This window comes from Diabrotica undecimpunctata, chromosome 10, assembly GCF_040954645.1.
Source record: "Diabrotica undecimpunctata isolate CICGRU chromosome 10, icDiaUnde3, whole genome shotgun sequence".
NCBI classification, from domain to species: Eukaryota; Metazoa; Arthropoda; class Insecta; order Coleoptera; family Chrysomelidae; genus Diabrotica; species Diabrotica undecimpunctata.
The window spans coordinates 5,491,530-5,563,618 of NC_092812.1; the positions used below are offsets into that span (position 1 = coordinate 5,491,530).

The 72,089-nt window shown below is 32.9% G+C and overlaps 1 protein-coding gene across 1 annotated transcript; it reads left to right on the top strand.

Moving 5' to 3' along the window:
* Positions 1-593: 593 nt before the first annotated feature.
* On the top strand, positions 594-9,272 carry LOC140451597 (uncharacterized). Its single transcript, XM_072545445.1, has 2 exons — positions 594-887; positions 9,102-9,272. Exons 1-2 carry the CDS (start codon positions 594-596, stop codon positions 9,270-9,272), a joined length of 465 nt encoding a protein of 154 aa, XP_072401546.1.
* The last annotated feature ends 62,817 nt before the right edge of the window (positions 9,273-72,089 follow it).

The following is a 72,089-nucleotide window of genomic DNA, read 5'->3' on the forward strand; positions in this document are numbered from 1 at the left end:
GGACGGTCGGTGGCTCGTTGTCTTCAACACATATTTTTTTTGGACACAAGTCAAGTAATAAGTAATTTTAGTTATTCATAGGGAGAAAAAATCTTCTAGCTACTTCTAAAATCAGGTAGCGTAATGTCTCTTTGCACTGGGCATCCAAAGCACAAGTACAAAGCCTTCGTATTCGTTATTTCCTGAGATTGGGAAGGGTGGTGATAAAGCTTGGGTGTCAAATAGGTACAACTTCATTCCGAAGTGTGACCGGTTTGATATTGGGATATGTGAGTCCCACTGTTGCATTGGAACACACATGTCTCTCGGAACTGAGTTGTACACATTTGTGTGTATGCGATAATTTCGTATCTTTATATTGTTGGTATAGAAGCATCCATGACCATGTTTTTACACTCAAGCATGTAATACAAAATGCACGAAATATAAGCACGGAACTATACCAAGCCTTCATAGACCTCGAAAAAGCATTTGATAGAACCCCGCGAACCGAAATAGACAAAAGCCTAAGAAACAAGGAAGTAGACAGCAAACTCAGAAAAGCTATTATGAGCCTATACAAGAACACAAGAAAGAGAGTAAGAAGAGATAATATGGAATCAGAAGAGTTTAGAGTCAATGATAGCTTACGACAAGGAGGTGTGCTAGGCCTCATTATGTTCAATATTGTACTAGATGATGTAATGAAGGAAACTAGAGAAGAAACATCAAGAATATTTGTTGAACATAGAAACCTGGAAATGATACAGATAGCGGAGTGCGCATTTTCAGATGACCTCGTCATATTTGGAAGAAACGAGGACGCACTTAAGAGAAACCTACAGATATGGAGAAATAAACTCGAAAAACGTAACCTGAGAATTAATGAAAGTAAAACCAAGGTCATGGTATGTGGGAAAACAGACCAACATACAAACATTAAAATCAATAACTATACTTTAGAACAAGTCGAAACCTTTAAATACCTGGGAGTGCAACTAGAGAGTACGGGTACACAAGAAGCAGAGATAAACAATCGAATAGCAAACGCTTCCCGGATATACCACGCAATTAAGAGCACATTCCTATCGAAAAAAGAAGTATCCCAAAAAGCAAAGATAGCTATCTACAACACAGTTTTTGTACCTATCTTAACATTTGGATGTGAAAGCTGGACGCTCACCACCAGACTAAAAAATAAACTGCAAAGTATTTCAATGAAGTATCTAAGAAGAGTACTAGGGGTGACCAGAATGGACAGGATACGGAACGATAAAATAAGAGAACGCCTTAAAGTCCAATCAATAGAGAAGAAAATCGAAGAAGCCCAACTGAGATGGTACGGCCACATGGTAAGGATGGATAAAAAAGCCAAGTTAAACAAGTGTGGGAAGCGAGAAGAACCTCGAAAAGACCGAGGGGCAGACCCATGAAGACCTGGGATGATGAAATTGCCGCCATCCTAGACAGGAGAGGAGTCACCAAGGAGCAAGCGAAGAAATTGGCAAGCTTGTATATGAAACCTAAAAAGAGACTTTACACCCAACACCTTAGGGTAGAAGGGTTATTGATTATATATATATATATATATATATATATATATATATATATATATATATATATATATATATATATATATATATATATATATTGGAAGTGGAAGTTAATTTTCTGCGTCGGGCTGTTTCCTGGCACGCTTTGTCCCACCAAGGTTTTGGAATGTGATGTTTGTTGGTAATATTCGTGTATTGTGGTATTGCTGTATTGGCTGAGAAGTAGAAATTTTCAATTAGATCACCATACGTCCTGGGTTGATTTAGAGATGTAAAGAGTGATGAATACAAATTCCAATCTGCTTTGTTGAAATTCCAGATTTTGTGTAGTCTCTTGGTTTCTTTTCCCTTTGGGTGATAAATTGAAAAGATAATGGGTAGGTGGTTTGATCCATGGGGATCTTGTAAAACATTCCAATTCAGTAGCGCTATAATATCTTGAGTACATATTGTGAGATCTATTGCAGATGCTCGTGAATGTATGGTTAAAGGAACAAGAGTGGGTGAACCGTCATTTAAAAATACAAGGTTACACTGCTCGATAGCATCCAACAATGATTTTCCAGATGTGTCATCAACTTCACAGCCCCATGCGACATTGTGCGCGTTAAAGTCACCTCCCAAAATAAAGGGTTTTGGTATAATTTTAAAAAAGGATAGCCATTGCTGTGTTGTTGTTTTGTTTTTCGGTTCATTATATAGGGATACAAGATGAATGGTTTTATTTGTTGATGGTAGTTTAAAGGAAATACATGTGTAAGTAATAGGAATATTTATGTTAAATCTAATTTCTTGACATTTAATATTTGTTTTCAATAAAATAGCTGACCCACCATATCCATCTATACGATCTGTTCTAAAGCAATTAAAGTTTTTAAAGTTATAATACAAGCCAGGCTTAAACCATGTCTCCGATAATAAGGCAATATGAATTTGATTTTGATGGAGTAAAAATTCTAAATTTACTTTATTTGAGACTGCCGAACGACAGTTCCATTGCAAAACATTTAATTTTGAGTTTAGGTCTGCGAATTTGATAACACATCTGGATTTATATGTTTACTAATTAGTTGGATGATTTCTGATTTAGAAACATTTAAATTATTTGTTTGTTGTAGAGAATTAACAATTTTCATAACCAATTCTAAAATTACATTAATTATACTAGGATCTAGGACCTCTGACTGTCGATCTGTGATAATTGTTTTTTTGTATTGAGGGCTACTTAATATTCCTCCCGAAGTACTGGGAACATTAACCTGAGAAATAATCTCTTTTCTGATCTGTTCAGATGGATCAGGAGTATTTGGTCTTGGCCTTTTATTAGATTTATCTTTTAATTCGTTTGAGCTACTGTTATAAAGCAAATGGGAAGCAAATTGTTTTTTAGAGTTGACTTTTGGAATATTCTGAACAGAAGTAGAGGAAGAACTAGATTGTAAATAGGTAGAAGAAGTGGGTTGAACAAGTAAGTCAGATGGATGGCTCGTATTGCTTTTATTTAAAATATCTGCATAGGAAGTTTTGGGAACCTGTTTATTAGCATCAAAAAAGTTTATGTTGGAAAAACTCATAGCTTCCTTAATTAATTTTTGTCTCTTAAACTCTGGACACACTGATAAATTTGTTGTATAGTGATTTCCTTGGCAACTGAAACATTTTGGGATATAGTCATTTATTTGGCAATCTTTTGTATTATGTGACTCTTGGCATTTAGCACATCTTGGGCGACCTTTACACTGACTACCCAAATGCCCATATCTGAGGCAATGAAAACATATTAAAACTTTTTGTGTATAGTGTTCAACCTCTTTAATAACTTTATTTATTGAAATATAACGCGGCAATATCTGAGATTTAAAGGAAACAATACACGATTTTGTGGGAACGTAAATTATTTTTTTTTGAATCATTTTCAATTACTCCCTGTTTGCGTTTAATTCGCCGAACGTTTACAATTTCAAAGTTACAATGACTATCATATTGTTTAATTTTTGATTTTACATATTCTTCAGAAAATTCTGTATCAATATCTCTAATTATCCCTTGTCGGAATAGAATGAATTTAGGTATATACAATTCTAAGTTATTTGTAACAAATACTGATGAATTTTTTTGATTTATTAAATAATTTGCATTTTTGTAGTCTGTTAATTTAATCCTAATTCTATTACGACCTATAGAATCAATATTTGTAATTTTTGAGTCCAATTCAGGAAACGCAGAAAGAATAATGTCACCAACTCTTAAAGCATTTAACTTACCGGTGAAAGATTCCGAGCAATTTTCTACGTAAACATGATATGGTCCGGTATCTTTATTTGTATATAAATAAACCTGTCTATTATTTACCTTCTCATTAACGTTAGAAACATTATCGTTTTTTCCCAAAGAATTAGACATTAAATTTGTACTTACATTCTGGTTCTCTTGTTTTTGTGAAATTGTTTCCATATTTGTAAATTCCATCATACCAACCTGATTTTCATCTTTATCATAAGGGGGAGGGTCAGGGGGCTTGCTGCCCCCATTTAATTTACTCATCTTTATGAAAAAACACCTATAGTTTCACCAAAATTAATTGTTTATCGCAAAAACAAATAGGAAAAAAGTTTTGTTATCGATACTATTAACGCCGATAATTTACACACGTCCGATCGATTTGAATTCTACCGAACAACTGAATGCCAATTTGTTTTGAGTTTAAATAACCGTTGATTCCGAGTGTGTACTTGAACGAGGTAACATCGTATCAGTGTTTTGCTCCGAGTTTTAGTGCTTTTGTGAGACCTAACGACTAATTTTAAATACTAGTAAGACCAAACTTTACTGTATGTATTGATATAATAATTCTAAAATTAAAAAAGTCTATAGCACTTCACATAAACAAAAATCTTATTTATTTAGATGTATAATTAACATCATTTTACAAATTTTTTGTCTTCTCCCCTTTCTCTATATTTTATTATATCGCGAATGTATATAAATCGATTTTAGATAGCAATATTTACTGCATATTACTGATTACCTTTTCTGTTTATAATCTAATCTTGTACCCTAAAATAAATTCAAAGTAATCTTTTTTGATTTTTAATAAGAATTTTTTCAGCAGCTAGTGCTTGGATTCTCATAAAATCTAAATTAGCATATTGAAAGGGTGCAGGATACAAGCGAAACATTTAATTCCAAAACGTGCCTTCCTAAAAAATACACATATCTAAGTATATAACGTGAGGAAAGAGAGCGATCAAGACATTCTGAACTAAATTGGAAGGGGAAAAACCGTTATCAGAAAATTGCATCTGATATTAGGGAACAGCAAAATAAGTAGATACAAAATAAAGCATGTAACGCGTTTATAGAAACACAATTATATAATCAGGAGATTTCTTCTGCATTGGAGAAGATCAATTTTTGAGTCATGAAGTATATTTTGTGTTTCAAATTGTGATTTGGAGATTTAACGAATACGTTGTAGATATTGATTTTTTTTAAATATATATATATATATATTTATATATATATATATATATATATATATATATATATATATATATATATATATATATATATATAAATATATATATATACAGTGTGTAAATTTTAAAACTTACAATGGGCTATATCTCACGAAAAAAAGTTAACATCGAAAAACGCTTGAAACCGTTTCTAGGATAGTAAGCTTAAACTAAAATGACATGAACGAAAACTCACCTCCATCAACCCCCTAGGCCCAACCCACCACAACCAAAATAGTTTAAATTACAAACCCCTACTAGTGATACATCACTGCTATCCAATGGTATAAATATTAATTATACAGGCTGAAGCAATATTTGTAAAAGTTTGGCTTAAATGGAAAATTTAAAGCGGTTTTTGTTGAACTACAAATTTGTTAAAAAATGTCAATTAAGTAAATGTTCAAAGTGGGTTCCGTTGTTTTGTAAACAATAATACAGCCTATTTTCAAATTCTGCACGAAATTTGTCAAACGTTGTTCTAGTAATAGCGCGACATGCTTGTGTAGTTATTTCTCGCAATTCCCCAAGTAACGCAGGTTGAGTTTTATAAACAACTGACTTAAGGTAACTCCATAGAAAAAAGTCAGGTGGCGGTAAGTCTGGTAATCTCGGTTGCCACTCCTCTCCTTTCAATCCATTTGTTCGGACAATTCGTATTCAACCAGTGCCTAAGTGGAGCTGCATGGTGAGGAGTAGAGTAGAGTATTTATTTAACTACATAACGGATACAAATATTGTTTGTAGCAAGTCAAAAAAATACATAGAATTAAAAAAGGAATATAAAACGTAACTTTAATAAACACAACCAAGAACACATATTAAACAAAAAAACATTTATGGCAAAGTTACGGTAAGCAGTTCAGTGGATATTCTGCAATGAGACATATATTCTTCTTAGCAGCAAAAACATTCTTTTAGAAGATATTTTTTATAACTTTATCGAAACTATTACAGCTTAGTTGTCAAATACTTTTTGATAAAATATTGTAATAGTTATAATTAAGACAATTTTTTTCTGAAAGACTTAATCTACAGCGATTTGTTCGTAGGTAGTGACAGTTTCGCGTGTTGTTAACAGGGACATCAGACTGCTTAATTAAATGGGCACATTTTCTGTGAATTTGCATTAGAACTGGAAATATCAACAGAGTAGGTAGCGAACATAATTTTTAATTTAATAAAGAAAGGTCGACAGTGTTCTAAATGACTAATCTCCGCTAAAATCTTGAGAGCTTTCTTTTGCATTCTAAAAATTTGAAGTGCAGTTATTGAATTGCTCCATATAATTACACCAGAGTTTTGGTGAGAGTAGAATAAAGAAACATACGTCATTTTTAATGTTTGAAAGTTGACAAACCTTGCTAATTGACGAATAAGAAATAATGAACTTGATAGCTTTCTCTTAAGTTGTAAGATATGAGCGGACCAGTTGAATCGATTATCTATGGTGATTCCTAATAGTTTAACAGTCTCTTTGTTATCTAGATCATTGTGTAAATTACTTGCAGATATAACCAAATTTTGCGTTTTATCAGAGTAAGTTTTAGTTTGTTTGCAGCAAACCATGAGCTAGATTTAGTAAAAACTTCCTCATGAGACATTTTTAAACCATCATTATTTTTTCCTGATGTAACGTATGTGGTATCATCTGCGAATTGTATGGTTCTGTACGGAGATATGAATTTAGGCAAATCGTTGACATAAATCATAAACAAAAGAGGTCCTAAGACCAAACCTTGTGGGATTTCATGTTTTACGGGTAGAAAATCGGAGAGATAACCTTTAGACACTACCGCCTGGTATCGGCCGCCTGGTATAGATAAGAAGTTATAAGCTTAATAGAGATACCTCTGATTCCATAGTAATTTAATTTGTTGAGCAAAATGTCGTGTAAAACGCAATCAAAAGCCTTCGATAAGTCGCAAAGAGAAATTGCTATGCGATTACCGTGTTCAAGCTCCTTAATCACCTCGCTCACAACATTAAATACCGCGTTCGTAGTAGAACGAGCACTTCTGAATCCATATTGTGAGTTGCTAAAGTAATTATTTGACTCAAAATATAAATAAAATTATTATTTGATAACCTTTTCAGTCACTTTCAAAAAAGTACATAGTAATAATTCTTATGGGTCTGCAATTGTCAGTTCGTGAGAAATCACCTTTTTTGTAGATTGGTAGTACTTTTGAGTATTTAAGTTCTTCTGAAAATACTCCAGTTGATAAAATTAAATTAATAAGATGAGTAAAAGGTGTTTAAACTATTTGGTAAGTTTCTTTTAAAATTTTGCTATTAATTTCGTGAATGTCCTTACAGTTAGAATTGCTAAGAAACTTTATTTGAGAGATCTCTTCTTCCACAACGGGACGAAAAACAATGACTTTCTCAGAGAAGGATAATTTCTATTATTGAAGAGGACATCGACAATAGTGGGAAGAGACGTAATTATATTCTCTGCAATTGTAGTAAAGAATTTTGGAGGTAGATCAGATTGTACCGAACTGGATCTTATGTTGTTCCTTTCGAAATTTACTATTTTCCAGCAGTCTCTAGGTTTCTTATTGGAATTAGCAATAAAATTACAGTAAGCTGACTTTTAGTTATTTATAATTGCCGATTATATTCAAATTAGTATAGTGCTTCTAAAATTCAGATGTACATATTTCGCCTTATATAAGACTCATCAGAGCTCATCAATAGGAAGCCCCAAACGTGGAACCAAATGTTTTCCGTCAAGGAAGTAATCATACAATAAAGCATAAAGCTAAAAATAAAGCAAAAAGTAAGAATCCAAAGATTTTTACTACATGTTCGTAACGAAAATTCAGACTCTCACTCAAATCTGTGCCTTCTAAAATATTCAAAACAAACAATGAAATAAATTGACCTGGGGAATCTACAATCGTATTCCACATCATATCGTTTCATCTTAGTAAGAAACTTTGATGAACTGGCTGCTAATACTCAAATACGAGTAAATAAAGATATAAAAATACCAGGTAAGATTTTATTTCACATATAGTGTTTCTACAATTCGCTTATACATAATTTGTCCTATTTAGGACACATCAGAACGCCAAATCTTTTCCGCTAAAGGAAGTGATAATAAAATAACTTTCTAAGGAGGATACAGCGACATTAGCTAAAAATAAAGCAAAAAATTTAACTCTGAAGAAGATATCTACTACATGTTTGTAACCAAAATTCAGATTCTTATTTAAATCTGTGCCTTTTGGTTTCGAGCATGTAGTAAAAATCTTTAAATTTTTACTTTTTGCTTGATAAATTTACATTTAACTTATTTCGACATACAACATTCTGATAGTTATTTAATTAGTTGACATTTATCACAATACCAAAGAAACATCGTGCAAATACATGCAGTGATTATCGGACAATAAGTCTGATGAGTCACGTTTTGAAGATCTTCCTGCGAGTAATACATAGCAGAATGTACAAAATATTAGAGGAGAGAATTAGCAATACTCAATTCGAATTTAGGAGTGACTTGGGTACGAAAGAAGCCATGTTCAGTATCCAAGTTTTGATCCAGAGATAGAGGATATAAAACAAAATGTTTACATTTGTGCAGTCGATTATGAAAAAGCTTTTTACAAGGCTCAACATACCAAAATGCTAGAAATATTAAAAACAGCTGGATTAGACGATAAAGATTTACAAATAATTACAAATCTATATTGGCATTAAGTGGCAAAAATAAAAGTTGAACAAGAACTGTCACATAAAATAAATATAAAAGAGGAGTGAGACAAGGCTGTATACTATCGCCTTTGCTCTTTAATTTGAGAAGAAATATTTAAGGAAGCCCTAATGGAGACAACAGCAGGTATTATTGTTAATGGTGTAACCATAAATAATATTAGATATGCCGACGATACCTTAGTTCTGGGTAATTCTGCAAAAAAGAAAATGAATAAGACTTCAAAATCAAATTAACTAAATAAAACAAACATGCGATTAGTATGGATTAAAACTCAACTCTAAGAAAACTAAATATGGGATAGTTAGTAAACAAAACTATATGCAGGATAACGGTATAAAAGTCGGAAACGCCGTACTGGACAGAGTAAAGAAACTGGTGTTTCTCGGCAGTAATATTAATGTTAGCTGGGATCCAGCCATAGAAATTAAAAGCCGTATAGAACAAACCCGAGCCACTTTTGTAAAAATGAGGAACGTATTTGTAGCCACGATCTAACATTCAACTTTGCGTTAGAATGAGATACTGCTATATTTTTCCAGTGCTACTGTGTGGAGTGGAAGCATGGACCCTAAGTGATGCGATGTTTAAACGTTTGGAAGCCATTTAGATGTAGTTATGTAGACGAATACTACGAATAAGCTGGGTCGACAGGGTTAGAAATGAGGAGGTCCTTAGACGCCAGAATCAAACAACACAACTGGTCGATATAACAAAAAGACCTAAGCTGGAATACTTCGGTCACATTATGCAAAATATGAATTTTTACATCTGATCATTTAGGGAAAGATTCAAGGTAAACGTGGTCCTGGTAAAAGAAGAATGGCGTCATGACTGAAAAATCTGAGACAACGGTACAAAAAATCGACTACATCATTATTTAAAGCTGCTGTAAATAAAGTCACGATGGCGAATATGGTAGCCAACATGATATCCAACGATCGATAACGGTCATGGAACTAGAAGAAAAAGAAGTTATTTAATACAGTTAAGTAACTTGTTTACAACCACCACAGAAACGATCCAAGAACGAGGAAACTTCACATGCGCTGCAGTTTGGGTGAGCGCTGGCTGGTGTTTCAACACAGCCATTCTGTGAGTTGAGCTCCTGTTGTTGTTTGGCTTCCTTGTGGTTGTTTTTGTTGCTATGCTGTAGTTGGTTGTATGACAAGAACCTATTTGCTCCACACCCTACCCCGACGTTCGTCACCAATGCTATCACGTCCAACGCCGGCTTCAGACGTGTACTGGCAATCTTCAGGCAGCGACTGGTTATATAAATTATCATGTATTAGATACGAACACCCATTGTTTGCACGTGACCCGTATTTGCACTGGAGAAGAACCGATAAAAGTTCTCTCAGATAATAATTATTATTATAAATTACAGAGAGTACGTAGTCATCCACAACATCCGACAATTCAAATAGGTAAAAAGAAATAAAAATAAGACTTTCTCACAATCGTTTTATTCTACTACCAATGACTGGTTTTACATACTATAATTTGCTATGCATCTTCAGGTCAATGGTACATGGTATACCAAATCCTAAAAATATAATAACCTGTATTAGGGTACTGTCTGGTACAAAATATACAGGAATTATGCCAGTAATACATGTGTGTCATTATTAAATATGACTTTAAAATTGATTAAATAAAACAAAACAAAACTTAGGTGAAAAAACAATTTAGTAAAATTTAAATTAAATAAATAAATAACTAATAAATATTACTAACATGCCTATACAAGGATTATTATTTAATTTGTCAGAAAACATAGTTAAAATCTGTTATGGTTAAGTGGTGACAGGTGATCATCGGTTTTACTGCAATTATTTAACGCATATAGGGAAAGTTCTTAAGGTTAAAAGATATTAAAAACTGCACTGGGAATAGAATAGAATAGAAAAATATGCTTTATTGTCATTAAAAATTGTACAATGTTATAATAGCTTACAAAAAGTAAAAAAAAATAATAATACCAATAACAATTAAAATTTACTAAAATTACATAAATCATCAATATATCAGAATAAAACAATGAAATATACAATCCATTGCAAAATTTCACTAAATTGCAAATTGCATAATAAAACCGTACGAACTAGTTTACGAATAAGTTTAAGCTGCATGTGATACCCAAATATATAAAAATACGTTGTTGCTTGTACCTAAACGTACTGCAATTTTTTACTTATTCGTTAAGAAACTCTTCCACTGAATAATAAGGTCTATCAGATAGATAGGCTTTTGTCAATTTACGGAACTTTAGGAAGAAGTTGTAGATATAAGTTGCAACGGGAGATGGTTGTATCAATTTTTTGCCGAATATAATATAGATTTCTTAGTGGATCAACTCAGTCGATGGGATCGAAAAGTACACATCTAAACTTGTATTTCTGGTGAAGCAGTCATGATTAGGTCTTGCTGGAAAAACATGTATGTGTTTACGAATTAAGGAAACAATTTCTAGAATATATAGAGAGGGAAGTAAAATCCCGTGATTTTTGAAGTAACTTTTTGTAATTTAAACATAACATCAGATTGGGCTGCTGTACTAGATCCCCAAAATAAAGGCTATATCGAAGATAAGACTTGAACAAAGAAAAGTATGTTATTTTGGAAGATGCTAAATTCATTTCCTTCGAAACAGAACTTATTGCATACCAGGCTGAGGCTAGTTTCTTACTTAACAAATCCATATAAAGGGACCATTTAAGGTTGCTGTCTATAAAAATATCAAGAAATTTTACAGAATCAACGATACTGATCTGGCTGTTATTAAGAAGCAAGGGTTGAAGAGCTCCCTTAATAGCATACTGCTACTGTCTTATCCACGGTAAAAGAGAGTAAATTAGAGTCGGACCAGGTTTTTATTTTAAGTAGATCAGAAATTATAATTGCATGAAGAGTTGCGATATTAGAATTTCTTCCACGTAATAATGGTATCATCAGCAAAAAGAAAAATTTTTCCATCAATTTTTAAGTTAGTGATGTCATTTATAAAGATAAGGAAAAGTAGAGGACCCAATACTGAACCTTGTGGTACTCCACATACAATGCTTTTGTGACTAGAGTCAGTATCATTTGTTTTTACTAGTTGTTTTTTATTCCTCAAGTAAGATTGGAACCAATTCAAAGAAATACGTCGAATTCCGTAGAAATTTAATTTTTTTTTTATCAAAATGTGATTAACACAATCAAAAGATTTGACATAGTCATAAAAAACAGTGGCAGTATAAAGATTATTGTTTAGTGCTTTATAGACCTCATGCACCTAGTACAGAAACATAGCATCGCTGGTACATTTATTAGATAAAAAGCCGAATTTACTTTGTGATAAAATGTAGTTTTTAACTAGAAAGGACTTAAATCGGGCTTTTATAAGTATCTCAATCATTTTGGATAGGACCTGTAGTAAGGCAATAGGTGTATAGTTGCAGACATTAGATTTATCACCACCCTTGTAGAATGTAGAATGTAGAAAATGGGGCGGCCAATAGAGCCTGATATACTGCGACCTTTGCAGATCTATTGTGTTTCCCCCTTATTTTAAAGCACTTCATCTAGCTTGGTCCTCTTAATGAGACTCAACAGCCTTGATAGTGGCCTTTTCATGTAGCCTGGTGCTTCCGGTTTTTCCTCTCCGAGTTCTAGAAACCGCATTCGTGCGAGACCTTCGCAATGGCACAGAACGTGTAGAGCGGTTTCCTCTTCTTCCAGACAGAAACGACAGGTGTCCTCTTCTGTCAGGCCTATGAGACTCAAGTGTCTATTGAGTCTACAGTGCCCAGTGAGCAGACCCACTATCATTCTGACAGTCCTGCGTCTGTGCGAAAGTAAGTCTGCTGTAAATTTAGCCGAATGTCCTTTGATGAACTGTTTGGCCTGCCTCTGTCCTGGTGAGTTGTTCCACCACTCAAGAGACTTCTGTTGCACCCATTTGTGTATGACTGCCCTTTTTATCGTATTTGCGATTCCAAAGAAGGGTTCCGGACCAACCAGTGGCGTAGATGCGCCTTCTCGGGCCAATTCATCGGCCTTCTCGTTGCCACGATGACCCTTATGTCCCGGCACCCAGGCAAGTGTCAACCTGTTTTGACTTCCCACCTGAGAGAGGACATCCAAACAGTTCCATACCAGCCATGAATCGACCTGTACCGAACTGAGAGCCTTTAGAGCCGCTTGACTATCCGAATAGATAACGATGGAGTCGTTATCTACATTTCGGCCGATTAGTTCCATCACCACCCTTATGAAGAGGAATAATAATTGTTGTCTTTGAGCACTCTGAAAATATACTTTTTTCAAGGGAATCGTTAATTAGTGAGACCAGGATTTCCAACACATTATTTGGGAGATATAAGAAAATTTTTATGAATATTCCATCAGTACTATAGGAAGATTTGCTTTTGATACTACTGATTGTTTGGATCAGTTCAGATTTATCAATTGTTCTAATAACGAATGAATTCGAGACCTTTTTTAAATTGGGGAGATATTAAATAGGATCTTGTTGTGGTAAAATACACTTGAGTGCAAACTAATTGACTCAAAATCATTTTGCGAAAGTACGTCTCCTGTTTCAATCTAAAAAGTGCTAAATTAAAAATATTTAGTGTACAATGATTCACCTCATTATTGAGTTCTAAAAAAATTTTGTTTTTTGGAGAATTGGATGACACATTACAAATAAATAATGCACCACGTAGAAAGGGGGTCAGAATTTGACTCATTGAAATCGACACGCACCCACTTAAAACGTTTGTTTAACATCGTACGCATCAATTTCCATAGCAACCCACTAATACGTCAGTCACTTAAGTTCGCAACTACATTACAAATGGATACCACATCCGCCAACGCAACTCAAGCAGTAGCATTATTGAGAGAAGGTATAAGCCAAAAAGCCGTAGCAAATCGACTAAATTTAAGCCAATCTACTGTGTTTGAAGTGTATCATCGGTACCAAGATACTACTGATTATATCCGTTGACAAGGAGGAGGCCATAAACGAATAACGACGGAGAGACATGATCGATTTCTTGTATCGAAATCATTGAGAAATCGACATTTGAGTGATGTTAAACTCAAAAAAGAGCTTAGAGAGGTCCGAGGTGTGGTTACCAGCGTTTGGACAGTCAGAAGGAGACTAAAGGCAGCCAACCTGACAACAAAAAGGGCAGCTACGGGCCCGAAGCTAACTGCAGCCCAGAAGGAAAGGCGATTAGAATTGGCTCACGACCATCTGGATTGGGACGACTATCAATGGAGTCAGGTATTATTTTCCGATGAAAGTAGGACCTGCCTACATGGCAACGACAAGAGACGTCGAGTCTATGGAAGGCCAGGAGAGCGATTTGCTCAATTTTGTATACGAGAAATTGTGTCATGTAGGCGATTCTTGTATGTTTTGGGCAGGCAGTTCTATGGATGGGAAAACCGAGTTGATTTTCGTAGCTGGTGGAGGACGTGGAGGAGGTTTAACGGTGGATCGTAACATCAGAGATATTTTGGAAAAACATGTGGTTTTATACGCGGGATTTATTAGTGATGCCTTTATTTTGATGCACGATGCCATATCAGCTATCTATCACCACCTATCTATCTGAGATCCGTATACCTACATTAAATTGGCCTGCTTTAAGTTCGGACATAAATCCAATAGAGCATGTTCGGGATGAGCTTAAACGAAGGGTCCGGGACAGAAATCATGCACCAAAGAGCATAATAGAATTGAGAGTACGCTTAATAATGAATGGAAAGCAATGCCTCAAGAATTTATAAGAAAAGTCATCCGATCCATGCGAAATCGATTGGAAAGTGTAATTAGAAGTAGGGATGGTAATATCAAATACTGAATAATTAGGAAATTCATTTTGTAATTAATCATTTCTCTGTTCATAACGTCTTTATTGCATTAGTTTCAATGATGAATATTTAGGAAACTCTGTTTATATTGCATATTGTTTTTATAATGCGTTTTCCAAATAATGCAATAGCAGTTTTTGTAAGTTCAATAATAAAGTTATTGTTTGCACATTACATTTTTTTATTTTTATACTTCTTACATTGAAACAGAAGGTGTAATCTCAAATCTCGCTTTTGAGTCGATTATTTTGCACTCAAGTGTAGTTAATGTTATTTTTCACTTACATTAATAAAGTATTTATTTAGATTTTTAGGGTTTGGAAGAGAAAATGTTTGAGCTGTGTTAGTTTTATTTGGAAGATCGGTTATTATGCACCAAGTTTCCTTTGCAACATTACTAGAGCTTCCCACACGATTCTCATAGTACATGTTTAGCTGTTTTGATTAGTTTTAGATAGGCTCCTCTGTACTTGGAGATATATTCAGTGACAAAGACATTGGTAGTAAATTTCTTGATGTGCAGTAGTGAACGCATATTCTTGGCTGATATGCGGATACCTTTGGTAGTCCAGGGTTTGTGATGTTTTGACTTAATTGTAATTAAAGGAAATGCCTTCTTGGAAATACAGACAAGCTTATCTAAAAATCACTGAAATTATAGTCCACGTCCACAGAGAGAAAGTGCCACCCAGAAGTCAAGCACAAATTTTGGAATTTACGAAAGTTCTAAGCGGAAAAACTCCTACGTAAACGTTGGGTTTTCGAGGATTATTTGTTAAGAGTGTTAAACTTGGTATATACTGTGTCATGGTCAGAGAGTCCTGCATTAATAATTGTAGAACGTACATCAGGGGGTGAGAAATCTAAGACAATATAATCAATTATAGTAGATGTTGTTTTAGTAATTCTTGTAGGGAATTACCGTGCATTGTGAAACCATTAGATTTGAATATATTGACCAAGGATAATTGGGTAGCACAAGCAACAGCGTAATTTATATTCAAGTCACCGCATATATTATTTCTGCTTTTATTAAGCAGGTCGTCTAACAAAAGGTTCTGAAAAAATAGTCCCGTGAAGGAGTCAGGTGATCTATAAATGAAAACAATGTATACATCAAGATTCTTGTTATAAACCAATGAAAACACAAAAAAGGATTCATTTAACAGAAAGTCATATTTTGTAAAAAAGAAATCATTATTTGTAGAAAGAATTAGGGTGCCACCATGAGCTGAACTTGGACGATCGAATCTAGCAATTGTGGTATATTTTTCTACAAAAAAAGGCTCGTTAACTTCAAGCCATTGTTCGGTAACCGCAACTATCGGGGGAAATCCTAATTCCTCTAGAAACAAAAATAGTCCATCTGTTTTATATCTTATACAACGAATATTAATCAGAATCATGCCAAATGTTTTATGGAATGTAGGTATTGTGTAAATTGTTTGTTGAAATTAAATGTGATGTGTTATATTATTTTAAAGTCATTTATATTTATTCAAAAGGTATATTTTGCAAACGTGTGTTAATTTATTGAAATTATTTATTTATTTACTAGAATAATTCCTGTATTTTCTATACCAGCATTTAGTTAACCACTTACGGTTGACCTGAAGATGCATAGCAAATTATAGTATGCAAAACCGGTAGTTGGCGGTAGAATAAAGTGATTGTGAGTAAGTCTTATCCTTATTTCCTTTTACCTATTTGAAATGGAATCACACAGGCAAGATAGTCAAGATCCGAAAATTCCTTTAAAAATAAAAAAGAAACTACCTTTCTACACCACACAGAAAAAAAACTAGACTAGATTTTAAAACCCAACAAATTATTTGTTAGGTTGTCAGATAATTTTTAACTTTTTTACAAACAAAGTTTAAGCTTTTAATAGAAGTTGTTCCATCCCATCATAATTTACTTCATGTTGTTTGTCGATTTTACTTTATTATTTTAGATTGACATCGGTAATTCTTAAAGTTTGAGTAAATAAGCTTCCAGAAATCTATTAAAAGATTAAAATGTTTATCAGTTTTACATATTTCTGGGGAAAATTTGTAGATAATAATCCCTGTCTTTAGAAATTCGGCAGTTTTAACATTTACAGTTAATCGAATCAAGCGGTTCATTGTTTTCGTGCCAGCTATGTATTTATGTATTTCTGAGAAGGACAATTCGTGCTTTCCCATAAAATTTTATAGTTTTTAGAAACGCCCTCCCCTCCACTAGGGGCTTCTGTTAGACGTTTTGTAATATATTTTTAGGAGTATCATTCAAAAATCAGTTCTGTACATACGTTTAGCTTAGTCAATAAAAGCTCTATCAATTTTTTATTATTTAAAATGTACATCTGAACATTGGTATAGTGTTATAGCCAAGCATTTTCTCGTATAAACGAATCAAAACAAAACTATCCCATTCAGTCTGCTTTCTGCGATATTTTGGCAGTACGAGTGATAATGTTTTAAATCCAAATGGATGTATAAAAAGTGTTTTCCATGCAGTAGTTTAGGACTAATCTTATTTAACTTTGAAATATGTAACAGATATACATATTTTTTGTATGTTAAAGCATACGCGATATTTTTTATTGTCAGTTGTTGTGTTCATAACATGTCAAGCACATTCAAGCCGACTTTACATCTCTGGTATCCGACCAACTCATGTATACAGAATATGTTTGACAAACCAGTTTAAATACTCTTTTGTTGACTAGTGATTTACAGTTACATTTATATCTGTGTACACTAGGTACACATCTGCACACAAAATTTATATTTGCGTATCGTATCAGTTTTAGGTTACTGGTTAAATTTACTTTTTGTATCATAACTAACGAGCAGAATTAATTAATAATTGTTTTGAATAATAATATTCCAATATTTCTACCAATTGACGTTCTTATTTTAAGCTCATAGCAATACGTGAAATGCGTAACTTGATTATATATAACTGGAACACAAACATTCGTGGTTATCGTGCTATCCTGGTCATATTATTTAATATTATACATCAAGTAATTCGATTAAAATTATAAATAACAATATGGGTTAACAATTTATGTTCTAAAACTATTTAATATATACATGAAGAGCTTAATGTGAAACAATGACAAGCCTCAAAAAGGCAAAAGTGAGATATTTGACTTTGAATGTTAAAAATAATATTATAAAATCCAGTAAAAACTTTTGTTGTTTTAATTTAGATATGTGGATGCATGTTGCGCTATGGAACTATATTTATAACAATATTAATAAAATTACTCCAAAGTTGAGATAAAAACAGTCTTTATTAAAAAAAAAATGTGGCTTATTACATTATTACATTAATGATAAGTACCCAAAATCTTATTTAATCAACCAACTCGACGACCTCATCAGCAACATCAGGGCTGAAATCCTCTTGTACACTCTTGTAGAATGGATGATACACTGAAGGTATGTAGGGTAATAATGATCTTACATTTTCGAGTTTCTTTTTTTGCAATCCGAATGGGCTCAATATACTTCTGTTTTAAAGCAGATACAGTAAGCACATTAGGACGTTCCTTCTTGACAACACTAACGGGGTTGTAGGTACCTACCATTTACAGAATGTTTAACGTAAAATGCTTGTCTCTTGAACAAAAAGGAAAAAACATTGGAAAAATCCAAAGATTGCTGGTCATCAGTGCGAGTACTCTTTTTAATGTTCTCTAAGAGTGGTTGTACATTGAGGAAATCTTCCTGCTTCATAACAGTTAAGTTGAAAGGCTTCTTTTTATTAGATTCTTTTATAATTTTTTGCCATTCCTCAGGAGAGTACACAAGCAAAGCATACTTTCTATGTCTTTTTCTATAAGAGCAAAATCCCTGTCGGAGGGAAGGTGAGTGTGTCCGCTGACTAAAAAATGGTGTGTTATAGACATAAACTTTTGTTCCTTCACTAGCTGGAACCATAAAGACATTAAAAGCCAGTTTTTGTTTTGCCCGGGACAATTATCCGTGAAAAAAACGAGATGCTCTACTTCATCTATCTTTGAGCTTAGAAATTTTATGAGTATTGATGCAATTTCATCACTTCCTCTTTTTGCAATGTTTTCCGTCCAGACAAACATATGACCAGCGTCTTCCGTACAATCATGGATTCCTAGATTATACATCCAGATTTTCCTGCAATAAAATGCAGGACCAGTGGTTAATTTGGGAATCGGTAACGCTTGCTGCAAGTCAAACGATATAACACATGTCCTGTTATCAATTTTGGACTGAGCTGTTTCGCTCTTCAGTAGTTGTTGCATTGCCTGAGCCTTACATTTGTGCAAGTTAAGTCTTGTTGTTATTTCGCTATAATCATTTTTTTCTGATTTTGCTGACTCTATTTGGATATTAATTTTGTCGCATGTCTTGCAAGTATTTGATTTTGGCAGCTTCAATGTTATTTACTCTGCCCTTAGAAGCTTGAAGTCCGTGGATATTTAAAAATTCTGTTTTACAGACACGTGTAGTTTCACCATTAACATTAATGGAGTAGACTGCATTGCTCTTTCTATGCGATTCTTGATGTTTTTTCTTCTTTCGGTAGGACCTTTTCTTCTTAACAATATCTATACATCCGAATAAGTAGCTATTTTGTAACTTCCATGAACCGAGGTTCCAGAATTCGTTAAAAATATTGCTGTCGTGGCCCTGAAGCTTTTACCAGGAACATCGCTGGTATTAACCGTAAAGAGCAGAGGTCCAATGTCAGAACCCTAAGGCACTTCACTTTCCACTAACCTGTCCTGTGAGAAAGATTCGCCAACTCTAATTTTGTAATATCGATCTGTCAGGAAATCATCTATCCAACGAAGTAAAGTACCGCGAACTCCGAAATGGTCTAGCTTATGTAGAAGTCTGTGCTTATTTACACGGTCTGTGCTTTAGAGAAATCTAGATAAATAATCTCGACCGGCTACGAACTATTAATGGATGACGTCCAGTCGTAAACACAATGTAGGAGATTGGTTAGAGTAGAGCGACCAGAGACAAATCCATGTTGTGTTGGAATAACATGTTCCTGAAGAAGGAATTTGGTCATCTCCTCGGAAATCATGGCTTCCATAACTTTGGCAACTACTGGCAGCAAGCTAATCGGACGATAATTGTTGGGGTCGAGTTTATTACTTTTTTTAAAAATAGGGGTAATAGAAGCTAATTTACAACTAGGGGGTAAGGAGTTCTGGATGAAAAAAGTTTGCATAATTAACGTTAAGGGTATTGCAAGCGTGTCTGTGCACCTTTTTAACAGTTTTGGTGTTAAACCATCTAAACCAGGTCAAGCGGGTGTGCGAAGTTTAATTAAGTGTTGTTTGACATGATCCACTGTGAATTCAACTTGCTGTAAGGATGCGCCGACACAATTACAGTTAATAGCTTTAGTATAAACCTGTGAAAAGCTTTTAAGTATTCTTAAGACCAAAAACATAGATAGTAGAGATCTACAAATTATATCGAATCTGTATCAAAATCAGAAAGCTAGAATAAAGTCGAAGAAGAACTGACAGAGGAAGTAAGTATACTTAGAGGAGTTCGACAAGGGTGCATACTTGCACCACTCTTATTTAACGTCTACAGTGAAATGATATTTCAAGAAGCTTTATTGGATATTGTGGAAGGTATTTTGGTCAACGGAAATAGCATTAATAATATTAGATATGCGGACGATACGGTCATATTTGCAAGTAACATGGAAGATCTACAGTACATAATACAACATGTATACAATGCATGTGAAAGGTACGGACTGCAAATGAATCTCAAGAAAACGAAATCAATGATATTCTCAAAAAAACCACAAGATGAAGATAACCTGATCATCAATAATACAACGATCGAAAGAGTAACAACATATAAATATTTAGGAACATGGCTAACCGAAGATGGAGATCAAACAAAATAAATAAGAACTAGAATAGAAATGGCAAGAAACACGTTTATAAAATTTATTAGTTATTTATATTTTATTGTTTATACATTGTAATCGTATAATGTCCATTTACTTAAGCGTCTTTACAATTTTAATATCAATGACTGCTACATATCTTTTTAAGGTAACACATGTAACAACTTTTCCATGCTTGCGTGGTTTTTTCATATTGTTCTTTTTAGATGAACTGATGATGCTTTCTGATTAAGAAAGCGAAACGTCTTCAATAAATAGATGAAGTAGCCATCATCTTTGTCTTTTTTCTCCACCTTTTGACCGAAAAAACCCACCACTCTTCTGAGTGATCCTTAATTTATATATATATATATATATATATATATATATATATATATATATATATATATATATATATATATATATATATATATATATATATATATATATATATATATATATATATATATATATATATATATATATATATATATATATATATATATATATATATATATATATATATATATATATATATATACTACTCTACTCAAATGGAGGGTAAGAAACAAGAACAAAAAAACAAAATTTTTATGCAATTCGGTGGTGACACTAAAAATTATACAGTTGCGCCGTATTCACGTTCATTTTTTACTGGAGTAAAATGAGAAACAAGCAAATTATAATAAACTAAAAATTATACCAGTTTCGACTACTACAGTTCCAAGTTTTTTCTTTCTTTTATTGACGTACTTACACATTTTTTGTCAACAAAATAGATTTTGAAACATATTCTATTATTATAAAAAATGAAAAATTTTAAAGTCGTATGTAGCTAAAATAAAGGTAAATAAAACAAATAAAATAGGCATCAAATATTATATAAAAACAAGAAAACGTTTAGCAGAAACCTGTTCTTATGTTTACAGTGCGTGTCTGTGTCTAATAGCAATATGCGTATCGCGCAGAACATTTTTATATATTATGCCTAAAACTGATCAGTTCATATTGTCTGCATAGGTTGACAAATATTTTGTGCAATATGGTGTTCGAAAATGTTATTATAGAGGTGCAGTGAGTGTTATGTCCTAGAGAAAAATATTGATATTCTTGTTTAAGGTTAGTAATTGCAATTGATTTATTCTATTTGAGATAACATGATTTACAGAAAGATGCAATAAAAATATTAAAAAGTAATATTACACGCTTTCTTACACAAACAAATGACAAAATAACATATTTGGTTCATTATTTTAATAATGGTTGCACCATTTTTTTTAAGTTTTTAAGTTTTTAAGTCTAATGTTTACCATTTTTTAAACTACAAGGAGGTGTATTCAACGGTTCATGATAATTTTAAGTAAGTATAGTTGCAATGTTGTTTCGTATGGTTTCTCGTGTATATTCAATATTCTAATATTGCTGCGATATTTATTATAAAATATTAATTACCAATAATAAACAATGTTGTAGCAGAAGTTGTGTATCAGTAGAATAGAAAATAAAAATAGTACACCAGTCTATCTGGGAAAAATCATTGATTTTACGTTCAAATCTTATACAGATATTTAAAGGTTCTAAACGGTATATGAGGGCTAGCTGATGAAAAATCCGTAAAGACGTACAGTTGATTTTGTTTTGTTTTTATTTTAAATAATCTTGAAAAGTGACAGTAATTGTTTTGCCTAAAAAAACGTTTCTTATGCAGTTTATAGAAATTTTTTTTTATTTAAACAAATATACCCGCATCAACCACTAAGGGTTATTAGCGGGGGGACATACACAAACAATAAGATACATATTATTACATAAAAAAAAAATTTTTTACAATCTGATATATAGTTTAGTCATTTAAAGACAACTTAATAAAGACTGTAAGTTTGACTTAGTACACTTTTTAAATTGTCACTAAGGGCACACTTGATTCTTTCGTTCTGGTACACTGGACACTCGACAATTATATGTTTCACTGGCAACTGAGTGTTGCACTTGGTACACATCGGAGCAGCATCCTGGTTGAAGATATGCTTGTGGGTAAGGAAAGTATGTTCTATACGGAGTCGGTTGACGATGACTTGGTCTTTTCTATTACTTGGTAAGATGAGTTTGGTTCCTACTTGACTTAGACATTCTTTGAGTTTGTTGGCATTGTGATCCAAAGTAGTTTGCCACGCTCTGTACATGTGGGCTTTGATATTTACTTTGTGATCAGTCCAAGGCATTTGATTTATGATAGCAATACTTGGGTCGGTTGTTGCATTACTTGACAGAGATTCCACTTTCTCATTACCACTTATTCCCATACCCAGATGGAGGAAATATCTTTTTGTTAAATCTGTAGATAACTCTTCTTTGATCTTGAGAAGTATGGCGTGAGTTGTATATAGCTGGTTGTTGGGTATTTGGATATTACATTTTTATAAGCTTGCTGTATAAGGAAAGGATGTGTGGAATGTTTCGGGAGTTCGTTCAGAGACGTGTCTCTTTTTGGTGGTTTGATCAACCAAGGAGGAAATTTACATGAATAGGCATAGTAAGACTGAACTGTTCTAAATTAAGGCCAATACGTTTTATTCGCTCAGGAAATGGTAGTTTTTTTGTTACAATGTTTCTGTAAAAACCGGACGATATATTTGTTCTGCAAAGTATTGTTGAATAGGTTATGTTGCTGTTGTTTGCTGACATTTTGGCAACGTAATTTAGTGATAGGAGTTGACTTCGTTGGCTTAAGGGCAGTTCATTAGCCAGAGCTTGTAAGCTACTTACTGGACTAGTTCTTTTGGCACTCTTCTAAAACTAATCTTAAGCACATATTTTGAATGTAGTCAAGTTTTTTTAAAGATGTTTTGTTAGCAGTATCGTAGCATAAACAGCCGTAGTCTAGTTTACTTCGTATTAGTGATCTGTATGAAGTAAGTAAGGTTGTTGTATCTGCCACCCAAGAGGTATTTGACAGCATTTTTAGTAGATTCATTCTGGATTTACAAGAACGTTACGGATTGGTTATGTGGCTTTCCCAGTTTAAGTTACGTTCAAAAGAAAGTCCTAAGAAATTTATTTCTTCTGCGTGTTTCAGGACAACTTCATTTAGTGTTAGTTGAACATTAGGATAATTTTTTCTTTTGCTAAAAATTAAATAACGTGTCTTTTCACTAAAGAATATAAAACCCATGTTTTGCGACCAGCTTTCAATTGTGTGTAAGGTAGTTTGCAGTATATGTGTTCCCAGAGTTACATTGTTTGTTTTTTGATAAATGACTAAGTCATCTGCATATAGGCTAGTAAATACAGGTAGTTTTATTTTATGTATAATACTATTAATTGCTTATTAGGGACTATTAAGGATCCTTGTGTAGTGCCGTTTTGAAGTACTCGTCAGAAAGATGTAAATCCATTGGTTCTAACTCGAAAAAAGAGGTTCTAACTCGTGTTTCTAGAAAATTTTTAATAAAGGACAACATATATGCTCTTGAACATCCCATTCTTGAAGTGTTTTTAGTATAAGATGTCTCCATGTTGTGTCAAACGCTTTTCTTATTTCGAAAAATATGGCAATAAGTTTTTGGTTATGCAGAAAGGATTCATGTATACTCGATTCAAGTGTTATTAGATTGTCTGTTGTAAATCTACCCATACTAAATCCACTTTGTCTGATACTTATTAGGTTATTGTTTTCGAGGTGCCAATTTTAGAGGATAATTAAGGATTTTTTTTAAAGTGCAGGTACAACTCGTAAGTGATATTGGACGATAGGAATTTGGATCATCTTTTGGTTTATTATATTTAAGGATTGGAATTATAGCTGCTTAAGACCATAGATCAGGAAAGTCATGGTGAATAAAAATATTGTTGAAACTATCAACTAATATTAGTTTTGCATTTAGAGGAAGATTTGCATAAGAAAAGAGGGTGGATATCATCAGGGTCTAGACTCGAATTTTTAGCACTTAAACAAAATTTTAATTCCCGAAGACTTACTGGTTTGTTTATTGGATTGCCGCTATCTGTGATTTGTATATTTGAAGACTCCGTTAGTTTTTTGTGTTCTAGAAAGGATAGGCTGCAATTGGAATCACTAGAATTAAGTTCATATATACCTGCTAGTATTTCTGGATTATCTTCTTTGTTTAAATGCGTTTGGTTATTGTATGATAGAGTATCTATACCTCGGAAGTATTTTGTCCCTTTTATTCTGCGAACTTTGTTCCATATGTTGCCTAAGGGTGTAGAAGGAATTATTGATGAAACGTACTTTTTTCAACTTTATCGTTTGGCTTTTTTTATTAATTGTCTGCTTTGAGTTCTGAGATTTTTAAACCTTAGAAGGTTTTTGATAGTTTTATGTTTCTTGTTAACGTTAAAAGCGTGTTTAGACAAAGTGAATGCTTGTGCAATTTCGTTATTCCACAAAGAAACTGGCTGCCTTGACTCGATTTTGTTTTTCCCACTGCGATTGTTGCTGCAGAAATAATAATGTAATTAAATATTTTAAGATTTTAGTTTGCGTTATTGGTTGAATTAGATTTGTTTGTTTGTTCTTCTATCAGTGTTCGTTATAAATCCCAGTCAGCTGACTTTATTTTCCATGTCTGGTAAATTGGAAAAGTTAATTTATCATTAGTGTTTATGGTTATCGTGATAGGGAAATGATCACTATCACATAAGTACCCCAATGTGTCCCAGTATAATAAAGGAGCTAGCGATGGACGGCATAATGAGATATCTATGGCAGAAAATGTACCATTGTGTGAATTGAACCTAGTAGATTTGCCAGTATTTAGTAAAACTAAATTTAAATTATCAATGAGATTATTTAAGAGATTGCCACATATGTCGGCTTTGTTACTTCCCCAAGTACTGTTGTGGCAGTTAAAATCGCCTAATATTATTTTGGGTGTGGAATTTGGTTTAAAACATTGCTTATATATGTTATATATTATAATGTCCTGATGGGCCCTTGGACATGAAGCGAGTGACCCATGTTAATTGTAAGCGTTTATGGATATATATGTGTATGTATATATATTTTTTCTCTTCTTCTCATTAATTTTTGTACGGATTTCTCAACTTTAAATTTATCTATTTTAGTCTATTCGATTGCAAATAATTCAAAAACTTTTTACTGCGCCTAATGAGATTAAAAGGTCATGTAACTGGCTGTATGGCCAACTGCCGAAGCCATATTATCAAAAAAGATACTGCAACTATCTCGAGATTTGTTTGCAGTTGTATTTCAGTTGACTCTATGTCATCCCTTACGAAAATTGCTGTCTCGCCGCTTGAGTGATCTGCAACTCGGTTTCTTTGAAAATGAACATAATTTTTTAATGTCACATTTTGGTTCTTGAAATGGGCCTGTTTTCGGCATATGACTAAAGGAAGATATTCGTGTATAAGAAGCTTGATGGATTCTATTTTTGTAAAATAAACGTTGGGATTCCACTGTAATATGAATGTGCTGGTCATTAACTATTTAACTATTTACTATTTAACTATTTACTATTTAACTATTTACTATTTAACTATTTAACTATTTACTATTTACGTGTTAAATATTTATTGTTGAGAACTTGTTGAACTGTTTTTTAAAGTTTTATTTTGTATTTAAGAACATTTAGAGAGAGAAAGAAGTTTAGAATTACTTTTATTTCTTGGCTTTCGTTTGAATAATTTTTAACAATAAGTTCAGGATGTTTTTAGTGAACGAAATTTGCCAGAAAATCACATATTTCATGAAAAGTAAGTGTAAAGGAAGGGTTTCTATTTTCAATTTTTTCTTTAATTTCATTTAGAATATTTGGAATATCTTCTTGGGTTTTAGACTTTTTCTTGGGTTTTTGAGTATCGGGAGGTGGTAGGTCATTTTCAAGGATTTCAAAAGAGAAGATTTGTCTTTTAGTAGCATGAGTAACTTCAGTGGTTTCTCTATCGCTTTCAATCACTAAGAAATTATCTTGGACTATTTTTGGTTGACTCAAAATTTGTAATTCATTATTTGTTTGTGAGAAAGTGGTTTGGTCCTTTGTAGCTGATGTTAATTCGTGATTTTGTATGGTATTGGGTTCTGGTTTTATTAATGTTTCGGTGTCTTCTTGGTATTAATTTCGTGGTTGTTCTTGTAGCTGATAATATTCTTCATTGGAGTTATGTATATTCATGTGGTGGTCAGTTTCCATTTGATTAATTGAGCTGCTAGATGATGATAAAGAAGGACAGTCAGAATCTTGATGTTCAACAATCTTGCATTTGGAGCAGTTTAAACCATCTATCGAAATGTATAGTCGATATGATGTATTGTCGAATGAGATTAGAAACGAGTCAGGGATTGATAAAGGACTTTTGAACATTTTCCTCCTAAAGCTGAGCACGTGGCTGTATTATGGGTCTTGCATGTCTACTCGTAGAAACGTCATGTTGGAGGCGGATTTTATACCCATAGTTTTTAAGTGCTCTTCAATTATTCTATTAGGTATAGTAGGACATACATTAGATATGAGTAGTCTCTGGGCGGGGGTTATTAAGTCTTCTTAAGTCTTAAGAGGTTAAGTCTTCTTATTTCAATCTGGTTACCATCAATATTTATATATCTGTGGGAGCTAAGAAATTAATCAACTACATATTTAGAGGAAAGGTAGATGCAGCTGCGGTTGTTTGCTATTTTGGATACCCAAACAACATGTACTATTGATCCAACTTTCGTTTTGGGTTGTACTATTGATCCAACAGCTTTTACATATTTGAACACTTTTATTCCTTGTATGGTTGAAATTTTAATACCTTGGTCTTTTGAAGGATGTTTGAAACTGTTTAATGCATTGGAGTAAGATATATGTGACGTAGCGGGTATATTTCGTGAGGTAGTAGCTAATTCCGATTCATCCATCTTCCCGCTGAGAATTTACGTAAATTGGTACAGAGGATCTGAAGCCGGACCTGGCCACTTAATAAAATTGAACTGCAGTCTAATTACTTGTTAGAAGCAAGAACTAGCAAAAAGTTGTTGTCGATATTCGATAAGTTAAATTGAAATCGATAAAATATTTTGCCTTTTAAACTTCTGGTTTTAAGATTATTAATAATGCAGTTTTGTACTCACATAATTCTACGATTTTCAGTGCATTGTCACCTTTAACTTTAAATTGCAAACAGTATAAAAATTAAATTATATTTTTAATCATAACTACTAGTAATTAACAAGTTTGTCAGAACCGATATAAAGCGTATGATATGCTAGATATCGAGACCGAACCTCCAGAGAAAAATTATTCAAATAAAAATTGTAGATCTTAAAATTTTCTTTAATATTTGCGAGCATTTAACTTAAAATACATAAAGAATTCACCAAAATAGTTGCAGAAAACACTTCATTTGCGGTAATATATAAATGGTAATAACTTTGTTTTTTGTATAATGGCTTGTTACATAATTACTTAAAATTGTGGCAATTAATGGGTTATTAAAATTTGAAAAATTTTAAATGAATCGACATAATAGATTATAAAATATTCAATTTGTTTTTCTCAGAGAGCGATTGTTTAAACAACTGTATTTGGCCAACCAGTAACCAGTAAAGAGGTACTTTGTAAATTGCAATCGATTCTTTGAGGATTTTTTTAAGCTGTTAAAAAAATCTCAAGGTATTATTAAATTTATTATCAATAAATAGTTCGAAAAGGGGATGACTTTTAGCTTATAAACATTTATAACAACTTTGACATTTTTGTTAATGTCATTAACTTGTATGCAGGTCCAATGAAAAGCTGGTAAAAAACACGTTTTTCAAAAAAAAAATCAGAATCGTCTATGGCCAACAGAAAACCAGATAGCATTTTTTTTACCATATTTCTATTGTTTATTAACATTAAGAGCTAAAACGTAAAAGTAAAAAGTTAAAACCCGTTAAAATTATGACACTCGTAAAATACCGCCACCGAAAAGTGAAGGGGAGAACTGTCCGCTGCAATATCTCAGCTTTTTACTAGGTTTTCATTCAGCCTACTTACAACCGTGTGATATAAGAATATCAAATTTATTATAAATGTTTAGAAACCAATAAGTTAACTCTTTTTCAAACTGTTTCTTAATAAAAATTTGTATGGGTAAGTTAATTTATATTCGTTTTGTCTAAGATTTCAATTGGTTCTAATTTCTTTTTTAATTCTCTTTGATATTCTATATAAGTTCATCAACACTAGAAACCTTATCTGTGTAAATAAAATCATTTCTTTCAGTTTTGATTTTAAAGTCTGGAGATGCCTTTACTATGATTACTGTTTGTGTCATGATGGTTTAGCACTGTCATCAATACTTCTCCACGTCCATTTTCGCCGTTGGGGTCTCTTAAAAAACGTGTTCAAACAGTATAAATTCTCTTTATTTAAGTAATTTATTAGCATATTTTTGATTCCTCGTGCTCATCGCAAAGTTTCCCATTCCCATATTATAAATTATAAATTGTAAGTCTCTGGTCAAAAACCATCTCTAAAAAAGAAAATAAACAGGAATTCGTATATAAAGGCATTTGAAAAGTGTTGCACTTTATAAATGCGAAACCTGGCAACTTACTAAGAGAACGGAACAAAAACTCCTTGTTCTGTAAATGGATTTTAGGCAAAGATCAGCAGATATATCGAGAATTATTCACGTAACAAATGGAAAATTATGACAAATCATTGAGAGGACAACCAACATCATCGAAGAAATACAGCAAAAATAGCTTATTTGGTACGGACATGTACATAGTACGACAGACCTTTGCCTACCGAAGAATATATTGGATTGGCAGCCATAACGAGGAAGACCGAAAACAACATGGTTAAATGGAGTCCAAAAGGCAATGTCCGAGAAAGATTTACTACCAGGAGACTGGGTCAATAGACATAAATGAAGACGGAACCGGAAGGCACACGACGCTATAAACATTAAATATATATATACAGTGATGAGTGTCTTACCACCCGGCAAAATAGCGGAAAGGATAGAAGACAGATTAAGTTGTGAGATAATACGAGATAAGGCTAGTTATTAGACGTGTCTATTTGACTTCAGTCATAATGATACGGATGACCTCGAAAATATTTTATTTTAATAATTTCTGTTAGAATAAATGATTAAATATATTAAGATATATTATAGTAAAAAACATTAATTAGTAGCGATTTTAAATTATAAATCTTTAAGTTTATTTAATAATAAAAAAAACTCAACTGAAATATTTGACTAAACTAAATAGGTATGATCAGTCCGAAAACAATTATTGTATCTAGAATTGGTGTAATAGTTAGAGACGTTGTCTATCGATAAGAAGACTGGGGTTCAATTCACACCAAGGGTAAAATTTTTGTTTTACTCAATCGAAAATAATAGAAAATATGATACATATTAGGTAACAAGTTTTCGAAAAACTCATTATTTACAATTTATTCTTATTCCAATGTTATAAAATAGAAATACAAAATATTTCAAATTCAATTCCAGTTTTACAGTCTTCAGTTTTGAATGGAAAATAATCCATTGAAGACTGTTTAATGTCAAATACATCACTAAATTCTCAGTGTTAATATCAATTCCTCTATACAGGTAATGATTTTCAAAACAATTGACGACATTGGAATGGATGCGCGCGAACAGCTACCTGCTCTATAGCTAACCAAATCATCAAGCCTTCAAGTTATCAAATAATAACACATCGAGAAGTGTTATTTTACGGTAAACAGAAACTTTTTATTGAAAAAACAATTCGTGAAAAGGATTTTAACGGTCGAGGAAAAAGTGCAAATTGTTGTCTGGCATGTGAATGGATTATCAGACAACATGATTAGACAACAATTTGTAAATATGTTTCCAAATAGGCCGGCTCCAGCACGATCAACAATTCAGTCTATTGTACGAAATTTTTTAACTTATGGATCCGTGTTCGATCCAAGAGGAGTTCGCAGACGAAGGGAGGTAAATCCAGATTTGGAACTAAGGGACACTTTGATTTGTGCAAGTATTGAGCAAAATCCTATCAACACCTCGTCTCGGAGAACAATGTGTAATTCCAAGACTTAGAGTAGGTGAAATTTTGTAAAGACATCGATACCGTCCCTATAAACTTCATAAATCCAACGAACAATTACCTGGGGATCAATATAGACGTTTAGAATTTTGTCAAACTGCAATGGAAATGTCACATCAAGATGAACATTTTTTAGAGAACGTTTTGTTCACCGATGAATGTACGTTTTCATTGCATGGCCGTCACAATTCAATCAATGCTAGGTATTGATCTCGAGGAAATCCTCGTCAGATTTATGTCGCTCGTACCCAGCGTCTTCGAAAAGTAAATGTTTGGGGAGGCATAATAGGGAATCATGTCATTGGTCTATTTTTTATAGACGGTATGTTGACTGGGCAGAAATACTTGGAACTTCTGCAAAATGAAATTGTCCCAGCCCTTTGTAATTTACCAATACCTTTCGATTCCATATGATTTCAACACGATGGTTGTCCTGCACATAATTCTCGCATCGTCAGTGAATATCTCAGTGCGACTTTTCCTAATCGATTGATTAGTGGGCACGGATATTTTTTTATTTTTGTAGAATTTTTACTTATTTAAACATTCCTTAAAAGTTTTTACATTATTTTCGAAAGTACGACGATTCTATTTTGTCAATAAGATTTTTTGTTTTAACTTTAGTTTTTGTTTAGTTTTGTTTAGTGATTCAAAGCAAAACGATCTTTGCATAATTTCAAATTATTAAAAAAAAAAAGGAAACCACATGTGGGTTTTGAACTCTAATCGTCTGCGATGTCTGTATTGCAATGTCGAATTCTTACCACTAATCCACGAAGGATTTATAATTATTCCGTGACAAGAGTGTATGAAACTCCTCAAATCATAGTAGAAATTATTCTTGGTTAATAGTTTAAAACTTTAGATTAAATAATCACTACACATTTTTGCTTTATTGTGGTCAATCAGTTTTTACTTTATGCGAAATTAAAAAATGGAAATACGTCACACATTCGACGTTATTCATAATAATTATGACCGAGGTCATTTAGCTCGAATCTAACGTCTAAAAGTGTGAGACTATCGTTAGTGGTAATGTAATGTAATATAAATTATAGGTTTTTCCGATTATTTCTCACCTCTACGAGTTTCATCTCTTTTTATTTCACAAGGTAACTGTGTTTTCTATCTCTTACGTTAAAATGCCGGGTGGTAAGACACTCATCACTGTATATATATTGTTATGCTATTTAAATTGTATTATATTGCTTATTTAGAAAAATTCCTGTCTATATTTATTAAATGATCTAATCTCCAATTAATCACAATAAATCAGCATTAATTAATTACAATCTCAGGCTATTTAACTTGTACTATTTACCTTTGATCGTGGATTCAAAATATTTTCCAATTGGCATCCTAATTGGGATAGGTAATATGACCTGAATAAAATACATAGAATTTCAACTGAACTATATGTGAGATGTCCTTTATTTTAATGAAATTTTATATAACAATCAATCCTGTAATATTTGCAATATACTAACTTTAAATATATGAGAAGTTGTTTTCTATCATGGACCCAAATGTTATTTTACATTGATTTTTAATATGTGTTATAACTAAGCGCTTTTTATAATTCTTTTTTTTTTTTTTTTTAAATGATCGCAAAATTAACTGTCTCTATTATTTATTCAATTTATTTAATTAATAAATGAAAACCACACTCCTGCTCTAATGAAAATTGACTGACCTTTCTTTCTCTGCCGTTGCAATTCTATGGCCACGCCATAAAAAAATCCTTTCTCTGCTTCTGCTCCCATTGTAGTCCAGATGACGTACACCTTTCTCCTATCTGTCCTTGTATCTGCAACCCAACAACTCGTGTTAGTCTATGCAGCCTCCTTTTGAGCCAATCTCCGCGCCTGTTTATAATTCCAAATGTTTCCGGCTTCGTCTGATATTAATATTCTTATACCCTTTGGTTTTTCTATCTCTCTGTACCCCATTCCTCACACTGGTCAGCTTTTACACAGCAAATAAGCACACCCGGTAAATTACGTCTTCGGGACTTCAAACAAACACAAATCACAAAGCTCCTTCCTTCTTGGACGACCAAAACTGACTAACTCTTTTTTCCTCTCTCCTATCTCATAGCCAAAACCACCACCTCCTTGCATTCAAAAATTGACCAATAAAAATCATCCACCTCTGTGACGTATATCGTTACCAACCAACTCTCTCTATAAAACTTCATTCGGGTAATTCCAGAAAACAACATTCTTTAATTATTCTAACTAAATCTATCTGCTTTACAAATATTTCTTACTAATAGCTACAAACGATACCTGTTTCTCAATTCAATGTCTTTTGTTAATAAACTTTTACCGATATAATCTTTCGGGGAGAAAAACCACCGCAAATCCCGGTCTATTGTTTAAACACTTTCTATATACACTTTTATTCCGGGTAAATCCATTCCACAATAACCGACTTATTTAAATTTCTTATCGATAATATTTGAAAGTCTTGTCTCTGAGGCCTAATGAACAATTCTTCGAACAACTTAAAATACATATTTTGTCTTATACAGGATGTTTGAAAATTTATATGCCCGTGTCTTTATGAAATATCAATAATTTTAATTTTTATTTAAGTAATAAAATTTGTATATCGGTTTTTTATTGCTTATGGACATTCAAAAGTACAACAAATCCCCGCCTTTGTAATCGATAAAATTTATCAATCTATGCAACTAAATTTTCTCGAGGCAAACTAAAACGCACTTCCTGTATGCTAGCTGTACTTATGCTACGTATTATCCTATCCTACTATCTACTTTATACAAATTTAAATCTTCATTCGTGATATTTATATACATCATGGATATTATAAATAAATCTGATCTTTTCAGAATCCATATGTTTCAACTCATAGCTGTTTACTCCATCTTCGTTGTTTACTATGTATGGCCCTTCGAAAACAGGCATCAATTTTGCGCAAATACCGCTCTGAAGATTTGACACTCTTAATGCTCTTACCATTACTTTGTCACCCTTTTGGAAAGTTACTGGTCTTCGTTTCCTATTATGACCCTGTCTCTGGATGTATTTCTCATTGCTTCTTCTTAATCTCCTCTGAACCGTTTCTATAACCTGTCGATACTCTCTTTGTTCTGGATCTTCCCACGGTCTTATCGGCATGACGCCTTTCATGATGTATTCTGGTGTTTCTTTCGTTACTGTACTTGGCATGGAATTTAGGTACATCTCTATTTCTCCCAATTTTCTGTCCCATCGCCGATGTTGACCATCCGTTGCAATGCGAAGAAATTTCGTTACCTCTTGTATAAATCGCTCAGAAGGATTACTTTGGGGATGCCTGATGCTTACAAAGTTCGTCTCGATTCCCCGTTCTCTAAGCTGTCCCTTGAAACGATCATTTCGGAAGTACGTTGCATTGTCTAGTAAAATTTTTCATAGGGTTCCTACCGTAGCGATGAAATTGTCTATTTTTCTCAATATTTCTTGCCCTTTTGTGGTGCGGCAACTATATAATTTCACGTATTTTGAGAACACATCCACCATCACCAGAATATGCTTGTTCCTTTGCGTGGTCACAATTAGATCGCTTAACATGTCGATGGCTATAATGTCCAGGTTGTTCCGGGATACAATGCTCTTTGCAATATTTTCGTTTTTAAAATTCCTGCTCTTGTATTTCTGGCATACTTCGCATTTCTGTGTGATCTCTTTTGCAATGCGGTAATCTTGTCGACTGATGTAGTTTTCCCTAAACACAAGCCATACCTTTCTACTGCCAATATGTCCATTTTCCTCGTGTAGTTTCTTTATGATTCTTTCTGCCAATGTCGGTGTCACTAAATATAATTCCTTTCCGTCTATTCTCTTAAAAAATATCTCGTTTTCTAGCTCTGCTCTTCTCTTTTCTCTTTCTTCTAGGCCTTCCTGGTCGGTCCTTATCTCATTTAACGAAAATATCCCTTCGTCTTGTGTCAATATATTCAATCCCACATGTAATGTAATTGTCTCCTTTTTTCCTGTATCTTCGTCCCGTGTTAAAGCGTCAGCTATTATGTTGTCTTTCCCTTTGATGTATCGAAATTGGAAATCATACTCTTGTAAGAGCAGAATGCCTCTGTGTATTCTGTTATTTACCAATCGATTCTTCATGATGTGTATCAATGCTGCATGATCCGTTTCGATGGTGAATTTAGCTCCCAATAAGTAAAACCTTAATTTGTTTACGCAAAATAGTACACTGGCTAATTCCAACTCGGTGACACTGTATTTTCTCTCATGTGTTTTAGTCACTCGAGATATAAAACATATCGGAACCTCTTGGCCGTTTTGTATTTGCGACAACACTCCTGCAAATTTCTGTATCGACGCATCCGTACGGAGTATAAACGGCAAATTGTAAATAGGGTGATATATTTTCGTTCCTTTAGCAAATTCTTGTTTCAATATTTTGAAAGCTTCCTCCTGTTCTTTTTTCCAATTCCATTTTGTCCCTTTCTTTAACAATTTTATTAAAGGAATTTCTTTTTGGCTTAAATCGGGAATTAATTTCTTAAAATAATTTATCGTACCGAGAAACCCTCGCAATGTTTTAGATTTGTTGGTCTTGGGTATTCGTCGATGAGCTTTACTCTGTCCTCGGCTAGACTTACAGTTTCGGTGTCAAGTTTGAAACCCAAATAAATCACTTCCTTTTGAAAAAATTGACATTTTTCAATGTTTAGTTTTAATCCCGCTGTGTCCAATTCTTTCAAAATTATTTTGATATGTTCCACATGACTCTGCATATCTTGTGAAAAAATTAATAAATCGTCGATGTAATGGACGATGAACTCTTCATGGTGATTCAAAATGGTATGCAAAGCTCGTACAAGTGCTGCACAGGCGCTTTGTAATCCAAACGGAACTACCTTAAATCGGTATACTATACCATCAATTGAAAAGGCAGTGTAGTTTCTACACTTTTCAGCCAAAGGTATTAACCAAAAACTATGCTTTAGATCAATTTTTGAGAAAATATGTGATCCCGTGATTCTTCCAAAAATGGCCTCGATATTTAACGGTGATTCATATTGTGATACTGTGTGTTGGTTGATATTTCGGGCATCTAAACAGAGTCTTAACTCTCCACTGCTCTTCTTCACTATCACAATTGGGTTAATATAGGGTGAGTCACATCTCTCAATGATTTGATCTTCCAACATTTTTTTGATTTCTTGCTTTACTTCTTGCCGATACTTATAAGGAATTGGATAAGTCTTCGATCGAAAATTTCCCAAGTTTTTCACCTCAAATGAGTGCTCATATTTTGTGGCCACTCGGTTTTCCTCATTTATCAGCGTTTCATAGTCTCTTAAAATTATACGCAAATCATTTTCTTTGCCTTCTCCACATATCAATTTTTTTTCTCTCCCATCAACTTTTTCGCACATATTCACCGTGTACTCCGTGTCTTCTTCAAACACCACTGTCTCCATTGTGTCCTCTTCATTTTCCTTTGTTTTTTTTTTGTTGGGCTCGTCTCTTCTTTTGAGGAATCCCAAGTTTTGCTTTCATTTCTTGTCAAAATCTTTCCATCTTCTTCTCCTGAGCTCGTCTCATCTTTTGAGGAATCCCAGGTTTTTTTTTCTTTGATCTTTTTCTGACCTTTTCCCCTCTTTCTTCCTTTTCCTTTCTTCGTCACCAGGTTCATTTCCACCGTTTGTTCTTTCTCTGATTCGTCCGTAATTTGTTTCTCTTGTTCCTTATCCTGTTCTTCTTCTTTTTCCTTTGTTATTTTCATCGTATTGGTTTTGAAGTCGATCACTACATGTTTTTCCGTTAATTCGTCAACGCCTACAATCATGTCATGTAACATATTCGGCATTATTACACATTGAAGTGCATACATATTTTTTTTCAATCGTACCATTACTCGTATACCTTCATTTATTGTTGCCAATGTCCGTTTATTTGCGCCCACTAAATTCACCCTAGGTATTTTATAAATTAGACTTGTTAAATTTACTTCTTCGATTAATTTTCTGTTGACCAGTGTTATTTCAGAGCCTGTGTCTATCATAATTTTAATTGGTTTCTCATTTATAACTCCATCCACAAATTTTAAATTAACTCCATTTCTCTTTTCATTGTTTCCTGCCAGTTTAATAAATTCCTTGGGGTGACAAAAAATTCCTGTTTGTTTCTTCGTTTTTAGTGAGCGCCTTCTTGAAAACACGCCTGTTGTTCTTCTGTGTTTTCTCGCCCGTCATCTTCTCTCTCATATTCATTTTCTTCTCTTTGCATATTATTTATTTCTCTTCTGTTCTCTTTTGGTCTATCATTCCCGTATCGGTTACCGCGAGATTCCTGTTCATTCCGTGGGTTATTGTATCTGTTTCCTTGGTATGGGCGGTTATTTCTACTCTGATTGTCCCGATCCCTGTTTTCATTCCATCTCTGGGTTCTGGGTTCATAATTCTCTCTTCCGTTCGGTCTATTTTCGTATCCCCGTCTAGGTATGAATTCTCGTCTTGTATAATCTCTTCTAAAATTTTGACCTCTATCTCTATATTCTTGGTTTTCTCTTTGTCTATAATTTTCTTGCGGTCTTCTTTCTCTTCTTTCATGCCTACGTGATTCTCTCATTTGCAAAAATTGACATAAGCTGTCAATGTCCTTGTAATTTTGGAGATTTATGTGGTCTTCCAAGGTATCTTCAAAGTGTCGCGATATTAACTCTACCAATTGTTCTGATGAATAATTATATTGCAAATGTTTTGCATTATTATAGAGTTGTAATGCGTACATCTTTTCTGATACGCCCATCCTCTCATGGTATTTTACATTTTGTAACTCTTTATTTACTTGTAGTTGCTGGATTTTTCGAAATAATTTAAGAATCTTCTCTCAAAATCTTGCCAATTGTCAATTTGCCTCTTCTTTGAGATGGTTTCTGATGGTTTCCTTTGCTGTTGCAAACGGTCCTATGTATTTGACTTTTTCCTTTAGGTTATTTATAAAAGGCACTGGGTGTAGTTTCCTTATATCCCCGCCAAATCGTACTTTTAACATAAAATATCAAATGTCAAAATCAATCAAATAAATCAAGTATGGTAAAATTATCAAATGTAAATATCACACAAATAAATCAATTATGGTAACCTATAAATTGTCAATATCACGAATAAATCAATTATGGTAAATTGTATCTTAAAAAAAATATATAAATCTTTATGTCCTCAAATTTTACATAATATTTCACTTTATCCACGGCATATAAACTTTCAAATATCTGCTTGTCTACTCCTATCCTTTTAAATTTGCCAACTAGAAATATTTTTCAAAGCTTTACACGTTGGGGGCCATTTTGTTATGCTATTTAAATTGTATTATATTGCTTATTTAGAAAAATTCCTGTCTATATTTATTAAATGATCTAATCCCCAATTAATCACAATAAATCAGCATTAATTAATTACAATCTCAGGCTATTTAACTTGTACTATTTACCTTTGATCGTAGATTCAAAATATTTTCCAATTGGCATCCTAATTGGGATAGGTAATATGACCTGAATAAAATACATAGAATTTCAACTGAACTATATGTGATATGTCCTTTATTTTAATGAAATTTTATATAACAATCAATCCTGTAATATTTGCAATATACTAACTTTAAATATATGAGAAGTTGTTTTCTATCATGGACCAAAATGTTATTTTACATTGATTTTTAATATGTGTTATAACTAAGCGCTTTTTATAATTCTTTTTTTTTTTTTTTTTTAAATGATCGCAAAATTAACTGTCTCTATTATTTATTCAATTTATTTAATTAATAAATGAAAACCACACTCCTGCTCTAATGAAAATTGACTGACCTTTCTTTCTCTGCCGTTGCAATTCTATGGCCACGCCATAAAAAAATCCTTTCTCTGCTTCTGCTCCCATTGTAGTCCAGATGACGTACACCTTTCTCCTATCTGTCCTTGTATCTGCAACCCAACAACTCGTGTTAGTCTATGCAGCCTCCTTTTGAGCCAATCTCCGCGCCTGTTTATAATTCCAAATGTTTCCGGCTTCGTCTGATATTAATATTCTTATACCCTTTGGTTTTTCTATCTCTCTGTACCCCATTCCTCACACTGGTCAGCTTTTACACAGCAAATAAGCACACCCGGTAAATTACGTCTTCGGGACTTCAAACAAACACAAATCACAAAGCTCCTTCCTTCTTGGACGACCAAAACTGACTAACTCTTTTTTCCTCTCTCCTATCTCATAGCCAAAACCACCACCTCCTTGCATTCAAAAATTGACCAATAAAAATCATCCACCTCTGTGACGTATATCGTTACCAACCAACTCTCTCTATAAAACTTCATTCGGGTAATTCCAGAAAACAACATTCTTTAATTATTCTAACTAAATCTATCTGCTTTACAAATATTTCTTACTAATAGCTACAAACGATACCTGTTTCTCAATTCAATGTCTTTTGTTAATAAACTTTTACCGATATAATCTTTCGGGGAGAAAAACCACCGCAAATCCCGGTCTATTGTTTAAACACTTTCTATATACACTTTTATTCCGGGTAAATCCATTCCACAATAACCGACTTATTTAAATTTCTTATCGATAATATTTGAAAGTCTTGTCTCTGAGGCCTAATGAACAATTCTTCGAACAACTTAAAATACATATTTTGTCTTATACAGGATGTTTGAAAATTTATATGCCCGTGTCTTTATGAAATATCAATAATTTTAATTTTTATTTAAGTAATAAAATTTGTATATCGGTTTTTTATTGCTTATGGACATTCAAAAGTACAACAAATCCCCGCCTTTGTAATCGATAAAATTTATCAATCTATGCAACTAAATTTTCTCGAGGCAAACTAAAACGCACTTCCTGTATGCTAGCTGTACTTATGCTACGTATTATCCTATCCTACTATCTACTTTATACAAATTTAAATCTTCATTCGTGATATTTATATACATCATGGATATTATAAATAAATCTGATCTTTTCAGAATCCATATGTTTCAACTCATAGCTGTTTACTCCATCTTCGTTGTTTACTATGTATGGCCCTTCGAAAACAGGCATCAATTTTGCGCAAATACCGCTCTGAAGATTTGACACTCTTAATGCTCTTACCATTACTTTGTCACCCTTTTGGAAAGTTACTGGTCTTCGTTTCCTATTATGACCCTGTCTCTGGATGTATTTCTCATTGCTTCTTCTTAATCTCCTCTGAACCGTTTCTATAACCTGTCGATACTCTCTTTGTTCTGGATCTTCCCACGGTCTTATCGGCATGACGCCTTTCATGATGTATTCTGGTGTTTCTTTCGTTACTGTACTTGGCATGGAATTTAGGTACATCTCTATTTCTCCCAATTTTCTGTCCCATCGCCGATGTTGACCATCCGTTGCAATGCGAAGAAATTTCGTTACCTCTTGTATAAATCGCTCAGAAGGATTACTTTGGGGATGCCTGATGCTTACAAAGTTCGTCTCGATTCCCCGTTCTCTAAGCTGTCCCTTGAAACGATCATTTCGGAAGTACGTTGCATTGTCTAGTAAAATTTTTCATAGGGTTCCTACCGTAGCGATGAAATTGTCTATTTTTCTCAATATTTCTTGCCCTTTTGTGGTGCGGCAACTATATAATTTCACGTATTTTGAGAACACATCCACCATCACCAGAATATGCTTGTTCCTTTGCGTGGTCACAATTAGATCGCTTAACATGTCGATGGCTATAATGTCCAGGTTGTTCCGGGATACAATGCTCTTTGCAATATTTTCGTTTTTAAAATTCCTGCTCTTGTATTTCTGGCATACTTCGCATTTCTGTGTGATCTCTTTTGCAATGCGGTAATCTTGTCGACTGATGTAGTTTTCCCTAAACACAAGCCATACCTTTCTACTGCCAATATGTCCATTTTCCTCGTGTAGTTTCTTTATGATTCTTTCTGCCAATGTCGGTGTCACTAAATATAATTCCTTTCCGTCTATTCTCTTAAAAAATATCTCGTTTTCTAGCTCTGCTCTTCTCTTTTCTCTTTCTTCTAGGCCTTCCTGGTCGGTCCTTATCTCATTTAACGAAAATATCCCTTCGTCTTGTGTCAATATATTCAATCCCACATGTAATGTAATTGTCTCCTTTTTTCCTGTATCTTCGTCCCGTGTTAAAGCGTCAGCTATTATGTTGTCTTTCCCTTTGATGTATCGAAATTGGAAATCATACTCTTGTAAGAGCAGAATGCCTCTGTGTATTCTGTTATTTACCAATCGATTCTTCATGATGTGTATCAATGCTGCATGATCCGTTTCGATGGTGAATTTAGCTCCCAATAAGTAAAACCTTAATTTGTTTACGCAAAATAGTACACTGGCTAATTCCAACTCGGTGACACTGTATTTTCTCTCATGTGTTTTAGTCACTCGAGATATAAAACATATCGGAACCTCTTGGCCGTTTTGTATTTGCGACAACACTCCTGCAAATTTCTGTATCGACGCATCCGTACGGAGTATAAACGGCAAATTGTAAATAGGGTGATATATTTTCGTTCCTTTAGCAAATTCTTGTTTCAATATTTTGAAAGCTTCCTCCTGTTCTTTTTTCCAATTCCATTTTGTCCCTTTCTTTAACAATTTTATTAAAGGAATTTCTTTTTGGCTTAAATCGGGAATTAATTTCTTAAAATAATTTATCGTACCGAGAAACCCTCGCAATGTTTTAGATTTGTTGGTCTTGGGTATTCGTCGATGAGCTTTACTCTGTCCTCGGCTAGACTTACAGTTTCGGTGTCAAGTTTGAAACCCAAATAAATCACTTCCTTTTGAAAAAATTGACATTTTTCAATGTTTAGTTTTAATCCCGCTGTGTCCAATTCTTTCAAAATTATTTTGATATGTTCCACATGACTCTGCATATCTTGTGAAAAAATTAATAAATCGTCGATGTAATGGACGATGAACTCTTCATGGTGATTCAAAATGGTATGCAAAGCTCGTACAAGTGCTGCACAGGCGCTTTGTAATCCAAACGGAACTACCTTAAATCGGTATACTATACCATCAATTGAAAAGGCAGTGTAGTTTCTACACTTTTCAGCCAAAGGTATTAACCAAAAACTATGCTTTAGATCAATTTTTGAGAAAATATGTGATCCCGTGATTCTTCCAAAAATGGCCTCGATATTTAACGGTGATTCATATTGTGATACTGTGTGTTGGTTGATATTTCGGGCATCTAAACAGAGTCTTAACTCTCCACTGCTCTTCTTCACTATCACAATTGGGTTAATATAGGGTGAGTCACATCTCTCAATGATTTGATCTTCCAACATTTTTTTGATTTCTTGCTTTACTTCTTGCCGATACTTATAAGGAATTGGATAAGTCTTCGATCGAAAATTTCCCAAGTTTTTCACCTCAAATGAGTGCTCATATTTTGTGGCCACTCGGTTTTCCTCATTTATCAGCGTTTCATAGTCTCTTAAAATTATACGCAAATCATTTTCTTTGCCTTCTCCACATATCAATTTTTTTTCTCTCCCATCAACTTTTTCGCACATATTCACCGTGTACTCCGTGTCTTCTTCAAACACCACTGTCTCCATTGTGTCCTCTTCATTTTCCTTTGTTTTTTTTTTGTTGGGCTCGTCTCTTCTTTTGAGGAATCCCAAGTTTTGCTTTCATTTCTTGTCAAAATCTTTCCATCTTCTTCTCCTGAGCTCGTCTCATCTTTTGAGGAATCCCAGGTTTTTTTTTCTTTGATCTTTTTCTGACCTTTTCCCCTCTTTCTTCCTTTTCCTTTCTTCGTCACCAGGTTCATTTCCACCGTTTGTTCTTTCTCTGATTCGTCCGTAATTTGTTTCTCTTGTTCCTTATCCTGTTCTTCTTCTTTTTCCTTTGTTATTTTCATCGTATTGGTTTTGAAGTCGATCACTACATGTTTTTCCGTTAATTCGTCAACGCCTACAATCATGTCATGTAACATATTCGGCATTATTACACATTGAAGTGCATACATATTTTTTTTCAATCGTACCATTACTCGTATACCTTCATTTATTGTTGCCAATGTCCGTTTATTTGCGCCCACTAAATTCACCCTAGGTATTTTATAAATTAGACTTGTTAAATTTACTTCTTCGATTAATTTTCTGTTGACCAGTGTTATTTCAGAGCCTGTGTCTATCATAATTTTAATTGGTTTCTCATTTATAACTCCATCCACAAATTTTAAATTAACTCCATTTCTCTTTTCATTGTTTCCTGCCAGTTTAATAAATTCCTTGGGGTGACAAAAAATTCCTGTTTGTTTCTTCGTTTTTAGTGAGCGCCTTCTTGAAAACACGCCTGTTGTTCTTCTGTGTTTTCTCGCCCGTCATCTTCTCTCTCATATTCATTTTCTTCTCTTTGCATATTATTTATTTCTCTTCTGTTCTCTTTTGGTCTATCATTCCCGTATCGGTTACCGCGAGATTCCTGTTCATTCCGTGGGTTATTGTATCTGTTTCCTTGGTATGGGCGGTTATTTCTACTCTGATTGTCCCGATCCCTGTTTTCATTCCATCTCTGGGTTCTGGGTTCATAATTCTCTCTTCCGTTCGGTCTATTTTCGTATCCCCGTCTAGGTATGAATTCTCGTCTTGTATAATCTCTTCTAAAATTTTGACCTCTATCTCTATATTCTTGGTTTTCTCTTTGTCTATAATTTTCTTGCGGTCTTCTTTCTCTTCTTTCATGCCTACGTGATTCTCTCATTTGCAAAAATTGACATAAGCTGTCAATGTCCTTGTAATTTTGGAGATTTATGTGGTCTTCCAAGGTATCTTCAAAGTGTCGCGATATTAACTCTACCAATTGTTCTGATGAATAATTATATTGCAAATGTTTTGCATTATTATAGAGTTGTAATGCGTACATCTTTTCTGATACGCCCATCCTCTCATGGTATTTTACATTTTGTAACTCTTTATTTACTTGTAGTTGCTGGATTTTTCGAAATAATTTAAGAATCTTCTCTCAAAATCTTGCCAATTGTCAATTTGCCTCTTCTTTGAGATGGTTTCTGATGGTTTCCTTTGCTGTTGCAAACGGTCCTATGTATTTGACTTTTTCCTTTAGGTTATTTATAAAAGGCACTGGGTGTAGTTTCCTTATATCCCCGCCAAATCGTACTTTTAACATAAAATATCAAATGTCAAAATCAATCAAATAAATCAAGTATGGTAAAATTATCAAATGTAAATATCACACAAATAAATCAATTATGGTAACCTATAAATTGTCAATATCACGAATAAATCAATTATGGTAAATTGTATCTTAAAAAAAATATATAAATCTTTATGTCCTCAAATTTTACATAATATTTCACTTTATCCACGGCATATAAACTTTCAAATATCTGCTTGTCTACTCCTATCCTTTTAAATTTGCCAACTAGAAATATTTTTCAAAGCTTTACACGTTGGGGGCCATTTTGTTATGCTATTTAAATTGTATTATATTGCTTATTTAGAAAAATTCCTGTCTATATTTATTAAATGATCTAATCCCCAATTAATCACAATAAATCAGCATTAATTAATTACAATCTCAGGCTATTTAACTTGTACTATTTACCTTTGATCGTAGATTCAAAATATTTTCCAATTGGCATCCTAATTGGGATAGGTAATATGACCTGAATAAAATACATAGAATTTCAACTGAACTATATGTGATATGTCCTTTATTTTAATGAAATTTTGTATAACAATCAATCCTGTAATATTTGCAATATACTAACTTTAAATATATGAGAAGTTGTTTTCTATCATGGACCAAAATGTTATTTTACATTGATTTTTAATATGTGTTATAACTAAGCTCTTTTTATAATTCTTTTTTTTTTAAATGATCGCAAAATTAACTGTCTCTATTATTTATTCAATTTATTTAATTAATAAATGAAAACCACACTCCTGCTCTAATGAAAATTGACTGACCTTTCTTTCTCTGCCGTTGCAATTCTATGGCCACGCCACAAAAAAAATCCTTTCTCTGCTTCTGCTCCTATTGTGGTCCAGATGACGTACACCTTTCTCCTATCTGTCCTTGTATCTGCAACCCAACAACTCGTGTTAGTCTATGCAGCCTCCTTTTGAGCCAATCTCCGCGCCTGTTTATAACTCCAAATGTTTCCGGCTTCGTCTGATATTAATATTCTTATACCCTTTGGTTTTTCTATCTCTCTGTACCCCGTTCCTCACACTGGTCAGCTTTTACACAGCAAATAAACACACCCGGTAAATTACGTCTTCGGGACTTCAAACAAACACAAATCACAAAGCTCCTTCCTTCTTGGACGACGAAAACTGACTAACTCTTTTTCCCTCTCTCCTATCTCATAGCCGAAACCACCACCTCCTTGCATTCAAAAATTGACCAATAAAAATCATCCACCTCTGTGACGTATATCGTTACCAACCAACTCTCTCTATAAAACGTCATTCGGGTAATTCCAGAAAACAACATTCTTTAATTATTCTAACTAAATCTATCTGCTTTACAAATATTTCTTACTAATAGCTACAAACGATACCTGTTTCTCAATTCAATGTCTTTTGTTAATAAACTTTTACCAATATAATCTTTCGGGGAGAAAGCCACCGCAAATCCCGGTCTATTGTTTAAACACTTTCTATATACACTTTTATTCCGGGTAAATCCATTCCACAATAACCGACTTATTTAAATTTCTTATCGATAATATTTGAAAGTCTTGTCTCTGAGGCCTAATGAACAATTCTTCGAACAACTTAAAATACATATTTTGTCTTATACAGGATGTTTGAAAATTTATATGCCCGTGTCTTTATGAAATATCAATAATTTTAATTTTTATTTAAGTAATAAAATTTGTATATCGGTTTTTTATTGCTTATGGACATTCAAAAGTACAACAATATATATATATATATATATATATATATATATATATATATATATATATATATATATATATATATATATATATATATATATATATATATTATATATATATATATTATATATATATATATATATATATATATATATATATATATATATATATATCTACGGCATTAAGTGAACTCCGCCCATGTTAAAATTCAGGTTCAATTGAGCTCCGTGGTCAAGTGGATACCGATATACGGAGCTCACTTGACAATTCCGTAATATTGGTTCAGTCGATTCATCAGCATGTAGAGTTTAATAATTTATCAAAATTTTTTGGAGCCCGTAATTACCCCTGTATCATAAATGTATATCGCTTAGTTCACGTGTATATATTATAGGGGTCGTTCAGATCTTCTTCATTGTATATTTGAACCATACGTTTATCGGTTTAACTAAGCTCTGAGAGTTTGGCAACTGTGCGATTATACCGTATATTTTCAACATATACCCTGAACGGTTTATATGGGCTCCTTATTTTTATCTACTGTTTGTAGACAGTGGAATGTCATACGCATAACACTGTGTAACAGAGGATATCATATTACCTGGTATAACTACGTACTAAAATGTAACTGGTTCTTTAAAAAACAGGTATGAAGATACAAAAGGATTTGGGCTTATTATTGAATGGAATGTTCGCTTGCATAGAAAATTTTATTTTTTCTGTATTTTTAAAGATGTTGTTTTTTCATTTAATATAATTTTATTAGTTCAATGCCGGACTTGATGTTTTTTTTAATTACAGAAATTTCGTAATATATTTTGTTTACGTGAGTGTCTTTGTACATTTTATGTAAGCATCTGATTAATAAAAACTACTTTTATTTTATTCAATCTTCTGCGATATATTGTATAAAACTTTTTTAATATTTTAGTTCTGGTCTTATTTGTGTACTACATGTGATATCTCGATAGAAGGTTATCTCAAAATAAATATGGTTAAGTGCTACAATAGATATTTTTGTGTTAAAATGGGTAGTAGTGTGCACAAAAAGAAAGAATGGTTAATTTGTCTAACAAGGTATATTTGGCAGCAGAAGCATATAGTACAAGCGTCTATGTTTTAAGGGCGGAAGGACGTGCGCCTCATTTTTAGCTGACAAGCTTGCGAAGAATATTATTTCTGGTCCTCAATTTACCTTTTAGTTTTAAACAATAATCTATGTTTGTATCACCCAGTGTGATACAAACTATTTTCAAGGAATTTATAGGAAGTCTACAGTTCAATGATTTTATGACAAGATTGGATGTTCAGTTTTGTGAAAACGTCTATGTTGAGGAAATTGAAGGAGCACCCACGAGTTTTTCAGGGGTTTTGGCTGAAAATTTATTCATAGTTTATTTTTATTGTGCAATAATAGGTGTCTCGTCTATATAATAGAAGTCCTAGTATCTACCGGTATGGATCGTTTGTTTGTGTAAATGTTATACAGTGTAGGTGCCTTTATGCTACCCCAAGCGAGACCGTTCTTCATCTGCTACTCTTACCAGTGAGTGATACAAAAAATATTCTCTTATGTTGGCATACGCAGACAATGTAAGTGAGCTTGTTATCTAAGGGGATATCATATAGTTTTTGGAGAAATATTCTGTAATTTAAGGTGTCTTAAATTGGTTGAAAAATACCACCCCTGATACCGGATATTTTTCGTACCCGTCTTTTTTTTTGCCAAGTTTAAGCAAGGTAACAACTTTGGCTTGTCTCTAAATTTTGGCTATCTCCATAATTTGAATACAGTTGTTCATCATGAGGATAAGCCATTGTAGAGTGTTTTTGGTCCAGGTTTCGTAATAAGCTTTGTGCTCAGATCCTCAATGTCGGTAGTTGTATTATTTTTCATTAAATATGTAGATGGTGGATCCAAGCTCAACATCGTTAAAATGTTCTCTCGGCTGACTGGTTTTGTCCTTTCTTACTTTAAGTTATTCTTTGCTTCTTTTGCGACAGAAATAGCATGTCTATATCTATGATCTGGTTTTCAGCGATCAGCTATATACCAAATACCCTAGGTTAGACCCTATATGTGTTTCCTGCACTAGAGATAAGTTACATTCGTGTTTAGCTCATATGTCTGATAAGTTTAAGTAAAGTAAAGTTTCTTGATCTCTAGATATACCCTTAACAGTTATAGACATATGTTATTAGAATAGTTGGTTCTAAAAAGGACCAATTTGACAAAATCATATTAAAGGGGTGACTGAAGAATTAGCAGATTAATTAATTAATCATTACCCGGGGTATGCCCGATTGCGGTGATCTTATTAGTACTTCAATCTTCCTTAACGCGCGTTCTTTGAATCCCATAAGTAATGCATAATCTTTTACTTTTTATTAAAAATTTAAATTTTACATGCCGTGTATTACTTTTTGACGATATTTCGAATCAGATTTGTATAGTAATAATTTTAGGTATTAAAGAGCCTCTTTGTGAAAAATAAATAAGTTTGTGATATCGGTCGCAACTCATATCTAGATAATAACAAAATAAACAGTTACAATAAGTGTAAACAATTTCAACTACATATATCGGTGCCACTGTTCAGGTGATGGGTTTATCAGAGATTATCAAAGATTACATTTTAATTCAATGTTCTATTTACGTATTTTCAATATTAAAAAAGTAGGAAAAGACATGTTTATGCTTTTATTTTTTTAAATCTATTCTATTTTCTTTTTAGAGTTCCGTCTTTTTTGAACGACCTGTGTTCTTTTTTTAATTGGGCACTTGTCCAAAGCTATGACAAATACTCTTTCCTCTGCTATTCTACATTAATATGACTGATTTATTTTATCTTTCTTGCAGCAATTTTAATGTTTATCCTGTGTATCTTTTTCTTCTTCTTCTTCTATTTATATAGACATGACTGTCATTTTTCAATGTGCCTCCAGTAAGTTGCCGTTCCATCGTTTTCGTGATCTTCCTACTGATCGTCTTCCTACGGGTTGACCGTCTCTTGCCATCTTTACTACTCTATTTGTTGTCATTCGGCTTATATGATCGTTCCATTCTACTCTTCTATTTCTTAACCAGTTCTTGATCTTCTCCATCTTGCATCTACGTCGTATATCTGTACTTCTAGCTCTGTCCCATAGTGGCTTACCATCAATTTTTCTAAGTGTTTTCATCTCTGCTGTTTCTAATATCCTTTTTGTCCTCTCTGTGTCAGGTCTTGTTTCTGCCGCGTATGTCATTGGTCTGATGACTGTTTTGTAAATTCTGCCTTTCGTTTCTTTCCCGATAGTTTTATTGCTTCATATTGTTTCATTTAGTCAGCCTGCGGCTCTGTTTGCTCTATTCACTGGATCTTCCACTTCAGTTTCGAGCTTTCCGTAGCTAGATAATGTGATGGCTAGATATTTAAACTCCATCACTTGTTCTATTATCTGACCTTTCAGCTCCAATTAACATCTTAGTAAATTTGCTGTTGTAACCATGAATTTTGTCTCTTTTGGGGAAATTAACATGTTAAATTTTCTGGCAGTTATATGAAATTGGTGCAGCACACGTTGTAAATCATCTTCATTTTGAAAGAGTAGTATTGCGTCGTTTGCACAGCAATTTTAATTTGTTTTTCTTCCATTTGGTATCTTTTTTTAGTTCTTACTTTTTTATTATTTCATCCATAATCAGGTTGAACAATAGAGGACTCAGGAAATATCCCTGCCTTATCCCATTGTCAGCTATATTAGGGTCGGTTGGTTCTTCTTCTACTTTTACTTTTATTGTGTTATTTTGGTATATATTTTCGGTCGTTTTGATTTTTCCTAGAGGTATCTCTCTTGCGTACAATAAGTGGATAACGTTTTTTAATTTGTGTTTCTTCTGCATATCATTATTTCTTCTGTGTATTAAAAGTTAAATTTTGCTTATTATTAAGATTCCCTTAACGTGTTTATTAATTGTCTTGTTTCTGCAGTACGAATATATGTGTATCATGATAGATTGTAATGCATATTTCATTTGCGTTTGCCAATTACTTTTTCACTTCCTCAGCGATAGGTCTTTTTTTCCTCATCAATAACCTTATCTTATCCTCGCTCGATACAGGTATTCTAAGATATTTATATTTCACTATATGCTCTATCATTTGGTTTTTATCTCAAATTTGCACCTATGACGAAATTTATAATACATATCTAATATCTGGTGCTTTCATATGAAACTGGAATAAAACACTTGGTAGATAATATTTATTTGTTTTGAGTACACTTTTTTTAGAACCTAGTACATAAAGGAATAAATATTTGTCTGTTTAGTGTTTTCCAAGTCTGTAAAACATAAACAGGCTTAAATATTAGATTATACATTTATTAAGAATATTCAATATCGAAATTGAAGATTTTGTATCACAAAATATGAATAGGTTTTTACATTTTGTTTGACGTTTTAATCTTCTAATCGGAGTTCATTTTTCAAAAAACTATAAAATTGTGAGAACAAATTGCTATATAAAAGTACGAGGCAATATTCTCATGCTGTGAGCTTTGTTGCTCTGTTACTTGTATAACGCTTAAGCTATTTTTAATTTTTTGTCAATATTTTTGAGGTGTTTCCTTAAATGACCATGTTTAAGGTTAGTACGTTTGATTAAATGAAATTGATATTAATTTAATAGTTTCCATTTTATTAGTACTGATGGTATATAACTAGCATCTGTTGGTACTATATATCAATTTTAACATGTGGAAGTGAGAGCACTCTCTTGTTAGTATTTTCAGTGTAAATTATGTGGCAGCCGTAGCTCAGTGGCTGTGTTACTGGTTTAACAAGCTGGAGGGCCCGGGTTTGAATCCTGGCACCAACAAAATTTTCAATTTCTAATTTAACTGCGCTGCCACCGTGCTTCGGAGGGTACGTAAAGCCGTCGGTCCCGGCTACGAAAGTAGTCGTTAAGTCATGTTAGGGGCGCTTGCGCGACCTGAAAACCCTAACACTAGACCTTGGCCAGAAGGTTACACGAACTTACTTACTTACTAGTGTAAATTATGACGAAACCAGAAATAACCCATAATATTCCCCCCGTGTGATCTTAGTATTTCCATTGATTGAATAATATAGGGTCTCCAATATTTCAGTCAATGGTATGTCAGAGTGGTTTTTATTAATTTTTATATATATTTGCAATATGAAGAAGAAAGTTCAGTATAGGCAGTTAAACAGCTAACCTGTCAATTTAAAAGTAAGAGCAAGTACCAACTTGCTGAAAAGCATACCCATACACAAAAGGGATGATAAAATGTAGTGCACAAACTATAGCGGTATAAGCTATATATTAATTATTAGGATATACAGATTTTTTTCTGATAAACCTATAACGATTGAGTGAATAGGTGAACTATCAAATAGGAGACTATTAGTGTGGAATTAGAAAAAACTTAATAGAGACCTGGACAAAGAAATGAGAGATCAAGTACTAAAAGCAAATAGACTGGCAGGATGCCTTAATAACATTATATGGCTAAACAGACACATTAACACTGAGATGATATCAATTTATAAAGCCAGTGTAAGACAAATAATGACATATGCTTTAGAAACAAGACCCGGCACAGCCACAACGCAAAGAATAATGGAAACGGCAGAGATGAGAGTACTGAGAACAATTATAGGAAATACGCTGAGAAATCAAAAGAGAAGTGAAGACATTAGAAGAAAATGTAACGTAAAGTGTATAAATGAATTTACACAAAATAGAAAAAAAGAATGGAATAATTACATAAGCAGAATGGAGGAGACCCGTGACGTCAAAATTGGAAGAGATAAGTCACGAATCGGCAGAAGAAGTATCGGATGATCGCGCAAAAAATGAAGTGATAACCTTCCATAGAGGTATTATTCCACCAATGAACAAGTAAAATTGCTTATAAAGAGAAATAATAACAAGAAAAAAAAGTAACATCTCTCAGATAAATAAGCGGAACAACAGAAACTAAGTATAAACGTGAAATTCCAGAATTAACATTAAATAAATTACCGCAAATCGTACGAACTGAAATAAGTGTTATTTTCTGCTCATATATATAATAAGAACTATATTTAAACCAAGTGACAGAAAAAAAATTATATATACATTTACTTCTAAATGATTAAGGTCTATAAAATTATTATTAAAGTTAAAGCTTATACAAGCGACAAAGTTTTTAAAACAATTAGACCGAACATAATATCATAACTGTAACACATAATATATACGGAAACAATAAAGAAATAGATATGTTTAGTGGTTATGAAACCGCTTGTCGTCTGCCATGAATTTTATTACAGAATCAAGTTACCAATACCATAAGACACCAAAATATTTTGTCTGAGTAATGACTTACTACGATAAAAAGAAATAGAATACTTTTATAATACACAACGTTATAACGTTGTGTAAACGCATGTTAATAACAATTGGTAATAAAGACATAAAGATACCCACTAGAAAGTTTAAAATTTCAAAACTACAGTAAAATAAAGTTCAAGTATATTATTTTCATTATTTGTTCAATACTGATGCCATCAATTTTTATTTTACATCTAGTTGGTTCTTTGCTGACTACTATTGTTTTAGTTTTCTGAGATGAAATTGTCATAATAAATTCATAATGCCAGGTATTTTATTTCCATTACCTATGTGGTTATTCCATTCTTTTTTTCTATTTTGTATCCATTCATTTATACACTATACGTTACATTTTCTTTTCGATTTCTCAGAGTATTTCCTGTAATTCTTCTCAGTACTCTCATCTCTGCCGCGTCCATTATTCTTTGCGTTGTGGCTGTGTCGGGTCTTGTTTCTGCTAATGCCATCAATTTCTATTTTACATCTGTGGTCCTGTGCTGACTACTATGGTTTTAGTTTTCTGAGATGAGATGGTCATATTAAATTCTTTTGCTCTTATGTTAAATTTGTGGACCAATCTTTGCAGACTATCTTCATCTTGGGCTATTAATATTGCGTCATCTGCGTAACGGAGTATTTTAATTTCTTTGTTTCCCATTCTGTATCCTCTTCGTTTGTTAACGCTTTTGATGATTTGATCCATGATCAAATTGAAGAGCATGGGGCTCAATCTCAACGAATCCCCTTGTCTTATTCTGCTGCCTATTTCTATAGGTTCTGTAAGTTGTCCCTCTATTCTGACTTCAATTTTGTTGTTTTGGTCGATGTTTTCGATAGTTTTTATAATATTTAGGAGAGCTTCTCTATTATACAGAAGATGGATTACATCTTTCAGTCTTACTCTGTCAAACGCTTTCTTTAGGTCAATCAGACACAGAAATGCTAGTCTATTATACTTCAGTGATTTCTCAGTAATTTGCTTTATAACGAATTTTGCATCTGTACACGATCTACCACTTAAAAAACCCGGTTGTTCATCTGCTAAACTTATATTGTGATTAATTAGCACTTGTAAAATTTTAGTTGTAAGTTTTAGCGTAGTATTTAACAAGTTTATACTTCTGTAGTTTTTTGTCTGTTTTTATCTCCTTTTTTATATAGTAGAGTTAGTTCGCTCCTTCTCCATTCTTCCGGCATTTTATTGTGTTTTATAATTTTATTAATTAATATTGTTAATTGTTCTGTCATTGCTGCTCCACAATATTTCAGTATTCGTTTGGTATCTCGTCTTGACCTGCTGCTTTTCTGTTCCTCAGGTTTTCAAGTATTTTCCAAACTTCCTGTACATTTATATTAAGTTCTTTATATGTTGTAATTTCTGATATTTCCGGTTCTAGCGTCGTTTGTTCTTCTCCTGTATATAGCTTTTTTAGGTAGTCAATCCACGTATCATTTTTTATGTATTTTAGTTCTATTAGTTAGTTTACCTCCGTTCTTTGAGGTCTGATGAAGCGCTATATTTCCTTTTGCAGACGAGAAAAATTATGTTCCATTTCTTTCGAAAAACGTTCCCAGTGACCATTTTTTATTTTTCTTATAAGTGCATGTGTTACGTTTCTAATTGTCTTGTAATTATGTTATGCCTCTTGTGTTTTGGTTGACATGTATTTCAGGTAAGCTTTTTTGTTTTCTTTACATTTTTCCTTCACTTTACTTATATTTCTTTTACCGAGAACTTTCTTGGCCGAGGCTAAGATATTAGACTTAAGTATTGTTCAGCTTTCTTCGACTCCATCACTTTCTGTGATATATGTATTTCTGTTTTTCTCGGTTCTTCTTTTCTGGAATAGGTATCTTGTCGAGTCATCCTGTAAGCTTTCGACTTTTATCTTTGTGGTGTATTTCGGTGTTTTGTTATCACATATATGTGTTTTCATTCGGCACAATACCAATTTGTGATCGCTTCCTATTTCTGCTGATGTTAGTGCTATCTATTCAACAGAATCTATAATAGATCTATAATAGATCTTTGTCCTCTACTGTTTTCAAAAATGTATTTGTATTGTTCTTTGTGAGGGAAAAATGTATTATTATTACGTGTCTGGTTTTTGCTGCAGAGGTCCGTTAGAAGGTTTCCGTTTTCATTTCTGATATTTTCGTTATATCGCTGTTTTATCGCTGGAACTAAATCATTGCCAACACGGGGGTTAAAATCACCCATAATGATTATATATTTATCATTTGGGGTCTCGTTTATTACAGTCTGAAGGTGTTCCTAGAAGTTTTCCCTTGTGGTGGTATCTTTGTTGTTCTCTGGAAGTGAATTGCTACCACATGCAGAGGTTTAACATCCAGTATAATTTTTACACTTACTATTTTTATATTTGGTGTAAAAAATTTTTGTGTACTAACAGAGCGACTCCTTCTTTGGCTCTGGTTTCTTTGGCAACACCACTGTAAATCATGAGATGGTCATCTATAATAATTTGACCCTTTTCCTTTTTTCTTTGTATCTTTTAACGCACACATGTCTATATTTTTTTTTCTACAAGCTCTTTTGTAATTTTCTGCTCTCTTGTAGAGACTTTACGTTCAAAGCACCGATGCGAAGTGTATTTCTCGTTTACCACAAATTTGTTGTCCTCTTTCTCCCGTTAGTCGTCGTAATGAAATCATTCCTGTCCCGAGGCATAATTCTGTTTCTATGAGCTGTATGGTTTTAAAGTCTATCAGTAGGGTGCGAAACTGGCTGTAGACCCCCTCCTCCTTTATTTGGGCTTGGAACCGGCAACAGTTCTGTCGAGCTACTCAATCTACCCAAAAAAACTGCAGGCGGATTTGAGATATGTTACTTAAGGATGTACTTAATCTCTATTAATTCTTTGATCTGTTTTTTATTCTCTTTCAGATCTGTTTTATATTAGGTAAATTCTTATTTCATTCCTTAGGTAAATTCTTATTTCAAACCCTCCGGCGCACTTTCAGGTCTACATGTTATATAAGTATTTTAGTTTTTTTTTTTCATTTTACTTTTACCCCTTTTTGTACTTACTTTACTTTCCGTGTCCGGAACACCAACAGCTTTAAATTTTGTATTTCCAATGGTTGGCTACATAAATGGCCCAAAAATAAATCTTCTTCTGTGTAGGTCTCTCTCATCTCTGTGTATGCTAGTAGATTTTTTGTGGTAACAAACTTTATAATCATACCGAAGGGGCTTCTAATTTCAGAAACTGTTACACGATTACTCTATTTGATATATGTACATGTAGGTACTAAATGTTTTAGTGCCAATGCATTTTAATAAAAAATACTAATTAATAAAAACGGAGATTTTCGCTTTTCCAAGTTTATAATACACACTTTCTTATGTTTGAAAATATATAAAAGTAATATAAATTACCGCCTTGCTTATTAAAACTAAAAAGTAAAATAAAGGTATATGGCGGTTAACAATTTATATTTAACTACATAAATTAGCCAAATAGTCCTTAAATTCCTCCATGATTAAATTGATAGATATTTAAATAAATTTCAAGTTCCAGAAGGTATCTGCTGTAAAATTTGAAAATCTACTACTAATACAATTATTGGCAACATCGCAGGAGTTTAGAAGTATATGCAATATCGTAAATACGGATCCCAAAAATGGTTTATACTTTTGTGGAGTCCACTTAATCCTACGTGTTGGTCGGAGTCTACATAAAGCGCTACTTAGATAATAAAATACACGGTGTATATTCTACTGGAGTTAGTATAATACCGTTTTAGAACGGAGCTTACATTAACCGCTAGATGTATATATATATATATATATATATATATATATATATATATATATATATATATATATATATATATATATATATATATGCTTTTTATTTCTCTAGTCATGTTAAATGTTAGTCTAGTCAAATAAGATACTAGTATACGAGTTTTCTGCTGTTATACTTTTTTACGCTTTTATCAATGGCTTGAATTAAGCATAATGAAATACGTTCCAGACTACTGGACACTCTTTATGGACTTTCGGGTTACGTTCCCAAGTAAACCTCAATATTTATCGTATAAAAGTTGTATCAGACATCGCAAACGGCTTTATTCCATAACGCTTGGGTTTTGAAGGAACATACTGACGAAATGTACAATGCTCCCAAAAACCTACTAGCTGTTCGGCAATAGTTAAATATTCCGAACGTGAGAAAAACTTGCTAAATTTAAAATCAAACTAATGCATCGAAGAAAAAATAAAAATCTTTGGTAACTCACTACAATATAGAAAAATTCGACAGATATATCATTTTTCGAAAATAAATCTTTGAAATTAAAATGAGAGGAACGCAATAAATTCGCTGCAATAAAAAGTCAATAGAATATTTTATTTCGTTTTCCGTGACGAGTATGGCATCCCTATTTCTCTAAAAATTGCAATACCTTTGTCTGGATATATAACTTGTTTTTTGAACTAAACGCTTAATTACAAAATCATAAAAAAAGACCTAATGCTTTAGTGACCTTCTTTAAATGTGTTGCAGGTCCTTTGGTCCTTTACGACCTGGTGGATGAATCAATATAGTATGACTTCTTATTCAGTAAGTTGGTGGTGATGTTGTGATCCATTTTGAAACCTTATATTTTTCTAAAAGTGTCATAATCTAACAAAGGTTTTATGGAAATCAAAAACCACTTACCGGTTTAAAAGTCATCCGCTTTTAATTAATCATTATCATCACTTTCACTATTTTCATAGGATTGCTATCATGGCTGTCTAAATTTTTATGATCTGATTCTAAATAACCGACAGGGTTGATTGCTTCTCACTAAATTGGCCGTCGTCATCATATAATAGATTTTATAACTCACATGATTTAAGGATCGTTTTCTTGAACTTGCCATTTTATTTATCAGACTACTCCTAATACCAAACCACTTCTCTGAGGCAACGTTAGTTCCTTATCTATTTAAGCATATTTTTGTTGTACTTTTGTATGTGTTTGTAAAGCAAATTGAATTGGTCTCTCAAATCCATCCGGATATATGTGAGATAATACTACTCCGACTGCATAATGGACTCGCATCAGTTGCAAGTATTAAAGGTAAACTTGGTTCAAAATGTGCCAAAATTTTATCAGAGATCATTTCTCTTTTTGCTGCTGTAAAAGCTTCTTGATATTTTCTGTCTTATTTGAAAGATATTCCATCTTTAAGAAGATTGTAAATTGTATGTAAAGCATGGCTAGAATTTTGTAAGAACCATCTGTAATAATTTATGAGTCCTACTAATGCTCTAACTTCTCTTGTTTGTTGGTGCTTTTGCCTTCTGTATAGCTTCCATCTTTTCTTTGGATTTATGTATACCATTTTTTTCAATTTTATGTCCACAGTATTCAATCTGATTTGCTAAAAATTGACATTTGTCATGATTGACTCTGATATTGTATTTTGCAAGTCTGCTACGAACTCATTCTAGTCTTTGATAATGTAACTCATCGTTGTGTGCTGTAGTTTTTATGTCATCTAGGAAAACTGTCACTCCTGAGATATCTTTTAAAATGTTTTCAATTTCCCTCTGCTATATTGAAGGTGCACTGGAAATCCCATACAATAATCTTGTAGTTATGTACAATCCTCTGGGTGTACTAAGTGTTAAGTATTTTCTATCTTCCATTTGTAGGTAGGCTTGTTATAAGTCAAGCTTTGTAAACTTATCTCCACCAGCCATGGTAAAAAATAAAGCTTTAATTGTAGGCAATGGGTATTCGTCTACCACTAAATGCTCGTTAAGTGTACTTTTAGAATCTTCACAAATCCGTACTTGACCATTACTTTTAATAACTGGTACTATAGGTGTAGCATAATTATTCAGAATTATTAACTTTTTCTTCAATACCTTCCTTTTCTAGCTTCGTAAGTTCTTATTCCACTTTTGGTAATAACGCATATTATGGTATTTTACTGGCTTTTATAAAGAATGGTGAAGTGTTTGGTTTAACTTTTAATGCAGCTTGTAAACCTTGCATTTTTCCCATACTTTCATGGAAAACTAAGGAATATTTTGTAAGTAAATTTGTAAGTTTGTTATTTCTAACTTCAGATACTTCTGAAATGTCTTCTTCTTCTTCTTCTTCGGCTTTTTCCATTATGAGTTCGCCGTTTGTCTGAAATGTTTGTCTGAAATATTATCGAACATTATATCTAACTGGTGTATCCATTCACTACCCATTAATGGTGGTCTATCTGAGTTTACTATGTAAATGTTTAAAAGTTTCCTATCAACCTTGTACTTAACATTGACCTGTGTAAAACCCACATACTTTTTGCAATATGTAACTAACTTTAAATCGGTTTTTTGTAATTTTAAATTAGGAAAATATGTTTTGAAATCATTGAAATTTAATAATGTAACAGCTGCACCTGAATCTATTTCAAAGGATGGACTTACCTTGTTGACTTCAACTGAAATTGTAAATTTTTTCCTGTAGTATGAATGATCTGAATGTATATTTAAAATTTCTTCCACCTGATCTACCTGATTCGAACTTTTAATTTTCATGCATACTTTGCTCAGATGCCCTCCTCGTTTTTATTTGCTACAAACTAAATGTGTTTTATTACATTTATTTGCAATATGTTGTGAAGATCCGCATCTAAAACAAAATATATTTTTAGTTTGGTTATGATGAATATCATTTCTTTTCACATTTGTAGTCTTTATGTGTCGTTGTTTATTCCCGACATTAGAAACTTTATTATTATTTATTAGCACTGCAATTTGGGTTGATGTCTCCATGCCGACGGCAACTTCTAATGCTTTCTCCATTGTAAGATCCTGGTATTCTAGGAGTCTGCTTTGAATATTTTGGTTTTGAAGACCAAATACGGATTCATTCCTTAGGGCTTTGTTTAAATAATCACCAAATTTGCAAGTTGTAGCTAATCTACGTAAAGCTGTAGTAATATGTTCATTGGCACTTTCCCTTTCATGTTTTTTTTTTTGTAAAAATCTGAAATTTTCCACTATTTCCAGCGGTTCAGGTTTTTAATGTAGTTTCATTGTATTTACCAGATCATCATACGATTTCTTGTCTGGTTTTTCCGGAGAAATCTTATCACAAATTAATATCATATGCATCTGGACCCATGTAGTGTAGAAGGTATGCGGATTTCTTATCTTCTGATACTGCAAAGACATTGAATGCACTCTGAAGACGTTGTAACCACCGGTCAAAATTCTTGGATGTATCGTAAATTTCAATGCTAAATACGGTGTGAACTGAATGGATTGTAGTTTCAGTCATACTTTAAATGTATATGTAATTGTAAATTAGACATGATTTTAATTATGTATGTAGATGATTTGTAAATTTTCACTGTGGGTCACTTCACCACGCTGCAGTTAGGTTATGTATGTATACTGGCCTTAATATTTATATTTCGTTGTGGATTCGACAGTCCTCGTCGCCAAGCTATTGTATATATCATTATGAGCCATTTTTAGTCCACTGATGGACATAGGTCTCCCGTAAATAATTACACTGCATTCTATCTTGAGCACCCTGAATCCAGTTGTGCTGAATGCGCTTGATGTTATCTGACCACCTTGTTGGAGGACGTCCTCAATTATGATAAGCATCGTGTCTACGTCTCCATTCCAGAATTTTCTTCGTCCACCTTCCATCTTTTAATCTGGCAATATGCCCCGTTGGCAGATTAAAGTTCCATTTCGATGTTGTAATCCTTTTAACTGCGTCAGTAACACCAGTTTTTCTCCTAATTATTGTATTTGATACTCTGTCTCTGAGGGATATATTCAGCATTGACCTCTCCATCGCTCTCTGTGCCACTTGTATTTTATTAATTACTTTTATGGTCAGGGTCAATGTTTCTGCTCCATACGTTAGAACTGAGAGTACAAATTGATCTAAGACCTTCCTTTCCATGCACATGGGAATTGTATAAATATGTACGTGTAATGTAAAAAAAAAGGGTGTTGAGTGTATTTTATGTTCCTTTATTTCACTAATTAAAAACATGTGTGTTTAAATTTAAAATTAATGCATTCATTTTTTTTTTCAAAAATTTCTCTTCTACCTTACTTTAATCCTTACATCAATATTTTTTCATACTCTTAATAATTAAAAAGCCTGTGCAAAATCTAAAGATAGAAAATGAAATAATTACAATTTTTTGTCATTTTTTGTGAGCCAAATAGTAAAAGACATAATTACTAAAAATGAAACCTTTTCGAGAAAATATTAGGCGAAAAACTTATCTAGGTTCCATTTATTATTATAAAGTATATGCCCTTATAAAAGGTTGACTTTTATCCCATTAAAAATTTCATACAAAAAGTTATAAATTGCCAAGGAAAGGTAACACCTAAATTGGTAGCATTTGTCTCTCGTAATTATTTTACCCTGCATTTCAGAGAGCTGTAATTCTGGCTCTCTAATTAATCCCTGATCCCTAAAAGACATTGTGTTATATAAAGAAGATGGTTTATTGCTCATTCGAAGAACAAAAAATGTGAGGTTTTATTTTAAACTTGTGACAGGGAAGATCTAATTGATCCATATTAAAATTGTATATATATATATATATATATATATATATATTTATGTATATATATATATATATATATATATATATATATATATATATATATATATATATATATATATATTATATAGCAATTTGAGATGACCCTTACATTAATATTCAAAAGTAAATAAAAAGAAACAACAAATAAGATCATTTTTTTCCTTACATGACGCATCAACCACGCAGGGTTATTAACGTGTATGGATTGTGATACAGAATTATAACTTAACTATAGAATAAATTAACTAAAAAAACTATACCAATACATAAATAGAAATAAACCTAAATCTATACAAAGTAAAATATTAAATTTTTGATAACAGCTTGCAGTCTTTGAGAAAGGCGAAAATATTTTTAGTATCACTGTCTTTTCCAAGAGCACTAATTAATGTTGATGGTATGTTATACATTTTGCGTTGCACACCATACTAGGGGCACTGCAATAAACAATGTTTTACCGTTAAGACACTTTTACCCATGTCACACACATGTTTATCAACACGTTTTAGTAGGTAGTCGTGTGTTAACTGAGTATGACCAATCCGGAGGCGAGTGAAGGTTACTTGTTCTCTTCTATTGTTAAATTTTGGGAATTTTTGATGATTAATATTAACTTCGTACAGCTTGGTTGGGGAGTTCTTTCATGTATCCTGCTATATTGAATTAATCTTTTCTTTAAAGAATGCTTTCAGGTCGCTGTGAAGAGATTTCATATTCTCTTCTGCGTTTGATTTAGTGGGTGTATTTTTTGCTATTTTGTCTACAACCTCGTTTCCTTCGATTTGAGTATGTGACGGTACGCATATAAAATTAACTTTAATGTTCATATTTTCTGCATGTTTTAGTTCCTTTTTAATGAGAAGGAGTAGTGGATGATTACAGTAGAGTTCGTTTAATGCCATTATTGAGCTGAGATAATGTGTAATAATGATATTTCTCTTTTTATGTTTGTTAACTATCAGAACTAGTACTTTTAGTATCGCATAAAGTTCAGCAGAGAACGCTGTTGTATATGAAGGTAAATTGTAAGCTTCTGCATAATCTGATAAGTAGATTGCTGCACTAGTTTTGTCTTCGTTTTTGGAGGCATCGGTGTAAACTTTGAAACAGCTACCATATTTGCTTAATAGTTTAAGAAATTCTTGATTAATTTGACTTGCTGGCGGTTCTGATTGGTTTGGGCGCAATAAGCTGGTGTCAGTAGAGGGAAGTCGAATTGTCCAAGGAAGAGGGGTTTGAATTGAGGAGATATCGTAGGTGTCTGGAAAATGGATACCTATTTTTAACAAGTAGGTATGTAGGCGGTAATAGAAAGTTCAGAAAGGTGATCAGTTCGATTTGAAGTTTGGAAACAACTTTTGAAGCGGTCAGCGGATACGTTGTATATAACTGGATTATCTTGATTGGACGATACTGCTGCGGCATAAGAAAGACAGATATTGTCTTCTTAACGTGAGTGAAATCTCTTCAGTTTCCTAGTTTAGAATTTGTATTGGACTTGTGTGGTGTGCTCCTAACGAAATTCGAAGACCTGTATTTTAAATAACAATTGAGCCGTTGTCCAGTTTGGAACGTACTAGGGCCTTGTAGATTATGTAGTAATGTAGAAGAGTCGGCGCCCCATTGTTTGACATATCTTTTTTAAATATTCGAAATGTATCTTCCAAGTTAGTTTTTGGTCAAAAATCGTACCAAGGAATCTAACTTGGTCTACATATTTAAGCTGTTTTCCATTTAAATATAGGTTCTTCGGTTGTATTTGGTGACTTTTCGTAAAACATACTGCTTTGGTTTTGAGGGTATTGAACTGAAGACCACTTGTGCATGACCATTCTTTAATATGATTTATGGCTTTTTGGACATGGTTATGGATAGTTGTTAGGTTCTTTCCTCTACAAATTATAACCAAATCATCTGTATACAACCATTTTCTTGATTTTTTGTTGAGGAATATACGCCGTCTACTCTCACTTGAAATTGTCTATTTTTTAATAAGTTTGATATATATTTGAGCATATTACCTTTGACTTTCCATTCGCTGAGTGTTTTTAAAATTGAATAGTTCCATACTGAATCGTAGGCTTTACTAATGTCGAAAAATATTCAAATACAGTGTTGTTTAATTGCGAAAGCCTGATGTATTTCCGATTCTACATTAATGAGGTTATCTACAGTAGAATGATGCTTTCAGAAGCCACTTTGTTCTGGTATAATTAGTTTCTTTGATTTCAGATACCACATAAGTCTGTTATTTATTATTTTCTCTAACATTTTGCCCATACTACAAGTAAGAGATATTGGCCTATATGTTTCGGGATCTGACTTTGATTTACTTTATTTGGGAATAGAAATTATTATTGAATTTCTCCAGGATTCTGGAAACACATTTTTCGAGAAAATTGGGTCGTACATGCTGAGTAAGTATTCTTTAGATGGGTAGGTGAGGTTTTTTAGAAAAATATTGGGTATATTATCTGGTCCAGGGAACGAGTTCTTACAGTTTTTATTACTGTTTCTTCATCCATCGATATTGGAAAGTTTATATCGCTGTTATTTTGATCTTCATAGTCTATGGTATATTTTTTTTTCATTTCTTTTGTTCATTAAGAAATTTGGTGAATAGTTTGCATCGCTTGAGTTTTTTTCATAACCTAAGGCTAGTATATTTGATATTTCCTTTTGAGATTTATATATTACATTATTTTGCTCTAACAGATTTATCGACTTGTGTGATTTTGTACCAGATATCCGTTTTACTTTTTTTCATACAGTTGTCATTGAAGTAGAACAATTGTTGAAACGTATGTTATCCAAAATTCGCGCTTTGCTTTTTTGATACTAAATCTGGCTATAGCTCGTAGTCGTTTGAATTCTAAAGAGTTTTGTTCATTTTTCTGTCGTTTGAATTTATTAAACGCTTTTTTGGATTGTTATATTGCTTGTTTCCATTCATGGTTCCACCAAGGAACTGGATGAAATTTACTGGCGAAGTCCCAATATTTTTATCTGCTATTATCTATTATCTATTATCAGTTTTGTAATAAAATCTACTTCTTCATTCACATTATTGTTTTGATTTATGATATGCAAGTTGTCTTGGATATGGTTTTGAAATTTCTTTCAATCCGAATTTTTTAAGTTCCATTTTACTTCTGGTATATAATCTATTTCTAATGAGTGTAGAGTAATAAAATCTCATGAAGTATTCAAAAGCGCTACAGGGTAATCCGTCAATAATCCGTCAATAAATTCCGTCCGCATTGCAAAATTCTGTCGTTTCATAAAGAGCAGGTAGGTATCACCCTGTTTTAAGGGATTAGTCCATTGTTATCGACAGATAAACACTGAGCCAGAGGCGCGCTAGTGGGTTAATTGACAAAAGAATATGCATTCTTAAAAATCATATTAAAGGAAATAAAAATGTAATACAGCAGAACAGTGTTATTAAAAAAATATAAAATGTAACAATAAAATATATACGAACCGAAATCGGGAAATACTCACAAACACACACGAATGAACTTTACATATTGAAACACTTGTGGGGAGTTTAAATCAATTTATTCACAAAAACTACAAAAACTTTACTGGATACGTTATTACAATTCTACATCACTATAGTCTTCATCCGAAGAACTGTCATCATCCCCTGGTGTTATAATTATAGGGTCAACCACCTGATCGACCAAGTTGTCCAGTTCCCACATTTTATCTTCCTCTTTTAAAACATGCTGGATTGCTTTTTGCCAGTTTTCTGATGTGATTTCCATAATGGCTTGATCAAACAATACCTTGACATCTTTCATTTTAAATGTGGTATTGTGCCTTGCAACATATCCTTTAACTTGTGCCCATATAAGTTCTATGGGATTTAATTCGCAATGATATGGCGGTAGGCGTAGCACAGTTACTTTATACTTTTCTGCTACATCTTCTACGGCATATTTTATGAAGCGAGATTTATGTTGTTTTACTACGGCTAGTAGTTCCTTCTTTATTGAATTCGTCTCAAACTGAATACCTTTATTTGACAGCCAGTTAATAATTTCTTGCTTTCTCCAAGCTGAAGTTGGTACCTTCTCTATGCGCCTTGAATGGTAGCTTGCATTATCCATAACCACGACCGAATCAGCTGGAAGAAATTTTAACATTTCCCCGAAGTAGTCTTCGAAGACATCCGAATTCATGTCCTCATGATAATCTCCCGTCCGACACGACTCAAAGCTTAACAAACCTTCTTTTAAAAATCCTTCTTCGCTTCCAATGTGAGCAATTATAAGCCTCTTCCCTTTTCCCGAAGGCGCTTTAATACCCGTCGAAAGGCCTTCTATGAAAGCTTGGCGAGCACTTGTTACATTTTTATCTTGCCACATTTTTTGGACTATATAACCTTCGTTTATCCACGTCTCATCAAGATAAAAAATTTTCTTGTGCTCTCTGCGGTACTGTTTTATAGTTCTCAAATATTTTCGTCTCCAGCAAATGATTTCATCACTTTCCAGTAATAGTGCCTTTCGATTGTGCTTTTCCCAGGAAAAATTCATACTTTTTAAAGTTTTCCATAAAAGTTTTCTGGATATCAAAGGAATATCGTTATCTTGGCTTATCTCCATTAGTATTTTGTCAAGGGTGGGTATTTCCTTTTTAAAATAAAACGAATGAACTTTTCTTCGAATGTCACGTTTGGTGTCTTCACCTAAGATTTTTATTGGTCTTCCTGATTTTCTCTTGCATGGACTTAACTGGCCTGATATCTTTCTTTCTCGCAATAATTTAAAAATCGTGGACTGTCCAATTCCAGTCATTCGGGCACATCGCTCAACACTTTCTTGCACAGACAAACTAGGGTGATCGTGTTTTATGCAATCATATACATTTAAAATTATAACTTTTTCACTAACAGATAGCGGAGAAACTTTTACACCTCTTTTCTTTGGAGTAAATGTCGCCATTTTATAACTTTTTCACTATTTCTATATCACAATATTACTGTACGTTTAATTGGTGTAGTAACAATTACTACCTCGAATGTCGAATGTCGAATGATAATAATAAAATAAAAGAGGGATTATAATGAAAGTGTAAGTAAAACCTCATTACGCGTTATTAGTCTTCATGTTGATTTATTTTAGTTCTTAGTAATATTAGGAGGTGCGTCATACCCTTATCAGTTTCTTCTAATGCTTTTATTCGTTCAGTAAGGAAGTGAATTTGTTTTTATAAATAAAAATGTAATTAGCTTTAATGACCATATAATGGAATACGAGTTTGAAGAATAAGTTAATCGAAAAATTAAATAAAATTGGTTATCACAAAATATCCAAAATATGATATTTTGAGGTACATCAATTTTTGACGACGAAGTTGACATCCGTCCATTTGCCTACGCCCATGACGACACCGAAATTCAGGCAAATTTTATGACACTTCATGATTTATTACTCTACACTCATTTGAAACCAATTATAGCTGTAGATAATTTTTCGTTATGAATTATAATAGGATAGTGATCACTATCGTATGGCACAGTAATACATCCCATGAAAGCATATGCGATATTGATCGTTCGCGTATAGATAAGTCAATAGCAGAACCTTTACCCGTTCTTATGTCGAAACGGGTGTCTTGTCAATCATTAAGTAGATTTAGGTTGAATTTTTCCAAAAGGAATTCTATTTTTCTACCGAGACTCATTAATTTTTTTGAACCCCATAAAGGGTTATGTGCGTTGGAGACAATTAGTCGTGAAGTAGGTGTTTGATCCAAGAGAATAACTCCGATATTTCGTTATGGTTAAGTTCTTGGTTGGGGGGAATGTGTATGTTGCATACGGAAAAGGTAGTTACGTCTTTGATTATGACTGCAATTGCCTCGAGTTTTATTTCTAATGGTATTTCTATACTAATAATGTCGTTCTTTAAGTATATCGCTACTTTTCCGCTGGCTATTTTAGCATGTTATCGATTTTTAAAGAAACAATTAAAGTTTTTTAGTTTATGTACAGTGTTGCTTTTAAAATTAGTTTTCTGTAAACATAGAATCATTGGTCTGTATTTTGAGATTAGTATTTGCAACATTGCTAAATGGATGTAATACCCATTTAGATTCCATTGAATTAATCTGCTGAATGTTACTATTATGTTAGTATGTGTCTATAGAGGTACCGCTGTCTGCCTCGTTATGGAAATTTGGATTAATTTGTCGACGGATTTTATTTCTTATTCGGGTGCATCTACTTTTAATTTTTTTTTTCATTTAGTTTCGAGTATATTTTTATCAGTAGATCTGTGACTTCAGAAATTTCATTGGTATATATATTTGCAACACTTAGTGGGTCCGAAGATCCTTGCAGTTTTCGAAGAAATCTATATTTGTTCATAGTTTAAGGGATAATTGGAATTTTGGTCGCTAAATATTTCTTCTGTTGGTTTCAGCATTTCCTCTAGCGTATTTTTTGGTTTATTTTCGTGGATTAATTTAGTCTTTTTCTCTTTGTTTGTTGGTAATTCAAAGATATGTTCTAATAAAGGAGATGGGGACGGTGTAGAACGCTCAAAAACTGTGCGTTTTTTGGTACTGAATATGTTTCTATTTGATTGGTTAGGAGTTTTGTACATGGTGGTTCATGTTGCACAGTTTGTTCGTTCAGTTGGGTTTGCTTTTGCTGGATGGCACTAGTTACTTCTTTAGTCACCTGGTTGTTACTATTTTTAATAAGATTCTGACCTGCTTCTATATTGTAAGGTATATAAATTTTGTCGCCTGATACAGATACCCTTGCTGGACAGTCTTTTTCTAAGTGCTTGGTGTTTCTGCATATTTGGCAAGTCTGGTTATCTAAAGATAAGTACATTCTATATGATGTTGTATCCTCCTAAAACCTTTTTTGGATGGTGCTAGAAAGGCCACCAATGGAGAAAATGCGGACGGCAGCCAGATGGTTGGTGGAGAGCGAGTCGTGGGTTCGAAACTAGCTTTTGGAACCGGGAATGGCCCCAACGGGCGAAATAAGTAAAGATAGTACAGGATAAGGTATATTAGAAAAGATACGGAAATTAGCAGAAAGATAGATGGGTAAAATTACCCAAAGTTAAGATAAGATAGAAACAGGGCGCCACCCAATTTTTTGGGGTTTAAGGAGAAAATTTAGAAACCTTAGAAAAGAAAAGAGATAAGAAAAAAATAAATTTGGTCAACACACTATATAAACAAATAATAAATATATTAGGTGGACGGAGTCCACCTACTTTCCTATGAAACTTAATCAGCCTGATATTTCTCCTGGTCAAAGGTATAACAGTAATAATTAAAGGTAAAAAGCAAATATTCAGAGTTATTGATATATCAGGAAACTTGTTATGAGTCGACAAATAAAATTTATATATAAAACAAAAACAATATATTCAACAACACAATGATATAGGCGGCTGAATGTACATTCAAGTAATAAAAATACATCATCAATTATTAAATGGTGGTATACATATAAAAAATAAACAGTATTATGTTTGATAAATACCTTTACAAATACAATATAATGGAATCATACACAAATTAAATTATCAGTGAAGAGAGTCTAATGCTATATAAAAGTATTCAACCAAAGTTGATTAAAGAAAGTCGCTCTTTGATTTTTAATGGGCATATCTCGAGATACTGGGTATAGTAAATAAAAAAATGAATAACAAATAACACAAAGTTAATTAAAGTTAAATTCAAATAATACGACAAGATTACTGAAATAAAAATTTAACCAACCCGCACTGGTTAAGTTAATTATCTGTTTGCACTGTTGTTTAAGGATTAACGGAGAATTAAATGTTCGTAATTATTATTTATTAGAATTTCTTAGTAGCTGTTCGTAAGAAAATATTGAATGTTCTTTAAATTGAATGTAAAAATCAGTAGTTACTCTTATCTACACGTGAAGACATGGATGAACGTAGATTCGCCCAGATAATCGAAGATAATATGATACCATAACCATACCATATTATTCGCCCAGATAATTGAGAATACTACGATTACTTACAGTAAATCTTGATGACTGCTACACTGCACTGAAATTATATACTATACTTGTATCAAGTACTACAGTTAATTAAATTAAAAGGTACTTTATACCAATAATAAATCTAATATGTTATTAGATTCAAAGAATATATAAGTGTATACACACTTAGAAAGAAAATGCACAGAGACGGTAAGGTAACGAGCGTCTATCCTCTAAGATCGCCTAACTAGAAGTCCCTTCCTTTTCTAAAAATTTACGAAACTACCCAAGAACGTGGGATATCTCCCACTCAAAAACGATAGGACAGTATCCATTTCTAAGAAGGTAAAAAGTCCGAAAGGTTCGAGGTAAACAAAGATACTAGTAACTTGGAACGTGACGAAAATAAAATCTTCGGAATTAGGTTTTTACAGAAAAATTACTACATACGTGCTTTCGACGATATTTAACAAATCTATCAAAGGAACAGACGCGAAACCGGAAAGAGATTAACTAAGGATTAACCAAACCGGCGTCTTTAAATAAGTAGGTAGATTCTTCCGTAATATTTCGGTAGTTTCCAATAAAATTTAACAACCTATTTGTGAATACAACCATTGGCGTATTAGCAACGTACGTAAAGGGATTAGAAATAATTTAATATATTAACTATAAAAAAAATGTTACAATGTCTCCTTATGAGTAATAACAAAAGAATCGGGTAAAGTATGGTTGGTTAGGTGGGAATACGTAGGTTAGCCGCCTGAAGCATAGTATATGCTGGAATGCAGGACTGGAAGTCCCTATCCGTAGAAACGATAGGGGCGACAAAAGTTTGACACCAAGTGCTTGCAGTTCATATTCTAAGATTAAGTGTAAAATGGACGGACATACGTTGTTATCGTAATGTTTATAGGTTTGTTTATCCAGCATCAAAAAAATCGCTGGAGGGTCGTGAGGTTAAAAATAGAGAATCCCTTAGATTCTTCACACCTCATAAATGACAAAAAAAGTCCTCAAAAATAAAGCTAGAAGCATGTGGTCAAGGTATCTTACGGAGACAGATATATACCTCTCATTTAAGAAAATTCATCAAAAATTTGTAAGCGAACTGAATTGTACAGGAAGTAGGGAAAGTATGTAAAAGGGAATTTCATAAACTTGGGTTTCGTTGGATAAACATTCGATAAGAAAAATGTTGATGTGATAGTGTTTTTGACCAGACTTATTTATTAACGAATCATATTTCTGAAAGTAATTGGTCTGACACCAAATATAATGGACTTGTCAAAAGGACAATGTTCAATTATTGTTGTGACAGGAAATTAAAAAGGTTTTGTTCCTGGATCTTATTTCGAGACTATTGGTTCCTGGAGACTATCATGATGACATAAACTTTACAAATTTTATAAAATGGCTTTTATGGAACAACTTTTATGTAACTTGTCTCCTAATAGTATAACAGTGTTGGATAATGCACCATACTATAATGTACGGAAAGATAAATGTCCCACAACCTCATCGAAGAAGTGTTATGTAGGAATCGCTTAAAAAAATATTCCATATGCTGCTTCTATGTTGAAGCCTGATCTGTATAACATAATAAAATTGCGTAAACCTCGTTATGTAAAATATATAATGGATAAAATTATACAAGGACAATTACATGATGTATTTAGACTCCCACCATACCATCCCGGTTTGAACCCTATTGAAATGGTTTATGCAGCTTTGAAATCCTCTGTGGGAGCCAGAAATGTAGACTTTACAGTTACGTCTATACAGCAGCTCTCCAACGAATTTTTTTAAACATTTTCGGTAGTAGAAGGGAAAAAAATAACTGAAAAAGTTATTGCAACTAAACGTGAGTTAATATCAAAGCAGCCATTAATAATTGATGTAGTCGTGGGTAATATGGTTATCAATGTAGACGAAGGTGTAAACAGCGAAGATTTTCAATCAAATTCTGACAGCGCTAAAATAGCAATTTTGATGATATTTAAATAAAAACTGGTAAGTATATATTTATAAGCTTTTACCACTACAATTGAAAATAATTTGTTTTACCTAAATTGCTTATTATTAGCTTTCTAATTTAATAGACTTTTGTTCATTTTAATAATTACGACGAATACTTTACCTAATAACATATTTTATCAATTACCTAATTTTACAGTTCAAAAACAAACCTCGAAAGTAATGATCGATTAGGCAACGCCGTATAAATGACCCTCTCTATAGCTTCTCTTGTTCGCGGTTTCAGATAAATACGTTCTACTATAACTAAACACGCTAGAACTAAAACTGTAATGACATAGCGAGCTGATGAGAACGTCTGCGTAGCAGCTATGAAATAAATTGGGAATCCCCGAGAGTGCTGACGTCGAGATACAGGGAATCCCTGCCACTTGAACAATTTGGGTTTTATTTGTACCTCGCTTGGCTTTCAACATTATATGCAAAATGCATAAATGTCGTTACTTATCAAGCGGGATGCAGCTGAACCCCAAGGGTCAAAACTGACTATAACTTGTTGCAATAAACAGCAATATTTAAGAAACATACCTGAAAGGAAATTAAATACAAAAATATTTTTAAAAATATCGACAAACATTTATATATTTTAAGTGCACTCCGCTCGGGTTTATGAAGGGTAATATCATTTATATTTCGGAATAATTCTCCTATGTAACACCTGGGGAATCGCCTGATGAAGAAATAGTTACCTCACACCGTGTTTTATATAGTAAAATGCTAACGAACCAGAGACATTTAGTATAAAGTCTTGACATTGTGTTTTTACAAACTAAAAATACATTATGGATGATTATCGTCATATAAAAAAATCTTAGACATTAACACAAAAGTGTTTGTGAACATATTGTTTTAAGACAAATGAAAAAAAAAGCGATAGAAAAATAAAAAGAATATTTTAAAATATTATTTAAGAATGAAAACAAAATGACCTATTACAGTGAGGGACAAGATCTATGCGAAATTTTAAAGACCAACCTGCTGATAATCCGCTATTGATACCTATTGTAACACAGACCCCTAGAGAGACATTACAGAGTTGTACTAACCTTTATCCAACATTCAAATAAAATTACCGGAGCAGTGTTGAATTTTAAATTATTAGTTTGTTTAAATGTTTTTACAAATTGATTGGAACAATGTTTTTTATCAGTAAACAATCTCGCAATATACTATTACAAAAATACTTGCGTTCATCTTTTTTCTAAACTTAGGACTGGCAAAATAAAATATTTTTCAGTTACGAAAATAAGTAGACATTTTGTTTTGTGGGTTCGTCAATGAACACTAATTATTGATATACACAAAAAGAAGTAAAACATATTCCAAATCATCGTCATTAAATATTTTTGTGAAATGTTATCAAAAATATGGTGTCTTTGTTTATAACATTTAAAAATAATTAATAGAAATTCCTGCGGTTGACCTAAATACAAATTTACAAACAATTTTATATTTCCGGTAATGGCTAAATATTTAATAAGTACATTTTCTTGGAATAATTAAATGGGGCGGGATCATTGTCACAATATTTAAATAACGGAA

Bases quoted from the DNA above. Each gene is read 5' to 3' on its own strand.
- LOC140451597 (XM_072545445.1), top strand. From the start codon at position 594: ATGGAATCAGAAGAGTTTAGAGTCAATGATAGCTTACGACAAGGAGGT. The intron at 888-9,101 runs GTATGTGGGAAA...AACTATATGCAG, and splicing joins AAAGTAAAACCAAGGTCATG to GATAACGGTATAAAAGTCGG.